The 72089-nt window shown below is 36.3% G+C and overlaps 3 protein-coding genes across 4 annotated transcripts; 2 read left to right on the forward strand and 1 right to left on the reverse strand.

Moving 5' to 3' along the window:
- Positions 1 to 9047: 9047 nt before the first annotated feature.
- LOC132301592 (receptor-like protein EIX2) lies at positions 9048 to 9410 on the forward strand. The gene has a single exon (XM_059798833.1). The coding sequence runs from the start codon at positions 9048 to 9050 to the stop codon at positions 9408 to 9410; it is 363 nt and encodes a 120-aa protein (XP_059654816.1).
- A 7362-nt stretch (positions 9411 to 16772) lies between these two features.
- Positions 16773 to 20493, forward strand: LOC132300505 (receptor-like protein EIX2). Of its 2 annotated transcripts, none has more exons than XM_059797613.1 (3): positions 16773 to 19737; positions 19874 to 19917; positions 20199 to 20493. In XM_059797613.1, the coding sequence occupies exon 1, from the start codon at positions 16798 to 16800 to the stop codon at positions 19732 to 19734; it is 2937 nt and encodes a 978-aa protein (XP_059653596.1). In that variant the 5' UTR covers positions 16773 to 16797; the 3' UTR covers positions 19735 to 19737; positions 19874 to 19917; positions 20199 to 20493. The 2 variants fall into 2 exon arrangements, with proteins under 2 accessions (XP_059653596.1, XP_059653595.1); XM_059797612.1 differs by having other exon boundaries at positions 19877 to 19917.
- Positions 20494 to 35640: 15147 nt separating this feature from the next.
- On the reverse strand, positions 35641 to 40587 carry LOC132300506 (stromal 70 kDa heat shock-related protein, chloroplastic-like). The gene is made up of 8 exons (XM_059797614.1): positions 39869 to 40587; positions 38519 to 38771; positions 38163 to 38242; positions 37920 to 38062; positions 37753 to 37851; positions 37340 to 37529; positions 36708 to 37106; positions 35641 to 36344 (listed from the first exon to the last, which is right to left on the reverse strand). Exons 1-8 carry the CDS (start codon positions 40412 to 40414, stop codon positions 35943 to 35945), a joined length of 2112 nt encoding a protein of 703 aa, XP_059653597.1. The 5' UTR covers positions 40415 to 40587; the 3' UTR covers positions 35641 to 35942.
- Positions 40588 to 72089: the final 31502 nt, after the last annotated feature.

The raw sequence follows: 72089 nt of genomic DNA on the forward strand, positions 1-72089 counted from the left end.
TCTAGTCGTCTTCCTCTTGTGTCCAACAAGAAACCACATTACTTTCTTCAAATTTATCCTCCAAGACTTGTGGCAAGACCCATCTTTGACATACAGGAACATCAACCAGGTCTTCATCAGTTAACGCCAATGTTGTAGCCAAATTTGCCAAAGCATCAGCTATCCGATTTTCTTTTCTTGGAATGTGCTCTAGTATGACGCTATCAAACCGTTCCAACAAATGAGAGGCGTAACGATGGTACGGTACTAGATCATCTTTCTTAACCTCATATTCTTTAAGAAATTGGTTGATCACCAACTTAGAGTCTCCATATATTTCGAGGTCCGTGATGTTCATCTCATTCGCCATTTGAAGGCCGATAATCAAGGCTTGATACTCAGCTACATTATTTGAGCAGTTTTCAGCAAGTGCAAAAGAGTATAGAATGACATATCTCTTTGGAGAAACAAAAACTACATCTGCTCCAGCCCCATCTGATCGTGCTGCCCCATCGAAAAGCATCATCCATGGAGGCAGGATGTCCACAAGGAAGACTTCTTCATCAGGAAAATCTTCAGAAACTTCCCAATCGGCTGGAATAGGATGGTCAGCTAAGAAATCAGCTAGGACTTGTCCTTTTACTGCTTTTCGTGGCACGTAAATAATTTCAAATTCGTTGAACAAAATTAACCACCTCGCCAATCGTCCGGAAAGGACAGGCTTAAACATGACATATTTGAGAGGATCTGCCCTTGCAATAAGATGTGTCGTATGAGCTAAGAAATAATGCCTCAATTTCTTAGAAGCGAAGACAAGTGCGAGGCATGTTTTTTCAATTGGAGGATAATTTCGCTTCGTCGGGGTGAGTCTGCGACTTAAATAATACAATGCCTTCTCTTTATGTTCTTCATTATTCTGAGCAAGTAAGGCACCCAGCGATTCTTCTTGCGCAGCAATGTAAAATATGAGTGGCTTTCCAGGTACCGGTGCTCCCAATACCGGAGAATTGAGAAGGTACTTTTTGATGCTATCAAAAGCATTTTGGCATGATTGGTCCTAATTAAATGGAACATCTTTTTTTAGGAGTCGGTTAAAAGGCTGACAACGACCCGCTAAATTTGAGATGAACCGACGAATGAACGCAAGTTGACCTTGTAAACTTCTAAGTTCACGTAAATTCTTTGGTGACGGCATCTTTTTAAATGGCCTCAATTTTATTAGGATCAATCTCAATACCACGATGACGTACGAGGTATCCCAGGAATTTCCCTGAAGTCACACCAAATGCACATTTAAGGGGATTCATCTTAAGTTGATATTTTCGAAGGCGATTAAAGATAGTACGTAAATCCTGTAAATGATTTCTTCGTTCTTTTGTCTTAACCACCAAGTCATCAACATAACATTCAACAATCTTGTGGAGTATGTCGTTGAAGATCCTTTGCATAGCGCGCTGGTATGTTGCTCCCGCATTTTTTAGTCCAAAGGGCATAACTTTGTAACAATATATGCCTTTAGGAGTGCGAAAGGCAGTTAACTCCTCGTCCCTCGGAGTCATTCTTATTTGATTGTACCCAGAGTAACAATCCATAAAAGAGAGAGCTTCATGTCCAGTGGTTGCATCTACAGTGAGCTTAGGGATGGGAAGAGGAAAATCATCTTTTGGGCATGCCTCATTCAAATCACGAAAGTCCACACAGATTCAAATCTGTCCATTTTTCTTCTTCACTGGAACAATGCTCGAAATCCATGTTGGATATTTGACCTCACGGACAAACCCTACTTCAATTAATTTGTTGAGTTCTTCCTCTATCCTTGGAACTAGCTCTGGACGGAAAAAACGTTGAGACTGTTTAATCGGACGTGTCCCACGTTTGACAGCGAGATTGTGCACTGCAATTTTAGGATCAAGACCGGGCATCTCTTTGTATGTCCAAGCAAAGACATCCTTGTACTCAGACAATAATTGAAAGTAATCATTTTCTTCTGAGGGGTTTAGGAATGCACTAACAAAAACTGGTTTGGGTTGATCGTCAGTTCCTAAGTTGATTTCTTTGAGTTGATCAACAGTAGCCTGCCCCCCGTCTTCTAGTGTTGGTGGAGCTTTCTCGATATCATCTGGTTGTTCATAGTCAGGTTCCTCTTCAACAGTGATGTGGTATGAAGTAACACAAGACGATTCGCCAGTGCCTTCTATTCTATCCACTTCTGCTGATTGATTAGTAAATACAATGGTTCGCCTTCGAGCTTTCAATGTAACATCATTGGTGACATCTATCTCTGTCTTACGTTTCATTCGCGAAGGCACTAGGCTCTGAACCTCACTATTATTCACCACGTCGATGTTAGCTTCTTCTGACTTCACAATCTTGCTGTTTTTTAGTGGTGCATCATGGATAGTACCAATTCGAGAAAATACTGACTTTCGAGATTGAGGTTGTACAGATTTTCTTCCTTGGTCATGAAAGCTCATTCTGTTAAAAACAGAGTTACGAGGCAAATTGCTGATATGAGAACTTGAAACATTTGATTCTCGGCTTGACAACCTGTTGAATACAGATGTTCGATCGCATGGAGCTCTTATACGGTCAAAGACTGATTTTTGATGCCCAGTCTGCTGATTTTGTTCCTCCTCAACTTCTTCAAACCCAATGTATGAGGTGCTTGACTTCTTATCCCTCTTTGTGATTTGAATTCGAAGTGGCTCAGAAGCTACGAAACCGAGACCAGACTTAGGTGAAATGATTTTATGCCTTTGCTCTTTTAACTTCTTCTGTGTCTCATTGAGGCCGTGCACCTTCTCACCGGTGACTTCAGCATTCAGTTTTCCAAGGCTTGCAGGATTTGTAAAATCATACCCCGACTTAGCCAAGAGTTGGTATGCTTTAGGATCGAATCCTTCGTCGGTCCTTTGTTTTGGAAGTGATAAATGATCAACCATAGATTAAGAAGGCCGCACGAACCTTTTTAACGGAGACTTGGAAGGCGAAGACTTCTGCATCTTAGGGAGAGGAAGAGTTAACTCTCCTTTAAGCTTTTGCATATCTTCTTTTTCCTTGGTTTGTGACATCTTTAATTTAAATTCCTTAGTTTCACTTATCTTGATAACAGGTGCCTGCCCTTCTTGTCGCTGAGATTTTGGAATATATTTTAAAATAGGTTTCGTCCGATGTGCTTTTATCGAGACCCCTCGCGTTTTAGCTACCTTTACAATGTCTGTCACTGAAACGTCTAGTTGATCACTTAATGCTTCTTTTGCTTTTGTAGATTAAATCTCTTGTGTAGACGGAAGGCTTGGGATGGTATATCATGATCGATATAGAACTTGGCATCAGCAAAATGAGATTCTGCCTCTGTAAATGGCTTATGATCCGCGACAACCGTTTATACGCCATTTTTGTAGAATTTGAAGCACTGATGAAGAGTCGATGGAATGACGCCATTACTATGTATCCAAGGCCTTCCCAACAACAAATTGTAGGACGTCTTTGCATCAATCACATGGAATAAGGTTTCTGCTTGGAGCTCGCTAATAGTTAGCTTTGCCCGAATCATGCCGATAACTCTCTGTCCTCCTTGGTTAAAACCTTGAATAATAAGACGGCTACGCGATAACTCGTCAATTGTGATGCCAAGATTTTTCATCGTAAATTTTGGCATTAGATTCACCGCCGAGCCACCATCAACAAGAATACGAGTAACTCTTCGTTCTTTTATGTAACCGGAGACGAAGAGAGGACAATTGTGCGGCTTCGAACCCAACTGAAGATCCTCGTCTGTGAAAACAATTGGTGCACAACATGACTCAAACGTACCTCTGACCACTTCATCATCATCAGATTTTTCAATGATAGCTGTATTATGGTTCTCTACAGTCTGGACTTCATCTTGATCCTCATTCTTCTCATCATTAAGGCTTGCTTTCTTAGTTGAAACCATGTAAGTTGTTACAACTTCGTCATTTAGGTATCCTTTTGGAAAGAACTCTTGCAAAGTAATAGGCTTCTGACTCTTTTTGCTTATAGAGGTGTGTTTAGTTGACTGTGTCTTCTTGACCCATTTTCTGTTATGGCCAGACTGTTTATGGTGATATTAGGGTTTCTTCTTCCTTTACCCTCTGTCAGAATAATTAGTCTGAAAAATATCAGCTTGTTGCTTCCGTGGTTTCTTTCTTGTCACCAGAGTCCATCCTTCTTTATCATCGTGAGGAAAAACCCTTTCAAACGTTGAAATGTCACGTACACTCCCTTGGCCAATATAGATTGGGATTGGTTCCAATGAACCAAACTAGATAGTTGTGCAAGATACCTCCGAAGTTAAAGGTTGAGAACGAGCACTCCCCACTACAGAGGTTGTCAAAGTAGCAATAGTATGATTTGAAGTTACAACTTCGTCTGTATCCAACAAGATTTTTCCTTGTTTCGCCAGATTCATCACCACCTCCTTGAAGATAAAACACTTCTCAATTGGATGACTGATAATGCGATGATATTTGCAGTATTTTGTATCGTTGATACGTCCCATCTCTGGAGGACGTTTGCATTCAGGGAGTTCTATAACTTTACTTTCAAGTAAACATTCCAAGATGCCAGGAACATCGGAATCGGGGAAGGGGTTTTTTTTCTTCTCTAACTCCTTTAGCGTAGGACGCTGTCTCTCCCTCTCTTGAAACTGGCGAGGCTTTTTATCATCCTTCTTGTCATCTTTAACAAATATCTTGATTGGGGTGCTTGAGATAGCCATTGAATCTTTAGTAGCATTTTTTGATGACTTGTCGCCCTTCTTCCAGTCTTTCTTATCTTTGCGTGGTTCTATAGTCACGGGACTTTTGCCGTCATGGGATTTCATACTGATCTCCATGTCATGGGCACGCGTAGCCAATTCCTCAAATGTACGAGGTTTTATGCCTTGCAGAATGTAGAACAGGCCGTCCCTACATACACATCTCCACAGCAGATACTTCTGACAAACGGTTCTTGCAGTCAAGACTGAGGGCTCTCCACCGATTAATGTAGTCGATTACAGGCTCATCCTTCCATTGCTTCGCGTTAGTCAACTCTATCATACTAATAGTACGACGAGTGCTATAGAACCTGTTCAAGAATTCTCGTTCCATCTGGTCCCAACTATCAATTGATTCTGACTTTAGGTCAGTGTACCACTCAAACGCGTTTCCTTTAAGGGACCGGACAAACTGTTTGACTAGTAAGTCCCCCTCTGTTCCGGCATTGTTACAAGTCTCGACAAAATGGGCAATGTGTTGCTTGGGGTTACCTTTTCCGTCAAATTGCTGAATCTTCGGAGGTTGGTATCCTACATGCATTCTCATACTGTCGATTCTCCTTGTATAGGGCTTTGAGTACATGAGAGTGCTCTGTGAGACATCACCATATTGAGCTCGGATTGTATTCGTTATCATATCTTGCAATTGTTCGACAGATAATAAAGAGACTGAAGAAGAGGTATGATTGGTTTGACCAGTCGCCTGTTCTATCCCCGGCGTCTGGTTTTGACTGGTCGCTTGTTCTGTCACCGGCGTCTGTTTGGGATTCTCCCTGTGAGTACCTTGTGCTATAGAATTAGGATTCTCCGTTAGTATTGCTGCGGAAGATGTAGGTTTCCTAGACGGTGGTGGTGTGAAAGTTGCACGATTCCCGGATGGCATTGGTGTTTCACCGAAGGTCTGAACTTCCAATTTATTCATTAGTGTAGCGATTTGCAAGTCCTTTTCTTCAATAGTCTTTGTGAGGTTCTCAATGGAATAAGCCATAGTTGCTAGTTGTTCCTCCACCGTAGCAGCTCCAGTCATCATAGCAGCAACCACATCTGAGTATGATAGGCCTTGAGAATCCACGTTCCTTGAAGTGATTGATTGCTCCGAAGTCTAACGTGGTGACTCTGGGGGTGAACCGACACTAGAGTGAGCATCATAGATAGAACGAAGTGAATCGGGTGGTGGAGCCTCCTCTGGAACAATGTCAAGGTTTTTGACATGTTGAGTTTTCACGTTCGCCGGTGTTACAGGATTAGTTTTCACCACATCTTGCTGAAGTTTGAATGACGCCATCGCCTGGGACTTGCTACGTGTCACAGGGCCCGTCAAGGTACTTACATCGCTTAATTTGGTCTTCGTGCCACTTTTCATGGTGGCTTTAGCGTCGACCTTTGCAATAGCGATGTTCTTTTGGGCTTTCTTGTCTGTCTGAATCTTAGGGGGAGCCATAGAATCTGATAGAGAAGAAACTTGATAGTAGGAGAAAGAGATGAGAGGCAAAGGTTGTCCCACCGGGCGTGCCACAAATTTGTACACACAAATTTTGTAAGTCTGCAATAGAAACAAAATATGGAGCAAATAGAATTTTATTAATTTATGAATGTGGAGTACAGTCCTTTGTAATATCTTTTACAAAAAGAATGGTCCTCTGATTCGATCTCCTTGTTTTTGGTTGGTTGGATCCAAGGGCTGCAAGAGCTTGTTCTTGAATCACTGTGGAATTTGATGAAGAACGGCACGTTGTTGGATGTGCTTGATGTTCTTCGCTTTTGGGTTTCGATTATGAATTTGTGTCTGAATTCTGAGTCTCTGGATTTCTGAGTCTCTGAACTTCTGAATTCTGAATTTGTGTCTGAATTTGTAGACTTCTGAATTCTGAATTCTCTCCCCTTTTTCTTCCTCCAAGCCTTTATTTATAGACTTCTTGGATTAATAGGATGATGACACGTGTCATCTCCGGATAAGGAAAAAAACTATAACTGGGCCGAACCGGTTATATTGTAATAATTATCCTTAAAGATAATTATTCAAAATATATTTTATTAGGAATAATTATCGTTTCATTTAATTATCTGGGCTGGGCTAATTAAATAATTTAAGTGGACCAAGCCTGGTAAAATAATTTATTTAAATATTAGGCCTATATTTAATGGGTCCATTCGTTAAGACCAAAGCCCACTAAATTTTAGTGTCTACAACCTCAATGACATGTTTGGAATACTTTCTAAATAGAATGAGGTAATTTTGCAATTCTTGTTTTCAAAAACATGGTTCGAATGCATTTTAAAACAGCGGTAAAGTGCAGAAAACATCGTTAATGCATACTCCGCGTAACACTTTCATCTTTATTTAAAAAAGTATGTTAATAATCTTTTTATTTTTTTAACACTATGCTAAAACACCCCTTAAGAGGAAATCTAACATGAAATAATAATACCCATTTTGTTCTTTTACTCTTTTAAAAATGTCCAAGAGGGTGTGTATGCAAATAATTTCAAAATATAGGAGTATTTTTTGCACTCTCTCTCTCTCTATATATATATTACACACACCATCATTAATTTAAAAATAATAATAATAAGGGTAAAATGTCAAAAAAAAAAAAAAAAAATTCCCTGACCTATGGGGGTTTTGCAATTAATCCCCAAAACTGAAAAAAACCGACACAAATTTACCCTTCCAAAAAAACAATGTAGTTTCTTTATAATGTCAACTTAAGTTGCTGACGTGGTAAACAAAATCTCAGCAACTAATAGGATTGCGGCAACACGACGAAGTTTCTTACCTCTTATATCTCCATCACCACACAAGCAAACAAACCCCTTGGGCCCTTACCACCTTCCTTTATTCGCGCCACACACGGAGAGTAGAAAAGGAAGCCACTGTAGACCTCCTATATTGCCGCGGAAGAGTGAGGTGGCGACGGTGGCGGAAGGGTGCGACGTACATGATACTTAACCTCGTAGAAGGCCCAATATGAGAGGCCCAAGCACCACAAGCCCACTTCCTTCAATAAAAGCCCTCTTACCAGAAGGATAATTCTTCATCTGGACCAACATATCAAACGGTGAGTGGACCAATTGAAGTAAGAAGGCCGAGCGGCCCAACCGAAGCAACAAAGCCATTCAACAGTGTCTCAAATTTCTTTTATCATTCTTCATTTTGTTTTCATTCATTATTGAGTGTGAGAGCATCAAGGTCCTGTGATCGGACCTCCATGTTCGGTCTGAAATTTTGTACACCTACAAAAAAAGAAACTAATATGCCATTTGAATTGATTTAGTTTGCTCATTTGATTGATTTGTAATTTTTTTAATTTTTATTTATTTATTTATTTAATATAGCAATTTTAGCACACAAACTATTAAAGGGTTGTCCCAAAGCTACAAATGAGTTGCCTACTATGTACGTTCAATCCAGATAAAGTTGACTCTATCTCAGTCTAAGTCAAGAATGACAACGACCAATCTTATAATTTTATAATGAATAATGATAATTAATTCAAAAATAGGATGTATCTTATTTTTTTATATGAGTGAGAATGTATCTGATTTTTTTTATAATGTACGCCCAAAATGCCATTTGAATAGATTTAGTTTGCTCATTTGATTGATTTATAATTTTTATTTATTTAATATAGCAATTTTAGCACACAAACAATTAAAGGGTTGTCCGACAAATGAAAGGCAAAGCTACAAATGAGTTGCCTACTACGTTCAAACCAAATAAAGTTGACACTATCACGGTCTGAGTCAAGAATGGCAACGACCAATCTTGTAATTTTATAATAAATAATGATAAATAATTCAAAAATAGGATGTATCTGAATTTTTTTTTATTTTATATATGAGTGAGAACTGAGAACGAAATAATATTGTCTCACATAATTTTATTGCTTTGATTAGGCGGAATAAATCTGAAGGAAACGTTGCTCATTTTTATAGTGCTAATAGAGGTTCTTATGGGACTAGGGAAGTGTATGTAGATAATGCATTAATGCTCTGGAAAAGAAAAGAGAGTGAGTACAAAAATAATTTAGCACTAATAGGAGGCATTGATCTTTCAGGTAATAGATTAGTTGGAAAAATTCTTGAAAAAATCTCATGTCTTGCAGAATTGAATTATTTGAACTATCGAGAAATGATTTGAATGGACATGTCATTCAAGAGATTGGTGAGTTAAAAATGCTAGAATCTCTCGACTTGTCTAGAAATCAGTTTTCTGGTGAGATTCCTACATGCATTACTCGTTTAAATTTTCTTGACGTCTTAGATTTGTCAAATAATTAATAACATGTCTGGTAAAATTCCATCAAGCACTCAATTGCAGAGCTTTGATGCCTCTGCATATGCTGGAAATCATGAACTTTGCGGGCTTCCACTTCCAAATAAGTGCCCAGGAGATGAAACAACTCTGGAACCTTCTGTCAATAAAGATGATATCATTCAAGGAAATGAGGATAGGTTCATAAACCGAGAATTTTATGTCAGCACAGGGATAGGTTTTGGGGTTGGATTTGATGGTGTCTTTGGCACTTTAGTGCTCAATCGTTCATGGGAACATGTCCTTTTCAACTTCTTGAACAACATAAAAGATTGGCTTCACGTGACAACAGCAGTGAATATGGCCAGATTGAGGAGGTGGCTTCAAAGCTAACAGGTAAATATCTCCTTCGGCTTTTCAGTATTAGCTGAATTTTTACTTCTCGACTTTGTTTCTGCATTAGCTAGATTTTCAATACTTGAATGACACTCTTTATAGCACTATACTCATAAAAACTGCCACAATAATAAAAATTTGGGTACTCTGCTTGTAAACTGATGCTGGCTGGGTTAATTTCACATTGATTAAATTTAAACTGATTGCTAATGTTGTTCATATTGTTCCTTTGTTTTGCATTTTCGATGGAAACCACTTCAACTAAGATGTGAGACTTTGTTCCTCTTGACAATAAGTTCCTACAGTAGGACGCCGAGTTTTGCATACCCGTTGCTTTTTCTGGAATTATTTTCTGTTGATTGAAGCATCACCATAAGGTTGTGACCTGTAGGGGAATCTCTATTGGGAGAAAATTAGGGAGATGGGATTCTTTGTTGTACAACACGTGCTCTACAACATTGGAAAGTTCAGATCAATCACGCTGTACGTAATGTGTTTTACACTGGTGGACCATCAAAATCTCTCTTTAAGCTAGGATTTGCTTGTACATAAAATCAATTCTCTTTTATTGGTCTGGCAATTTCATCTTACATAATAATATCTCAAAAATCAATCGGTGCTGTAAAAACTTTCTATCGGTTCAAACTAGCCATAGAAATGTAGTAACAAAGGTAGCTTGCCAGAAACTTTATAAAAAATAGAATTGCGGATGGTAGTAAAACTTTGTTCTGGTTGAGTCAGGTTTCCAACAGATGCTCTATCATCTCTAATTGACCCAACGTTTTTGAAATCAGTGACGAATTGATATGCTAGACTTGCTGTCCATTTTAACATACTGGATACCATTTTTTCATCCCTTCCTTTCGTCCTCTATAATATTTTTCTTCCCCCTATTTTAAACCCTACTGATCATTACTCTGTCACATGGTCAGCCTCTCCCACTGAAGAATTTTCCATTTATCATGCCCTCAAAGCCATCCTTTCACCGACAAATTCAGTCCAATAGGAAGCTGCATACCTGAGCTAGACCACCTCTCAGACTTGCCAATTTTCTAAATTTTAGCCCTCTGGGCAATAGTGTACCTGAGAGTCACAGCCACATACTCCTTATCATTAATCAACTTAATTCACAGTTTGTCCTTCAATACCTGACTTCTTCTAAATTCAAGGGTCCATTGTGACATCTAAGGTACAAAACTTCTCTATTCCCGTGTCATACGCGGAAGACTTATAGTCCTATGTTCCAAATCCTAATAAGTATCTTTTCATTTGAATGATACTTGGGTGAAATTTCCCTGAGGAAACTATGTCTCAAAAGAACTTGGCCTTAATGTAACTGACGAAGAAACAGATTTGCATTAATAAAAGACATGAATTTGCCTTGAAAAGTTTTAATTATAGATAATTAGGTGGTTTAGATTCCTCCCTGTCATTGTAGTTGAATCTTGTTTCTTTTAATGAATAGAATCAATGAAGATGAGAAAAGCAAGCATATATGCTTGTGAAAAATGATACTTTTCTCAGTGCTTTTGGTGAGGTGAGTGAGTGTTGTGAGGACACTTTGCATTCAATGTTGGTTGAAGTATTTTTGGTGAAAAATATTTTCCAAGTGTTCAAAATAGTGCGACATTCAAGTAATTTCTGAAGTACGGGTTGAACCGGTTACTTGATTACTGTGTTTAAAAATCATAATGCATTGTATTGGTAGTCCAAATTTTGTGCCAGAGCCCTAAACTGAAATTCATCTTATAGTGCGAATATCATGAGTGATTTAAATTTTGATAGTCTCTAACATGGAGACACAAAGAAGAAGAGTGAGAACTCTTGCAGCAGATTGAGAGCTTCCTTCTTTAGTCATTAGACAAGGTCTTGAGCCAAGAGAGATCTTTTAGGCTTATTTCTAGTTGTTATTGTATAGGCGAGCACCCTGTTTGTCCCTGTGATTGTACATTTTTCCCTTTCACCAACGGGCCAGTGGCCTGGCGGTATCAGTTTCTTATTTCCTAAAAAAAGGTCAGGGGTTCAAGTCTCAGAAGAGATATGTATGTGAGTACCGATTAAGAAAAAAAATATATATATATATTTTTCCCTCTCTCTTCAGTACAGTAAAGTATTGTACATGCTCTGTTTATTGTTTGTAACGTGAAATCATGTGATATGCGATACAATACTAGCTTGAACCGCATCATGGTGGTTTCCAGATCCTTTTTAACTTGAAACAATCAGTCACCCATAAGAAATGACGAGAGTAGTATTGATTTTTCCATATCCTGTTTACTTGGCATGTTAAGGGAACTATCCCAAACTTAAAATTGGGATTCAAAAGTGCATAATTTGAAGTAAATGTTTGCTCTTATCCATTTTTCATGCATTGGCTAAACTTTCATTCCTTGAATTTGTTTTTGAATTAGCTAACGATTAAGTACTTGAATGACACTCTTTATCACACTTCAAGTGTCCCCACATGAAAAATGCCACACAAAAAAAAAAGAAAAGAAAAAAAAAAAATAGTTTCTCGGTTTATATCTAGCGTTGGCTGGTCAATTTCAGATTGCTTAAACTGATTACTAGTATTTTTGTTCCTTTTTCTTTCCTTTTGCATTTCAGTGGAAGCTAATTAACCAAAGTGATGCGCTTCTGTTATGTTCCTTTCGAAGATAAGTTCCTACCAGACATTGGTTCCGCGTACCCACTGAAGCTAGGTCCTTTTTATTCCATGAAGAATATAATTTTGCAAATATTATGTATGTGATTTGTTGTGGAATTAGATATGAAGACACTTCTGATATTATTAATGTTTGATGATCTTATATTTTGGAGTTTTAGGTTTTGCAAATAAAACTATAGTGCTCCAAACTTGCCATCCTAATCTGCCAACAAGAGATTCAGTGCAAAAATTGTTGATTATTTTTTGCATTATTGTGGTTCCCTGGAATCAGAACAAACATATTGACGGTGACAGCAAATACAGGTGCGTTTACAGGAAAGCAAGAAATCCAAAATTATACTTCTAATGATGTAGACTCTAATTATATTCAGTTGTATGCATAATTAAGATCATAAATGTTGGTTTTAGCCTATTCATATGGACTCTGTCAAGAGCAACTGCAAAATTATTCATCATGACTTATTTGTAACAGGAAAGATTTTTATTTGAATAATAATAATGATGGTATGACATTGATTAATAACTTTATGTGATACATATTACAAATCTGCATCAAGTATTAAACATGCCAGCAGTGGGTGTCAATAATTACTCCTGGTAAGATAGATACTTGCACCACAACAAAAGCATTACATAAAACTCTATAATTATATTTTCCACTGCCTATTTGTCATTGTGAAATTACTAAAACCACTTACTTGTTTGAATTCCAACTGCGGAGCTTTTCATACGCTAAAGAACAGCTTTAGCAAATATCCTTGTGGAATATCAATTCTAATTCTAATACCCTCTTATACATTAAAGACTTCTGGTCTTTTAACTTTTTCTAATTCAACGATCAAGACATCTAAGGCACAAAATATAATATCCTCCAAATTGAATGCTTTTCTTTCATTTAAGTGATGAAGAAACAAAGTTGCATTATAGCCATAGATGATTACTTTGACGTGGACATTGACTAAGATTGAGTAAAATGAGGGCATTGACTAAGATTTTCTTTCACGGCTTTTCTTTCATTTAAATGATACTTTGATGACTTTCATTTAAATTATACTTCGATGAAATTTCCATGAAGAAACAGAGTTGCATTATAGCCATAGAAGACTTCGACGTGGACATTGAGTAGTGATTTCTTTGTCCTTTCTTTTTGGGGAAAGATTGAGGAAAATGAGGCCATAAATGAGATCAGATGATTGAGGGCTTCAATTGATCTAATTGCAGATGACCAGATGGCCTTGCCAATCATTTCAATTTATAAAATGAAGGCAGGCAAAAGAGGGAAAAGAAAAATGAAAAATGAAATCTTTGAAACACTATATAAAATAATATTAAGAAATCATATTGTAGTCAATTTATATTATTGACTTAGTTAGTTAAATTTTCTATAATATCTTAAAGACTTCTTTCATTTGAATGATAACTTGCATGAAATTTCTATGAAGAATGCATGTCTCAAAAGAAACTTTGACATGGACTTGACTAGTGATTTAAAGATGAGATGAGATGTATGAGGTCGTAGATGAGTTTGAGGTGCACCTTGACTTCTAGTTTCATTCCTCTTCAATTGTCGTAACAAATGCAATTGTGAAATTATATAAACAATCTTACACATAAATTAGAATCTTAAATATGTTATCAGAAACTAAGAACACCATTCATGACCTTTAATTTATATTTCAACAATTTACATATTAAAACATTTATGTTGACAAGGTCACAATAATAACAAAAAAAAAATGAATTTACAATGAATATAGAACATGTATAAAGATGAGTTTCTCAACATTTATAATTAGGAAAAAAAGAAAAAAAAAAAAAACATTTGTAATTAGAAACAACATAATTCACACAGAATTTTTACTACATAAATAACTAAATAATAGAAATTAAGAATGGAAATCAACCATTTGCATTTAATCAAAAAAAAAAAAAAAAAAAAAAAAAGAAGGAAAACAACAAGATATAATAAATTAAATAGGAAAGAATTGGCATAGATAAGGCATGTTAGTCGTTCATTCTAAAATTGTTAGCCGTCCAATAATTTCAAAATACAACTCATATTTATCTCTTTTTCGCTTCGGATATGTCCAAAGACTATAAAAGTCTATGTTCAAAAGAAACAATGTTGCATTGCAGCCATAGAAGACTTTGATGTGGAGACCATGGCTGACTTTAAGGTGCACACCTTGAAGACTCCTGGTTTGATTTCCTTTCCATTGTGGTAACAGGCCTAACTGGATAGATCCAATGAGAATTTCCATGGTCTCTACTTTGCTCTTGTCACAATCAATTGAATGGCTCTTTTCCACTAATAGTAAGTGATAATGATATTTCAATGGAATTTCCATGAATAGAGTATATAGTTGGTGTTGATGTAATTGATGAAGAGCATAATTGCATTATAGTCATAGGAGACCTTGACTAGTGATTTTTGTCCTTTTCTTTTTCGGAAGATGAGATTTATGAAGTTATAAATGAGTTTGAGACCATTTAGGTCATTGATTAATTGAACTTTTGACATTTTTGATTTCATTTTTGATTTAGTTGGATGTTTAATTGAGGCATATGTTAACATATTATAGTTAATTTATATTGTTCGCATAATTAGCTAAATTGTGTTTTATGACCCAAAATCATTTGGTTTATAATTTTGATTTTTAGGACACAATGAATTAAAATTTTAAGATTCAACATTCGAGCAGTAAGTCTTTCTATTGGTCCTACAAAATGAATGTAAGATAACAACCCTTACCAACATCTTTGACTATATTGTGATTAAAATTTCGTATTTTTTTACTTTTCCAAATTTTCTTTTGGATGTGGTATTGGAATTCGAAATGCGAAAAAATGATAAGAAAAAAGAAATCAAAAGAAAAGGTTTCAATAAGATAGTCCTATAAATAAAGGTGATCACATGACTAGCTAGAGAACATAAACAGACCAACCTTTTTCTTCACTAATTCTAAAAATGATTGCGTGAGGAAGTACATAAATAAACCCAAAAAAAAAAAAAAAATCATAGATTATTGCCGTCTCATGCAAATCAATTCATTATCTCAAAGGAAATATTTATAACTCTTTATTTCAATCTCACATCCGCTACTCTCGGACAAGACTTAGTCATTGAACAATTCAAGCTAACTCTTGCGACCCTACCTCGAGTGGCTAAGAACTCCAGTCTTACTCCTCAAATCTTATAGGCAAGTTGTTAATAATCAATGGTAATACAGTCAACAAAACTCCATTTGTCTCATATTAGTGTTCGTCTCTGAAATCAGAAGTTTTTAAGGAAATATACAATTAATGCATTATTCCCTTTTAAAATTATCAATTTGTCTATTAAAATTTAAATTTATATATTACGTTAAATTTTTTTAAATCAATTAATGCATTGTTCCCTTTTAAAATTATCATTTTGTCATTTTAAATTTAAATATTTATATTAATAGGTTAAAAGATTTTAAAGACTTAAAGATATTAATAAAAGAAAAAAACTTATCTTAGGCTGCCGCATAAGTAGGGCTCTCCTAATTATGATATTGATATGGCCCAATAACAATATGACATATGTCAAAAAAAATTAAAAATTAAACCTGAATCATTCGGATCTTTTCACGAGTCATCTAAAAAGGAAGAGGATTTTCTCTCACGCGTATGTGAGACCTGGTAGCTGGCTCTCGCTCTCTTTAACTCACGATTCCTTATCTCTTCCCACAAAATCCCCATTGATGTCCACCATCTCCCCAATTCTGAAACCCTAATACTAATCCTCTCTTCCGCCAACCGACCTCCACCACCTCTACTGCTTGCCACCTCCTCCATTCCCAAACCTAATATTTTACATCCAATCTTTAGAGATGATTCAAGCCGTCACATTCATTGTCTGCCATCTCTGTTGCAACCTCATCTCCAGAATGACTCAAGGCCTACCAATTAATAAATACGTTTAACTCTAGTGAGCATAAATTTTTTTGAGATTTATCACCACCTATTGCAATCTGAAACCAAATTGATTTACTTAAACTCTATTTATCATTGGAGTCTTACAATTGTGGTTAATTTATCATGTATGGGCTAATTGTTTAGCTTTGCAATATGAAGGGTTTGGAATAGAAAATCTCAAACGCATGACGAAAAAAAAAAAACTTTCCTTTTGGATGATCCGCAAAGAGGTCCAAACAATTTTTATTAATTATTTTAAAAAGTTTTTTTTTTGATACGTCTGTTTTTTTATTGATCCATGTCAACATGAGAAGGATATTTCTACTTATACAGCCTGAGGCTTAATAAAATAAACTAACACACTCACATTTTTCTAGAAATACTTAAATTTTGAACCTTGTACTTCACAAAGGTGAGGAAGTAGATAAATAAACTGAAAAAAAAAAAAAAAAAAAAAATCTCAAAGGCTCACACAAGATTTCAACAATATTTTCTTACATTAATTTTAGGATACAATTAATTCAAAATTAAGAATTTAACGTTGCATAAGTGGATCCTTCACTCAGTCCAAACATCTTTGTCCTCTGGTGATTAGACATAGCAGGAATGGTGTCTTTCAATGAGTCCACCGTAATGAATGTATTGTTGACTTTTCGAAGGAAGAAATTTTTTCTTTTGGATGACCTATTGAAATCTATAAATTATGTCTCGTGCCAAGAAAACAAAACAAAAAAAAAGGTTTCAGTAAGTAGTACTATATATAGGGGTCATTACATGGCTAAAGATGATAAAGAAAACCAAGAGTTTTGGTGTTTCACTAATTGTGAGTGGTTATTTCTGAAAATGATGAGCGGAGAAATGTTGTTTAAACATTTCAAAGTGTTGGTGGTTGTGGTTTTTTTACTAATATTTTGCTTGAAAATGAAACCAGCTCTTGGATTATTCAGTAATTCAAGTGTTGGTAAAGCAGTGAGGTGCATAGAGAGGGAGAGACGAGCTCTCCTTGAGTTTAAAGAAGGGCTCATTGATGATTATGGCATTCTCTCTTCTTGGGGGAACTCAACTGAAGACTGCTGCAAATGGAGAGGAGTCCGATGTAGCAACCGCACTGGTCACGTGACTGTGCTTGGCTGGGATAAAAACCTCGATCAGCGTTTGGGAGGTAAGATTAGTCCTTCATTGCTTGAATTGCAGCATTTGAGGTATTTGGACCTCAGTTTCAATGATTTTACAGGGAGCCATATCCCAGAATTCATTGGTTCCTTTAGCAGTCTACAATACCTCGATCTTTCAGATAATTATTTTGTGGGTACGGTTCCTAATCAGTTTGGGAATCTTTCCCAATTGCGTGCTCTTGATTTGGGGTCTAATTATGAAGTGAGTGTAAAAAGTTTAGAGTGGGTTTCTCATCTTTCTTTATTAAGATACCTTGATCTGACCCAGGTTAATCTGAGCAATGCAATAGATTGGATGGAAGCAACCAATAAGCTCCCTCTCCTAACGGAATTGCACTTGAGTGGATGTGATCTCCATGGTATCATTTCACCCCAACTTCCATTGATAAATTCTTCTAAATTGTCTCTTGTTGTCCTTGAGCTATCCCACAATTCTTTCAATTCTTCAATATACAGTTGGTTGTTCAATTTCAATACAAGTCTTGTTCATGTAGACCTTTCTCATAACAATTTACAAGGTCCAATCCCTGATTCCTTCGGAAACTTCAATTCCCTTGCCTATCTTGATCTCTCTTCCAATCAACTTGAAGGTGGGATTACAAAATCCATTGGGAACTGTACTAGTTTACAAACATTGAATTTGGGTTCGAATCAACTTGGTGGTTCAGTGCCTCACAGTATCACAAGACTTTCGTCTTTGAAGGAATTGTATCTGGATGGTAATCAATTGAGTGGGTCTTTACCAGATTTAAAAGGATTATCTTCATTAAGAGAGTTGTATCTTTGGAACAATAGCTTGACTGGACCACTACCCAGAAGTATTGGGCAACTTCTCATGCTTGAACTTTTGGACATTTCTTCAAATTCTTTACAAGGTACAATCTCCGAAACCCACCTCTCAAATCTCAAATACTTAAAGTATTTGGACTTGACTCTTAACTCCCCATCTTTAGACTTCAGTTCTGATTGGAATCCTCCTTTTCAACTCGATGTCATAAGGTTGCGGTCTTGCCGGTTGGGCCCTCGTTTCCCAAACTGGCTTCTAACTCAAAACAATTACTCTGAGCTTGATATCTCTAATTCTGGAATTTCAGATATTGTCCCTAGGGAGTTTTGGAATTTATCTCCTAAACTGTCTTACATAAATCTCTCTTCCAACCACATGAATGGCATGGTGCCTGATTTGACATCATTGAAGACATTTTTTTATCCTATAATAGATTTGAGCAATAATCGTTTTGAGTGTCCAATGCCACTATTTCCTCCCAACATCACACTTTTGAATCTCTCTAAAAATATGTTTTCTGGGTCAGTTTCTTTCTTATGCAACATAACCAATGAGTTTCTCAGCTTTCTTGACCTCTCAGATAATCGATTATCAGGGGAGCTTCCTGATTGCTGGATGCATATGGATGGATTAGCCGTCCTTAATTTGGCTAACAATAATTTCTCAGGAAAAATTCCTAACTCTATGGGTTTCCTCTATCAAATTCAAACATTGCACTTGCGCAATAACAATTTCATTGGAGAATTTCCTTCATCATTGAAGAATTGTAGTGATTTGAAGATCATTGATATGGGAGAAAATAAATTATCAGGAAAAATACCAGCATGGATAGGGACAATCTTCACAAGTTTAATTGTTCTTAGTCTGCGATTGAATAAGTTGCATGGACAAATACCTCTAGAAATATGCCATCTAAACTCTATTCAAATCTTGGACCTCTCCCAAAACAATATATCTGGGATTATACCGCCATGCTTCAATAATTTTACTTCTTTGGTTTGGCGGGATAAATCTAAAGGAAACATTGTTCATGACTATATTACTGATACAGGTTCTTATGTTGATGGCAATGTGTATGTAGACAATGCATTGGTGCTATGGAAAGGGAAAGAGAGTGAGTTCAAAAGTAATCTAGGACTGATGGGAGGCATTGATCTTTCTGGCAATAGATTAGTTGGAAAAATTCCTGAAGAATTCTCGAGTCTTACAGAATTGAATTATTTGAACCTATCGAGAAATGAATTGAATGGATATGTCATTCAAAATATTGGTGAGTTAAAAATGCTAGAATCTCTCGACTTGTCCAGAAATCATATTTCTGGTGAGATTCCTACAAGCATAACTCGTTTAGATTTTCTTGCTGTCTTGGATTTGTCAAATAACAACCTGTCTGGGAAAATTCCATCAAGCACTCAATTGCAGAGCTTTGATGCCTCTGCATATTCTGGAAATGATGAACTTTGTGGGCTTCCACTTCCAAATAAGTGCCCAGGAGATGAAACAACTCTGGAACCATCTGTCGGTAAAGATGATATCATTCAAGGAAATGAGGATGGGTTCCTAAACCGAGAATTTTATGTCAGCTTGGGGCTAGGCTTTGGGGTTGGATTTGGTGGAGTCTTTGGCACTTTATTGCTCAAACGTTCATGGCAACATGTCGTTTTCAAGTTCTTGAACAACATAAAAGACTGGATCTATGTGACAATAGCAGTAAAAATGTCCAAATTGAGGAGGAGGCCTCAAAGCTAATAGGTACATATCTCATATGGCCTTTTTTTTTTTTTTAATTTTCTACACTCACTCCAATTTTGTTTTTTGTATAAGCTAGATTTTCAATACTTGAATGATACTCTTTATAACAGTTCTAATTGTTTCTATGTGACAATAGCAGTGACTATGACCAGAGTGTGGAGGTAGCTTCATAGCTAATAGGTAATTATTATTATTATTATTTTTATGTTTCTGAATTAGCTGCACTTTCACTCCTTAAATTTCTTTTTCCATTAGTTAGATGTTCAATATTTGAATGACACTATAACACTTCAAACACAACCAAAAAAATTAATAATAATTCCTCTAGTTGTATAATAATGTTAGTTGTTCAATTTCACATTTTGATTAAATGGATTGGTTGCGTTGTTTATATTGTTCTTTTCTTTTTCTTTTTCTTTTTTCTTTTTTTTTTCGGTGTATGCTGCTTCAACTTCTTGCAGTGACAACTTCGAGTTTTGCATACCCTCCAATGCTGCAGCTGTCTCCTAGGCCTCTCTATTTCTTGAAGAATATATTGTAGAACTATTCTCTACATTACTTGTACTAGATTTAGTTAGTGTTGATTGAAGCACAACCATATGGTGTTGGACTATTTATATTAGGAATGGTTGTGGCCTGGGCAATCCAAAATAAATATATTACATTGTTTGTTGTCTAATATTTGCTTTCAAATGTACCATTGAAAATAGGGTTTCTTGAATATTATTATTAATAAAGCCTCTTTTCTAGATGTAACTCATGCTCAATTAATAATCCCTTAAGAGAGGGTTTTTTTTTTTTTTTTTTTTTCATAATCTCGTTTTCTAATTCAATACTTAATGTCATCCTCCTCTTAACAAGTTCAGCCCTGAAACAAAGTAAAGCACGTGCAGATCAGTTCTTTAGATACTAATCGAACCCCTAGATCTGGTGCTTTCTAGCACGAAAGTTAAGGTGATTTTACCACTAGGCCAACCCCTTGTGTGTGCGCGTGTGTCGCTACCTTGTAGTAACAATTAGACACAACAAAAGCAAAAGGAAAAGCAAAATTTTCAAAGCCTTTCTCTATATTTGAGAGAAGTAACAAATTACTAAATGCACTGTGACAGTGAGCACATTTGTGTACATTGCCACTGGATCATATAGAGTCCCTGATTAAAACATAGAAGCTATCTTGATGTATACATAAGCGTAGGTCGAAAACTAGATAGAATGGACAATACTATGTCAAACAATGTATTACCTCTGCATTGCACACAGACAATACTATGTCAAACATTAATCAATATATTAATTTATAATATTATGTTCATTGAATTAAACCAAAATAATTACCTCTTTTAAAATAATAATAAAAAAAGGCGATGACAAACTGGCTTAAAGAAAACAAGTAATGAGATCTTCTATTGAATCATTGGTTGGAGCAAACTACAATCTCCAACCAACAAAAAATAAATGAATTGTTAGAAGGCAGAAACCTTCATGATATCGATGTGATCATAACCAAGTGATTGGCCGACGTAGTCAATAAAATGGGAAACATTAGCCAAAACATTACTATATTGTAACACAATGTTCATCAACTAAAAGACTAAAACATAATTGGTCTATAGAAAACACAACGGAAACTTCTATTGAATAAGTGTTTGGGGCAATTGGTGTCAAGTTGCTGTTGGACGGGACATCGCAATTGTATTTGTTGGGTTTATTTCCTTCTATATGGAGGAGAGTCCAAGTGGGTTTTATTAAAGCCCAAAGCCCAGCTCTTTAGGGTGAATAACCCTAAGGAAGTCAGAATAAAAAGAGAGGAAGATCAGCCGTAGCTTTCACAAGAAAGAGAAGAAAAACGCAGGTTTTTTGTAGTCTGCCCAGATTTCAACAAATGTCCGATCCCGCTTCGTCCGTAGTCCGATCGAGCTGAAATTTGGAGGAGAGGTTCATGACTCAATGAGTTAAAATCTGAACGGTGAAGATCGGATTTTGGGCTCGGTAACAGTGATTCATAATCGTGAACAGTAACCGGGTTTTGGTTTTTTCTATTCTACAGAGATTTCATCAAACGTCCGATCCCGCTTCGTCCGTGGTCCGATGAGCTGAAATTTGGAGGAGAGAGATCAATGAGATGTATTGTGGCCTCTAATTGCGATTAGAGAAGACTTTGTGTACCCATTATTTGGTTAATAGTGGAGATTTTAACTGGATTAGGTTCCGTGGTTTTTCTTCCTCACACTGAGGAAATTTTCCACGTAAAAATTGCTTGTGTTCTTGTGGCTTGGTGTGATTGATTTTCTTTTCTATTATTTTCAGCACATATAAAAGTAGAGATACATTATATTTGCTTGCATATAGGGAGAAGAGTTATTCCGCTATATTTGTTTATTGTTATCTCTCCCAACAAAGTGGTATCAGAGCCAGGTTGACAGATTGTCAGGTTGGCAGTTTGAGTTATGGAAGCAAATAAGAGTAGAATGATTAATCTTAATGGTTCAAATTATCACATATGGAAAGGAAAAATGGAGGATCTTCTTTATGTGAAAGATTATTACCTACCGGTGTTTAGTGCTGAAAAACCAGAAAACAAGACTGTTATGGAATGGACTTTGTTACATCGACAGGTGTGTGGGTATATGAGGCAATGGGTAGATGATAATGTTTTGAACCATATTAGTGGAGAGACGAATGCACATTCTCTATGGAGTAAGCTTGAACAGCTATATGCTAGAAAGACTGGAAATAATAAATTGTTTCTGATTAAGCAGATGATGGCTTTGAGATACCAGGACGGGACTCCTTTATCTAATCACCTGAATACATTCCAAGGAATTATTAATCAGCTGGTTGGAATGGGTACTAAGTTTGATGATGAGACACAAGGGTTATGGTTACTTGGTTCATTACCAAACTCGTGGGAGACGCTCAGAACTTCATTGTCTAACTCCGCTCCAGAAGGTATGATCACAATGGATATGGCCAAGAGTTGTTTGCTAAATGAAGAGATGAGAAGAAAAACACAGGGATCCTCTTCACAGTCAGAGATCTTGATTACAGAAAAGAGGGGGAGAAGTAAGAGCAGAGGTCCGAAGAACAGAGATAATAACAGAAGCAAGTCCAACAAGTTTGCAAATGTTGAGTGTTATCATTGGGGGAAAAAGGAACACATCAAAACATATTGCAGGCAATTGAAGAAAGAAAATAAGAATGCGAAATAGAACGGAACAAAGAATGGAGATGACAAAGATGGTGATGACAGAGTTGCTACCACCACTCCTGTAGACTTCCTCATTGTTTATGATGATGAGACGATAAATGTTGCATACAATGAGACCAGTTGGGTGATTGACAGTGGTGCCTCCATTCATGCTACATCTCGTAAGGATTTCTTTACATCTTATAAATCTAGTGATTTTGGAACAGTAAAGATGGGCAACGATGGCTTGGTTAAAGCCATTGGAATTGGGGATGTGTATCTGAAGATGACTAATGGCACGAAGTTAGTTCTCAGAGATGTGAAGCATGTTCCTGACATTCATTTGAATTTGATTTCTGCAGGTAAACTTGATGATGAAGGGTATTGCAGCACTTTCAGTGATGGTCAGTGTAAGCTCACTAGGGGTGCTATGGTTGTGGCTCGAGGCATAAAGCACTCTACACTGTACGTTATGCAAGAAAAGATCTCCAACGACATTGTTAATGCGATGGAGGATAATGATACAACAGAGTTGTGGCACAAGAGACTGGCTCACATGAGTGAGAAAGGATTAGCTCTACTAGGAAAGAAAAGTTTACTATGTGGACTGAAAAGTACACTTCTGAAAAGGTGTACTCATTGTTTGTCAGGGAAGCAGAGCAGAGTCTCCTTCAAGAATTCCCCTCATTCAAGAAAGTCAGAGATACTGGATTGGGTACATTCAGATGTGTGTGGCCCTATGAAGACGAGAACACTTAGTGGCTCCAGATACTTTGTGACCTTCATAGATGATCATTCAAGGAAGTTGTGGGTATATACCTTGAATTCAAAAGACCAAGTGTTAGCAATGTTCAAGCAATTTCAAGCCCAAGTTGAGAGACAGATTGGGAAGAAACTGAGATGCATTCGTACTGATAACGGCGGAGAGTATTCTGGTCATTTTGATGAGTATTGTAGACAGCAAGGTATCCGACATCAAAAGATAACTCCTAAAACTCCTCAGTTGAATGGCATGGTAGAAAGGATAAACAGGACACTGGTTGAGAGAGTGAGATGTTTGTTTTCACAAGCCCAGTTGCCAAAATCCTTTTGGGGGGAGGCATTGAGCACAGTTGTTCATGTGTTGAATCTTACACCTTGTGTTCCTCTACAGTTTGATGTGCCAAACCTAGTTTGGACAGGTAAGGATGTTTCCTATAATCATCTACGTATTTTTGGGTGTAAAGCATTTGTGCATATTCCAAAAGATGAAAGGTCCAAACTTGATGTGAAAACGCGACAGTGTATATTCCTTGGCTATGGCTAAGATGAGTTTAGGTACAAGCTTTATGATCCAGTTGAAAAGAAAATTGTGAGAAGCAGAGATGTCATGTTTGTAGAAGATCAGACGATTCAGGATATTGAGAAAGCAGGGAAATCTATGTCTCAGCAAGGTGATATCTTGACTGATGTGGATCCAGCTCCTCTGAAGAATCTGCCATCTCAGGTTGAGAATGATGTTCAAGATGACCACCAGTGGACAGGTGATGTGGATGTTCCCCTACAGGTTCAGGGAGATGTTAAGACTGATGAGCAATTGACAGCGCCAGAGATTCCACCAGAGATTCCATCCAGGAAGTCTCCTAGAGACTGACGTCCTTCCACTTGGTATTCAGCAGAGCAGTATGTGTTATTGACTGACGGGGGAGAGCCCCAGTGTTTTGCAGAAGCCATAGAAGATGAACACAAGACGGAGTGGGTTGAGGCCATGCAAGATGAGATACAGTCATTGCATGATAACCACACCTTTGAGTTAGTAAAGCTACCTAAAGGAAAAAGAGTTTTGGAAAACAAGTGGATTTACAGGAAGAAGCCAAATGGGTTCTCTTCACAGCCATGGTACAAAGCTAGATTGGATGTCAAAGGGTTCGGTCAAAGAAAAGGTATTGACTTTGATGAGATCTTTTCTCCAGTCGTAAAGATGTCATCGATCCGTATAGCACTCGGCCTAGCAGCTAGTCTTGACTTGGAAGTTGAGCAAATGGATGTGAAAACTGCCTTCCTTCATGGTGATTTGGAGGAAGAGATTTATATGAAGCAGCCAGAGGGTTTCAAAGTGAAAGGGAAAGAGGATTATGTGTGCAAGCTGAAGAAAAGCCTATATGGTTTGAAACAATCACCGAGACAGTGGTATAAGAAGTTTGAGTCTGTAATGGGAGAGCAAGGCTACAAGAAGACAACTTTTGATCACTGTGTATTTGTTAAAAAATTCTCTGATGATGATTTTATTATTCTACTACTTTATATGGATGACATGTTGATTGTTGGCAAGAATACTTCAAGGATTGACTAGTTGAAAAAGCAATTGAGTAAGTCATTTGCTATGAAGGATTTGGGGTTAGCAAAGAAAATTCTTGGCATAAGAATCAGTCGTGATAGGAGTGCCAAGAAGTTATATTTATCACAGGAGGAGTACATTGAAAAAGTGCTTCAGAGGTTCAATATGGACAACACTAAAGTGGTTAGCTCTCCTCTTGCTACCCACTTCAGACTGAGTACAAAGCAATGTCCTTCTACAGATAAGGAAAAGGAAGATATGGAAAGAGTTCCTTACGCCTCAGCAGTAGGAAGTTTGATGTATGCAATGATTTGCACAAGACCAGATATAGCCCATGCAGTTGGTGTCGATAGCCGATTCTTGTCAAATCCGGGAAGAGAGCATTGGAATGCAGTGAAGTGGATCGTGAGGTATCTTCGAGGCACTTCCCATTTGAGACTTGGTTTGGGAAATAGACAACCATTGTTAGTTGGCTACACAGATGCAGATATGACAGGGGATGTGGATACTCGTAAGTCTACTTCGAGTTATTTAATCACTTTTGTCGGTGGGGCTGTAGGTTGGTAATCGAGACTTCAGAAGTGTATTGCTCTTTCTACCACAGAGGCAGAGTTTATTGCAGCAACGGAAGCGACTAAAAAGTTGCTATGGGTAAAGAAGTTCTTGAGAGAACTTGGTTTCAAGCAGCAGAGGTATGTGTTATTTTGTGATAGCCAGAGTGCTATTCATCTTGCTAAGAATTCCAGTTTCCATGCAAGATCTAAGCACATTGATGTACGATACCATTGGATCAGAGATGCGTTGAACAATAAGTTACTTGAACTTGAGAAGGTTCACACTGATGATAATGGTTCTGATATGTTGACAAAGACCCTACCAAAAAAGAAGCTTGAAGTTTGTTGTTCGATCGCCGGGATGGCGATTGCCTCCACATAGTGGAAAAGGGGAGATTTGTTAGGTTTATTTCTTTCTATATGGAGGAAAGCCCAAGTGGGTTTTATTAAAGCTCAAGGCCCAGCTCTTTAGGGTGAATAACCCTAAGGAAGTCAGAATAAAAAGAGAGGAAGATCAGCCGTAGCTTTCACAAGAAAGAGAAGAAAAACACAGGTTTTTTGTAGTCTGCCCAAATTTCATCAAACGTCCGATCCTACTTTGTCTGTGGTCCAATCGAGCTAAAATTTGGAGTAGAGGTTCATGACTCAATGAGTTAAAATATGAACTATGAAGATCGGATTTTGAGCTCGGGAACAGTGATTCGTACTCGTGAACAGTAACCGGGTTTTGGTTTTTTTCTATTCTGCCCAGATTTCATCAAACGTCCGATCCGGCTTCGTCCATGGTCCGATCGAGCTGAAATTTGGAGGAGAGGTTCACGACTCAATGAGTTAAAATCTGAACAGTGGAGATTGGATTTTGAGCTCGAGAACAGTGATTCGTGCCCGTGAACAGTAACCGGGTTTTGGTATTTTTCTCACCAATTCTCTTTGTTTTTGCCAAGATTGTTGATATCTTGATGAGATGTATTGTAGCCTCTAATTGCGATTATTGTATACCCATTATTTGGTTGATAGTGGAGATTTTAACTGGACTAGGTCCCGTGGTTTTTCTTCCTCACACTGAGAAAATTTTCCACATAAAAATTGCTTGTGTTCTTGTGGCTTGGTGTAATTGATTTTCTTTTCTATTATTTTCAGCACATATAAAAGTAGAGATACACAAGATTTACTTGCATATAGGGAGAAGAGTTATTCCGCTGTATTTATTTATTGTTATCTCTCCCAACAGCAATGCCAGAGGATTGTCAGCAATTGGTGTTTGGTAGAACGATAGGGTGTGAACCAGAGTCAAAGTTCAGTGCACTTTGTTTCAAATATAGTGGATCGGTTTACTTTGGACTACATAGTCCATGAGGTCTTTCCCACGTAAACAGTTGGCTTATTTTACCAACTGGGATTTCATCGCTAAAAATCCTGGTGCAATCTTTCTAACCTTAACTTGATTTACTTTACAGTATTTATATTTATGATTATGGATGGCTAATTGATCACATAAATTAATCAATCATAAATTCGGTAAGTTAACCTATTAAATCTCATCTAGGTCATTAAAGGAGTTAATCACATTTAAAATCAACTAAAAGCTTCCGCATCCCGCATTTAAAGTGTTTTCACAGTACAGGAACCGGTCGACGTGAAGGTGGTACACGTCGACTGGTTTTGCTAAGCCGGTCGATGTGTACCCCTTTCACGTCGACTGGTTTAGTCTTTTATGCCCAAAAACCCCACTCGAAGACGACGTGAAATCCCTAGGCATCGACCGGTTTGTCCCTCTTTGGTTCTTTTGGCTTGAAATGGCTGGTTTGAAGTCCCAGCATCCATTTAGCCCATTTGGGACCTTAAATATATTCTAAATCTGTTCCAAAGGTGTAGTTCCACTGTGAGATTGATCGAGGTTTTGACAGCACGTGAAGCATCCAACGGTTCGTCTCTGATTCAAGTAAAACGACTTTGTGGTAACTCAAATACGCTTCTGCATTTATATATTATTGTTATACTTGATTTCTCACAACACCATATGACATAATTGACGGGGAATGGGTTGTGATTCTTACACACAAGCTAAACGTGTTCCACCGTTACTTTTGAAGAAGAATAAAAGAGAAATAAAATTAGCTTATTTGTACGAATCACACATAACTACATTCTATTTTTGCATATGACTACATTAGAATGTGACAGGTAATTGCAAAAGTTTAAGTAATTCGAATTATTTGTCAAATAATAATTAAATGTGATTATTAGCAAATAATCAATAGTTCAATGGGGTTTATACTTTTCTCTATATACTATCTTTATATTTCTCTATATGCTAATACCACTATTCCATTGTAACAATAATTTTATAAAATAAAAAATAACAGTTATGTTGCAAGGACTTGTGTTTTCCACTAACTAAACATAATATTTCTCACAATATTTATCTTAATTCTTCTTAAGAGAAGAAAGTTTGTGTTTGGAACCCTGGCGTATTTTGGGTTTGGAACATTGTTATGTTCAAGACTCGCAGATATATTACATTACACATATTTAGAAGTTGAATAACCAAAATTGCTCTCTAACAGAAGTATCCATGTTTCATAGATGGCAATATCAATCTAGACCAACTGATGGCCTCATCCGTTCCACAACAAATCCATAAAATGGGAACTAGACAGTAAAGGAACTGAGTTAATTCAAATATATATATATATATATATATATATATATATATATATATATATCCTATAAAAGAAAATCATAGATTCCTCCACAAACAACTAAAAACCACTTGAAATGTATATCGGATCTATTAATAAAAGGAGTGCTAGCAAACCCAACAAGCTATAATGCTAACATTGCATTGTAAATATAATATAAATAAATAAATACGAAAAACAATTTCGAGTATGTTGCAACTTGCAAGACATTATATTCTCATAATATTTTTAATTAATTCTTCCTTTTGAAGAAGTTTAAGTGATTGTGACCCTTTTTATGCTTTTTCTAAAATTCATACTATAATCAATAAGAGAGAATAACTTTGGAATCCTTGGCAGCACTAATATCCTCACTTTTTATAAAATAAAAATTTTGTACAAAAAAAAAAAAAAAAAAAAAAAAAAAAAAAAAAAAAACCACATGAACAAAAATGGGTATAAGACATTCAGCAAAAATAAATAAATAAAATAAGAATGAAACAAGAAATTGTTGAACTCTACAAATACATACATAAACACACACAAATAAAATTTCCATAGTTTTCCTCTCCCCAAACAACAAATAATTTAAATGCCATAGTATGCATCAGATTCATTGGAAAAATATTCAAAAGCTCCCCAATGGCTCATATATACGTCAATCAAAGTGAGTAATACTATCACGAGAGTCCTCTCACATGAGGTCTCTATCATTATCTAAGAACTAGACTGAGACGTCTTTTGATATGTATATAAAGTTAAATAATATATTCAATAAATCATTCAATTCAATAGGTAGATAAGGAGAGCTCACATACCATATCATATTGTGAATTTTTTTCCTAAAAATTCTTGTGTCATCTCTCAAGCTTTACATACTTTGTTTCATCATTTTATTGTGTGAATGTGGATGCTTAATTGTTAATTGTTTAGTTAAAGGGTAAATTACACTGACCTTCCCTAAGGTTTCGTCAATATACACAGACCTCCCCTCTTGTTTTCCAAATTACACGAACCTCCCCTAAAGGTTGTATTTTTGTAACATTGGGTTCCCTTCTGTTAAGGACCGTTAATGGTCAACTCAGTCAACAATGATGTAAGCATTTTTTTTAATCAAAACTTCCAGTAGTACCCTTTTCATTATTTTCTTGACCACTGAAAATACATCAATACCCTCCCACCTTTATACTGCATAATAGGTAAATCGATGCAAATATGATATACGCACGTAAAAAAAGTCAAATGACAACTTGCAAATTTTATCTCTTTCCCTAATTTTCACTCTCCTTTCTTAGCTTCACTGTAATAACAAGTGTAATCTCTATTTTTCTCTCTCCTCTTATCTTCTCTCAGCCCTTTTCAACTCTAAACCAATCTCAATTACATCTGAAACTAAATTAGTTTTACACAACTCTCAATCTATGCCCTATTTTATTTTTTTGCCAATCCAATTATATCCAATCAGTTGTTTCAATTGTATCATAAAAACTAGAGTTTACAAAAAAAAAAAAAAAAAATTGTAATAAAAGAAATTAAAATTTTTTTTTTTGTCATGGTGGTTTTGGATTTCAAATATAATAAGAGAAATTAAACATCTTCTATTAATCAAAAGTTGTTAAATCCACTTCCTTCTAAATTCGTAAAAGGAGGGGGAAAGCAAAAAAAGAAATTTTTTTTAAAAGAAAAAGAGGTTTAATTTGTGGAATTTTGAGGTTACAATTTTCCATAGAATAGTAATGGCAGAGCTCATAGGATCGCCCGTTATTAGATGAGCAAGACGGTAGATGTTAGAATTTCAGCACCTTAAAATTGTTGATTATTTGTATATATTGGTTCGTAACTGAGACATTCAAAAGAGTAGTAGTAGTCCACATGATACAAAAAGAACAATTGACAAATAAAATTCCAATTCATAAACAAAATCATTTCCTGACCACCATTTGAAACACATAAATACACCAGTGACAAACCCAAAAAATATCCACCTATCCCAGATATATAATTACTTGTCCCTTATTAGTGAATAACTAAATGTTGCTTCAAAAAAAGGTGTACTGCATGCTATCAATGAACAATATCCCCAACAAAAAAACTACATGCAAGCAAAAAAACATCACAAAAAAAAAAGTTCACTACATGCTATTAAAAAAAGGTCACTGTATGCTCTAAATAACATTCAGATCTTCCAAATTAGGACTCCCCTTCCTCTGCCTCTTCCTCCAAGAAAGACTCTAGAAAATGTACCACTTCCTGTAGCTCCACTTCCACTTGTTTGACCTCTCTCCAGCTGTTGTGTGTTGCTTGATTGACCTCTTCTACCAAGAAAGACTCCAGAAAATGTGCCCTTTCCTGCAGCTTCACTTCCATTTGTTTGACCTCTCTCCAGCTGTTGGCGGGTGTTGCTCGATTAACATCTCCCCATCCTTCTAAGCAATGGCCTGCATTGCTCACATTTGTTTGTGACTAAGTCACAAACAAATTATCAATTTGGAGGAAAAATTTCTTTAAAACAAATTACATTAAAAGTTATATACATACTCATTTACAAATGAAAATTTTCTTACTTGTGTGATATGACCAAAATCTTGGCTACCAGAAACAAGTGTTGAATGTTGGGTGCCTCTTCCCCTAACTTGTTCCTATATGTAAACAAAAAACACAGTTATAATTATGTTCAATCTTAAATACCTATTCTTCAACCACCTGTTGTTATACTTAGTATAAAAAATTTCAAGTCATAATAAAGAAGTTCGAAGCATATAGCATGATATTAATTGCCATTAAAATTACCTGTGTGTTCTTCCCTTTCTTTTTGACAGAAGCTCCTTTACATGTTCTTCTATTGTGGCCAGTATCATTGCAATTGTAGCGTGTAATTGTTCGGGACCTCCTTGTCTGACTAATCCCTGGGACAGGTTCATCATGTTCCTTCTTCCTATTTTTTTTAGGTCTACCAGGCAGTCTTTTTGGAATGGGTGCTTCTAGCGTAGCACCATCAATTGGAGTCCACATTTTCTGATCCACTATAGGGTGGATCATTCCCCCATGAGCTTTTAGGTACGCATCATTGCTATAACATGGATCAATAAAATCTTCAATGTTGTACCTTTGGTAACCAATGGCGGAGGTTGCATGCTTACATGGAATTCCTGAAATCTCCCAAGCCCTGCATACACATATCTTTTTTATTAAGGTTTGCAACATAAGTGATCCCATCATCCACAACTGAATACTCTTCACTCCCAGCAGGTGTCACTAAACAGGTCCTTGCTTCTTCTATCAATATATTCAATTTCTTTCTAATGTTAGGAGTAGTCACACTACCCTCCCATGAACACCCCTTCTCATATCTTTTATGAATCCTCTCCATCAGTTTAGTCCTTATACCATCAAGCAGGGGTAAAATAGGGTTAGACCTAAGATCATCACCAACCCAGTTATTGAAGGACTCTGCCATGTTACTAGTTATATGGTCAGACTTCACTCTCAAATCACATGTATGCCTTGCCCATGTGTGAATGGGATTATCATTAACCAACCAATTATATGCATCCTCTGATAGTCCCCTTAAATGTGTCAAAGCTTCATTAAGATCTACTTCATTGTAGGCTCTGGCTGCCTTCCAGAAATACTTTCTCACTAACATGGAAGGATTATTTTTCTTTAAATTGCTAAACAAGTGTCTACAGCAAAATCTATGTCTTGAACTAGGAAAAATATTAGAGATAACAGATATCAGGCCCTACAATACAGAAATAAAGTACATTAATTAATGTATAGCATTATTTGTAAAATTAAGTAAATTAATGTGTAGGATTAATGTATAAGCTAATTAATATTTACCTTTTGCATATCAGACATGAAAGTCCAAGGACAATCTTCACTTTCCTGTCCAATAATGTTATGGAGCTGTAGTAGAAAAAATTCCCAGCTGAACTTTGTTTCATTTTCCACCACAGCATATGCAATTGGGAATAAGCCATTATTCCCATCAAGAGCAATTGCAGACAATAAAACACCACCAAATGGACTCTTCAAGTGGCACCCATCTAGAGCAATGAAAGGCCTGCAGCCTTCGAGGAACCCAGATTTCATAGCATCAAATGAAATAAAAATTCTTTTAAACCTAAACGGTTCACCAACTTCTGGATTGTTACGTAGAACTGTCACCAAACTTCCAGGATTTGACTTCCTAATTTCATTTGCATACATGTATAGCTTTGTGTATGAATCAGCATAATTACCTTCAATCTCCTCAAGTGACCTTCTCTTGGCTCTGTATAGTTGCATTTTATTCTTAGGCACAACCCCATAATTATCTTTCAAAGCTCCTTTTAATGCCTTCAATGACATTTCAGGACTATCTTTGAATCTATGCCCCAACTTTTTGGAAATCCATGTCGAATTTGCATTTTTATTTGTACTGATTCTCACACATGTGTGGTGATCTTTGTATGACTTTATCATGTAAGTGACCTTGTCAGGAAGTGGGGATGCATGGATCCTCCAAGGGCAACCTGGTGTCGCACATATACTAGTGCATCTAGTTTTCTCATTCTTGACCCTAAGAAGTGGAAAACCCTCCTGAATAACATAATCTCTCAAAATCTCTCTATAATGGTCCACATTATCAAACAAATGCCCTTGTTTCAACTTAAATTTTCTACCCTCCTCTCTATGAAATGGCACACCAAACACAACTTGGTCAAGTCTCTTACCCTTTGGCCTTCTCTTTTTTCTCCTACCTTCCTTATCTTTGTTCAATTCAATCACTTCTACACTTGAATCTGAAACAACACCATCATCACTAGACTCATAGTTGGATAAACCATCATTTGAATTCATGTTCGCAACCACAATAGATGAGTCATCAACATTTCCATCACTATCACTATTCCAAGTTGAACTATCACTATCAATACCATTTTCTTCAGCATTCCAATCCTCATCCTCAGTACTGAACCCATATATTTCATCATATTCTTTATCTTCTCCTTTATCATTCTCTTGACCCACATTCTCATTTAACTCCTCATCTTCCCCTTCATCATTCTCCCCACCCATGTTATCATTAACTCCCTCTTTTTCACCATATTCTTCGCCCATATTTTGTTCAACAAGAGACTGAAGCCAATGCATAAAAGCTATGTCTAAATTTTCAACTGCAGTAAGTGCTAGAGTTGGTGGCATGTCTAAATTTTTAACTTTTTTAAATTCTACATATAAAATTATATCACCAACACCACTATAGAAACCAAACATATCTAACAAGTCCTTGTCCCTTTCAACCAACAACCTATCAGTAGACCCTGGTATGTCACAACAAATTTGTAATTTAAACTCATACTCAGGTAGGACCCCCAATTTTTGTGCAGCAAACATAATATCCTCCTCCAAGTCAAACGTGTTGTATCTATCTGGGTCAACATTGCATAACCAAGTGACTTCATCCAACAAGTGGACTCTAAGGTCATGTAGGTCAGACATAATTCTGAAAATAACAAACACCAAAGGGATTAAAATATAAAAACATAATTAACCATACAAATTCATCATTAACATGGATTATAAATGAGCCTACAAAATGGATTACTAAAATACAGACAAATAATATAAAAATATTATTTAACATTGCTATAACATGATTAAATCAATAAAATGATTAATTTATACTAACTTCGATCCTACAACATGGATTAAAATATACAAACACCTATAACATGGATTAAAATACAGCAAGCATGCAAGGGTTACGATAACATAATACTTAATAGATTTTCTTAGATGCACTAACAGTACTGACAGACACTGACACGTATATATACACACACACAAAAACCTATAAATATGCAGACATAGATACAATACACAAAGTGCAACCAGAAGGAAACAAAAGTTCTTACTTAAACTCTTAAACCCATGATACGAACCCAGAAAGTGCTACAAGAAAATTTAAACCTCAAGATGAACCGTAAAAACCCAATCTCAAACTCTCAATACAACCCTAAAAACCCAAACTCAAACTCTTAACCCTCGATACGAACCCTAACTAAAACCCTCGAAATGGAGAGAAGACAAGAGAATGTTTAAGCTTCTAGAAAGTAGAAACCCATCAGTTTAATACTTACTTGAGATGGTTTTGGTTTTGGCTACCAAAACCCCGTAGCCAAAACCCCTCAAGCTTCCCCTAACAGGTACGAATAGATGGTGAAAAGAGAAGAGATGGTGAAAAAAGAAGCAATCAACAAGTTTAATGGTAGGTATTATATATATATTTTTTTTTTCTGACTTGAAAAGTAATCGTAAATATAGATGGGCATTTTGGTCTTTGAAATTTTGAAATAAAATATAAAAAAATATATAATAAGGACAGAAATGTAATTACACAATAATAGTTAACGCCATCCAATTTAAAGTTCTGATAGGGGAGGTCCGTGTAATTTGGCAAATAAGAGGGGAGGTATGTGTATATTGACGAAACCTCAGGGAAGGTCAGTGTAATTTACCCTAATAATAATTCTTTTGATGTTGTTAGATATATGGTCAGCTAGTGAAGGAATTGGGTAGAGCTTGGCAGCATGAGGAGCTGTTTTGGAGGCAAAAATGGAAGGTGGACTAGCTTGGTTGAGGGAGACATAAATACTGTGTGACCTCGATATGTCCGGAAGGACGGCTCAAATAAACAACCAAAAACTAGAAGTGCGACCTGGGCTGGTCAGAAGATCAACTCGGTTTCTACAATGGTTAACCTATCCTCACCCAATCGTTCTCCACAATGCTCACCCAATTTGTTCTGAAATCTTTGAACTCGGGTTTGAGATCCAAAAACATCATGTTTGTTACAGTGTTTTCCAATAATAATCAAAAGCAGGTGGCACGAGAACATGAAAATATGTCTAGTTAAAAATCACAATGCAAAAACATTAGGAGACACCAATTATTTGTTTCCGATGGGTGTTTCGCGACACCACCCGCAACAAAAAACATGAAACCCGCAACAAAAAACATGAAACAAAAACCGTTGCCAAACCGGACCTCAGTTACTTACTAAAGCTTCCTAAAGCAAGCTTTAAGCAGAACCAGTTTTAAAGGCAAGAAGGAATCAATGGCACAGAAGGATGAAATCAAGAACCACTTGCAAAGCTTAACCATGGAACTCAGAAATCAACAAACCAAAATGCATGAAATTTCTGGTGTCATATTCAAAACAAAGACAGTTTCAATAGAGCATACAGTGAGCTAACTAACTGAATTTTTCACTATTATGGGGGTAGATTAAAACAGTTTGATCCCCTGTTTTCTTGGACTTTTTTTCTCTAGTACCCAATGAATGAAAATGGCTGAAACTAACCCCCAATAATTCGGTCTAATTCCCACAAAATCACTCTTCGTATCCATTTAAAGGAAACAGAAATTAATATAAAAGGCCAAAAAAGCAAAAAATTGGCCCACTATTTGTATTCATGTCATTTGCTGTCAGTAAAATCAGCATCAATGACATCTCCATCAGTTCCCTTGCTTGATGATTCTGAAGGCCCAGGTCCGTCGCTAGGTGTGGGGCCAGCCCCAGGTGCCGCCCCAGGCTGCTGGTTGTAGAGGGACTGGCCAAGCTGCATGACTTCCTGGTTGAGGGCAGCCATGGCGTCCTTAATGGATTGGGTCGAGTCCCCTGCGATTGCCTCCTTCAGCTCTCCAAGTTTTGTCTCAACCTTTTCTTTCACTGGACCTGGAACCTTGTCTCCCAGCTCCTTCAGCTGCTTCTCTGTTTGGTAGACGACAGAGTCTGCTTGATTCTTCGTGTCTATGGCATCTCTCTTCTCCTTGTCTTCCTTCGCAAATCTCTCAGCATCTTTAACCATCCTCTCTACCTGCATATTTTCGTTCACAGACATTTTCAGAATTATTCTTCTATATAAGTTTGCTTACATGAAGTCGAGCTGTTTGTTTAATAGCTAACTGAAAGATAGCAATTATTAATTGACTCGGGTCCAAGATGAACTAAGTATGAGGTCCACTGTCACAATCCCACAAAAGCATACATAGATCATGGCTCATGTTTCAAACTTAAAGAAACCAAACAGAACAAGGGCTCAAAAGGAACCTATTTTAACCATAAACTTCCTACGACTGTAGCAGTAAATGAATTGTTGTATACGTGAGATAAATTACTGTCTAGGGTGCATATAAACAAATAGTTCCATAGCTAATATACTTTCTTCAGAAAAACATACCTCATCACTGGGCAAGGTGCTAGCACCAGTAATGGTGATATCTTGCTTCTTCCCAGTCCCTTTATCAATAGCAGTAACGGAGAGAATGCCGTTTGCATCGATATCAAATTTGACTTCAATCTGAGGAACTCCTCGTGGGGCAGGTGGGATTCCATCCAGACGGAAGCTGCCAACAGATTTGTTGTCCCTAACAAACTCTCTCTCACCTTGAAGGACATTAATCTCCACACTTGTCTGACCATCAGCAGCTGTTGAGAATACCTCTGATTTTGAGGTGGGTAAAGTTGTATTTCTTGGGATGATTTTCGTCATAACACCACCAAGAGTTTCTAGACCCAGAGATAACGGTGTAACATCCAAAAGGACAATGTCACTGACATCCCCAGCCAAAACACCAGCCTAGAAATAAATAAATCAATGAAGGTATGATGTTCAGATCATCAACAAATGGCGGAATAGAATTTAACAGAACAGAAATCATGCCAGAAAGTACCCACAAAAAGATCCCAACAAACCGTCGGCTATATTAGTTTTTCATCAAGTGTTTATCCGCCTTAAAAGATGATAATTAAGAATGCATATGAATGAATAGAAGGCAGAGCTAATGAGACCAGGGATGGAGCAGGATTCACCTGAACTGCAGCTCCAAGGGCAACAACTTCATCAGGATTTACCGTAACATTTGGGTCCTTTCCAGTCAATTTCTTAACGAGTTCCTGAACAGCAGGAATACGTGTTGATCCACCAACAAGGATCACTTCATCTAGATCTTTAAAAGAGAGTTTTGCATCCCTCAAAGAATTTTCAACTGGTGTTTTAAGCCTAAAGAAAAGAACACAAAACTTATTACCTAAATGCCCTTTACATTAGATTAGCATGAAGATCATTAGTAAACTGACAAATAAAGCCAGCTCAAAAAACTATTCCTGTCACCATACAAAGAAGTAGTACTCCAAGAATTGAGTAGCACCAACAATCAATCTAGCAATTGCATCAAATGTGCTCAAGTTCAAATTAAAATTAAAATTGAAAGAATTTCAAATACCTGTCAAGCAGATCTGAACATAATTCCTCAAATTTTGCCCTCGTAAGAGTTGTCTCAATATGTTTGGGACCATCTGCAGTGGCTGTAATGAAAGGCAAACTAGAAAGAAAGAATCTCATTTAGCAGTAGAACCTTAGAGAGAGAGAGAGACACCACACCGCACGTACCTAATATTGGTCTGTGTCAAAGATGACAAGTCCATTTTAGCTTTTTCTGCTGTCTCAGTCAAACGCTGAAGCGCTTGTTTATCCTTCAAGAGATCTATGCCTTCATTTTTCTTAAAATCCGCAGAAAGCCAATCTACAACCCTCTGCAAAAACGAGTATATGACAAATTATATTCACAAATAACAAAGTACCTGAAAATATAAGTAACAAGTGGCTTATCATGGTAGACAGGCAGATAATAACCTTGTCAAAGTCATCACCACCCAGATGAGTATCACCAGAAGTAGAAAGCACCTCAAACACTCCATCACCGACCTCAAGAACTGTGTTGGAAAAAAAACAAAGTTTAGCACTGCTACAGGAAAATTCAGAGTTGCTATACAGACCAGGAAGTGAAGGCAAAAATTGCTTATGTTCTTCATGAGGAAGTTAGAATCTCTTAAATTTTAGATTTAAGAAGGTTCCTAGCTGGGCCAATATTTTTTTTTATGAGAAGGTACAATGCCATGCGTAGCTATTTGAGAGGTTTGGTTGCTTGATTTATACTTGATCTCTAATGCATATCTATTTTTGGAGGTTAATGAGAACAAACAACTTACCAGACACATCAAAAGTACCACCTCCAAGGTCAAACACTAAAATGGTTTCATTGTTCTTCCTCTCAAATCCATAAGCCAATGATGCAGCAGTAGGTTCATTGATAATCCTTAGAACATCTAATCCAGCAATACGGCCAGCATCCTTTGTTGCTGTCCTTTGAGAATCATTAAAGTAAGCAGGCACTGTGACCACGGCTTTAGTAACTTTGTCATTCAAAAATTTTGATGCATCATCCACAAGTTTTCTCAAAACCTAAATCAGAAACAAACGTTAGTTTAACATAACATGAAATGACAAAAAAACAATAAGAGAAATGAAGATAGCATATTAACATAACATGAAATGACAAAAAACAATAAGAGCAATGAAAGATTGTCAGTTTTTAACATAACATGAAATGACAAAAAACAATAAGAGCAATGAAGATAGCATACTAAAATTTATAGTATTCGCAAAATTTAAATGATATTGCCTCCTAAATCATTACCCAAAAGGTTCACCATATATTTGGAATCCCACTTTATCCTATTATTTTAACGGACCATAATTTATTAACAATCACCTGCAATATCCCCCAAAGCCCTATAAGAAACTTCTGAATCCACATCGATACAAAACATTCCTTTCACATCATAACACATAAGTCGCATAGAAATTATCTTCAGTGTCTTCTTTCACAACACATAAGTATTTGTACTCTAGATTCATTCTCAAACCTTCAATGTTGATTCCATGTATCCAATTCATACTATTCCAAGGATGACTGACCCCATGCATAATTAGCCACATGAAAAATGCCAGCACATTTCGCCATGTCAAAGCAAAACCACATAGCTTTTATCCCATCCATTCGTGTTTTCACTAGGAAAAGCAGCTTAAAAATTAAGTTCTATTGCACACGAACAAAGAAACATACATAAATTGCACATTTGCAAGAGCATATGTGTCTATTTAGGCATAAACTGAAAAAATTAGGTGCTAATTGAGATATTTCTAATTATTTGTTCAAAATTTTGAAGTGCTCAGTGTTCAATAATGAGAGAGGTCTCCTCCATTTTAAAATGCAAGTTAATTTTTTGTCATTTTAAGTAATGGCTAAATTGAGTTATCAAATGTACTTACTTAAATAAGTACTTAATTTATTCAAATAAGGCCCTATCAAACAGCACTCCCTCCTGTAAAACTACCAATAAATCACTGAATTAACTCCAAACCAACATAAACAGTATAACTTAAAGTATATCAGTAGAAAAAACCCTACAAGTGATAACAAATTAATTCAAATGACAATACACAATTGCACATACATCAAATAAGTACCAATTGAAGAAAATGAACGATTTGATTACCTGAGCCGAGATTTCTTCAGCTGCAAACTGCTTGCCAATGGCGGGGCAATCAAGCTTGACATTACCGTTGTCATCTCGAACCACCCGATAGGAGACCTGCTTCGACTCCTCGTCCACCTCGGACATTTTCCTACCAATGAACCTCTTGACAGAGAAGAAGGTGTTTTCCGGGTTCACCACCGCCTGCCTCTTCGCAATCTGCCCGACGAGCCTATCCCCACTCCTGGTGTATGCCACCACGGACGGAGTCGTCCGTTGACCCTCGGCGTTGGTTACGATGGTCGGCTTGCCTCCCTCCATCGCCGCCACGGCGGAGTTCGTCGTCCCCAGGTCGATTCCCACGACCTTCTCCGCCACCACTCTCACCGGTCCCACACCTATCCTTCCATTATTCCTCAGCTTCAACTTGGGCATAGCAAACGACGTCGTCTTGTTCAGACCCTGTCCGAAGAACACCGTTCTCGGAGATCGTCTACTCGATTGCTTCGAAGATGAAGGGAAAGCAATGCCTCCGAGCACATGAATCTGAGACGTAGAAGACGCCATTTTTCTTCTATCAAGAAATACACAGAACCTAACCCTATAACTTGAGGGTATAGAGAGAGAATTAGGGTTTAGGAGAGAGGATTTTGAGTATGAAAGTGTAACCCTAACCCTTGAGAAAAAATTGAGGTGTGTTCTAGATTGGAGGTGTGAGAGGATAAGGGTAGGACGGAGACTTGGGAAGAGGACGGTTTATGTGAGAGAGAGAGAGAGAGAGATGAGGGTTAGGTGATGACACGTAGACGGTTCTAGAAACATCTTCTCTTCCCGATTTCGATCTCACGTATAAACGGGTCGGGTTTTCCGGTTTGAAATATCAAGATGGGTTTCTTCATTCTTTATTTTTATATTTTTTTTGCAAATAACAAATGCATCTACTTTGTTTGTTATGAAAACTGTTGAGTATTTGAAAGGTTATAAAACTCCTTAATGGTTGGAGTTTGTGTTTTGTAAGATTATAAAATTTATTATTATTTAATTTTTTAATGAGTTTAAAATTTCTTTTAAATTCATATATTATAAAAATATATATTTATCACTATTTTAATTGTCAGGTTTAAATCGTGTAACAGGCTTGACTAATTACAATTTGACGATTTATTTACTTGTCGTAGGTTGTTATGTTTGGAGTCTTTCTGTGTATACGTTGTGTCCCTCCCTTGTTCCAGTTATTGTCCCATGAAATGTTGGGTAATTAGGAAACAACATAAGCATAAAGTGTGGTAGTAATGCGAATGCTGAGATGGATGTGTGGCGAAATTAGAAAAGATCAAATTAAAAATGATCACATTGAGATGATTGGAATAGCATCAATTAGAGATAGAATGACGAAAAATTGATTTAGATGGCTCGAAAATGTGCACAAAAAACCCTTAAAAGGTCTTAAATCTTAATAGTCGGGACCTCTCAAATTTCTTGTAAAGGCGAGAAATAGTATGAGAAGCCTTTATAAGGCAAACAATCTTTGAATTCTAGATATGAAAATAATAAAAAAAATGCCCAAAATATCCTATTATATTGTCATTCTTCTTGTTCCTTTATATTATATTGACATATTTTTTTCATATTAATGCGAATGTTGAGATGGATGTGTGGCGAAATTAGAAAAGATAAAATTAAAAATGATCACATTCGTGAGATGATTGGAATAGCATCAATTAGAGATAGAATGACGAAAAATCGATTTAGATGGCTCGAAAATGTGCACAAAAAACCCTTCAAAGGTCTTAAATCTTAATAGCCGGGACCTCTCAAATTTGCCATAAATAGTATGAGAAGCCTTTATAAGGCGAACAATCTTTGAATTCTAGATATGAAAATTAAAAAAATGCCCAAAATATCATATTATATTGTCATTCTTCTTGTTCCTTTATATTATATTGACATTTTTTTTTCATATTTTTTTTTTGGGACAACTTGACATAAACTTGGTATCAAGTTACGATGATAATTTGTCAAGCTACAGTTGGGTTTTTGCCGTCCCACCCCTATTATGGTTGAAATTAAAACTTGAGTTAAATTCGAAAAAAAGTTCGTATTTATGTATATCTCACATTCAACCCGCCCCAATTATTATATAGTATTCTACTCTTATTTACTTACCCTTTTAACAAATTACTAAACACATTCGTGTGTGTATATATATCATTTTCTCTTATGTTACTGATCATTAAATCTCCACACCCTGTTCCTCACTTCTCCGGTCTTTCTCCTCGGCCCTTATCACCACCCTCAATCTTAATCTACTGGCAGACGATCAAGAGGTCCTGAGTCTTTAACGGCCAATGGTCGATAACTCTCTATGCTATTTTTTTTCCCCCCTTTTCTTAGGTTCTTGGTTCTTTTTTTATGATTCATGTTCTTGAATCTTTTTAAGTACCCTTCTAAAGATACCAAAAATAGAATGGCCGGATATGACCCATCCCACTAAAGACCGGATCGGGAGAGAGCAATTGACCGGATCAGATGACAACCCATTAGGCCCAATCTCCATTATGATGATCTCCAAGCCCAGTCTTAAAGGGAGAAAGAAAAGCCAAAAGGATCGGCCCAACATGAAAGATGAAAGAGGAAGTTTCTAGAATACTTGTAAAAATCTATAAATAGAAGGAAAAGAGAGGGAAAAGTGGTTGAGATATTTTGAAGTGTAAGAAATTAGTTTCCAAATTGAGAGAACTTTTTCATTGCAACTTCAATGGCGTCGTCTATGGGAAACGATGAGTTGTCCAGACTAATGAAGGTGGACATCCGATTCATATAGATCGTATCAGTAAAGAAGGATAGGAAGAAGGTTCAGATTTAACCGCCAAAGATCGGAATTTGGCCGGACGAAGGCCAGATTCGACGAATTCGCAGCAGAAAAAGTTTAAATCTAACCAACAGAGATCAGAATTTGGCCAGACGAAGGCCAGATCCGACGAATTCGCGGTAGAAAAAGTTCAGATCTAACCGACGGAGATCGGAATTTGGCCAGACAAAGGCCAAATCTGACGAATTCATAGTAAAAGAGTTCAGATCTGATCAAGATTCAGCAGTTGATGACTCTGCTCCGATCAAGATCGATGATTGGAGGTGAAAGTTGTTATCCACAGGAGAATGAGCAACATGCAAAGCTTGATGAGTTAATGAGTTTGACTGAGACGTTAAGACGAGAGAATACGGAATTAAGAGTCGGAATAGAACGACGAGACGCTTCGACAATTCCACAATTACCGCCTCTAACAGGAGAAAGAACGTTGCCACTGAATGTCATTCGCCAGGATGAACAAGAAGGATATGTTCGCTTGGATCCGCATCATGAGGAGTTCAGGGAGAAGATTTTTCCGCCGAATGTCCACCGTCAGGAAGATCGAGAAGGATCTGTTCACCTGGATCCACACCGTGAAAGGATCAGGCAGGAGGAAACAATGGAGTTCGGTCACAACAAGGCTACGCCGTCATGGCAAAGGGAGTAAACTCTGGAAAGATCGTTCGATCCGACTTACTATCCATCAATGGCCATGTATGACTAGGTGTAGCAAAGTTCGACACGACCCGCCAACACGACACGTACACGACACGAGTTAAATGGGTAATGGGTTTACTATAAACGGGTTCATGTCGTAAACGGGTTAACATGATTAACCCGTTAAGTTAAACGTGTCGTGTTCGGGTTTTAGAGTTCAACCCGTATAACCCGTTTTGACCCGTTTAATTAAACGTGTCACCCGTGAACCCGTATAACTCGTATAACCTGTTTTGACCTGATAAGGGACATTTAGGTCATTTCATACTATATATAACAAACCCTACATATCCCATTATCATTATACGCCCTAGTCATTAGAAAATATCTACCGCTGCGTTTTATTTCTCTTCTCGCTAGACTCTTCAGTCTCTCTCTAGTCTATGTCTCTCCTCTTTCTTCTTCGGAGTTCAGACAAGAGTGAAGAGACGACTCCCTTTCTCTCTCAAATCCTCATTCACATCGATATATCTAATATCTTCAATCCAGTCTCCAGTCTTCCATCTCTTTCATCGTGAACTCACCCAGATGATCGGATCTCTATCTTCATTCCAGTCTCCTGTCCTCCGTTTTGTACAACTCAGTAAACTCACCCGGATCTATCTTCTTGTTGCACGCACCTGATTCTTCTACAACTCAGTGAACTCACCCGGATCTATCTTCTTGTTTAGGTAAAATACTAAAATTATTTATAGTTTATGGTTTATCTAAATATTGTTTTGGTCCTCCTCTCTCTTTATGGTTTATCGAAAATTAATTTTTGTTTGGATTTTGTTTATGGGATGAGATCAATTTAATTTTCTTGATTGCTGATTTGCTGAATTTGTTGTTTTTGTGGATAGCCTGAGTGTACAGTTGATTTTTTGTTTTTTGGCTTTTGTGCGGTTGTTTTCAGAATTATCTTATGATATATAATTATATATGCTCAACTCGATATATATCTTTAGGGAGAGAATTATCTTATGATATATAATTATATATGCTCAACTCGATTGTTTTGGGACAATTTAAGTGTTTGGAAACATGTAACATTGATATTAAAACTGCTTGTAATTTCATTTATCACAAAGAAATTATGTGATGTGATATGGAATTTCTATATGTACAATGACAAAGTATATGCTTTACTACATGTACTTAATGTATTGCTGTAACATGGAGCCTTTTTGCTCCTAGATAAGCTTATAATATGAACTGAGGAACTCTGTTTTCTATTTTTTTTTTTTTTTTAAATTGTATGTCTCTTCTGTGCAGCTACTTGCTGGTCTTCCTTGTTTGGTTGGCTAGAAAACTAACCTGGCTGTAAATATTCTTTCTTTAATAAAATTTCATTTACCCGCAAAATATTTGGTTCTCCAATAGTGTGCCCTGATCATTCAGCTCATAATTGAATGCACGAACATACATAAAAAAATGACGTATTTCATTCAGCTCAGAATGCGCCTAACGTTAGAAAGAGAAATTTGGGAACTATTTGATGAGATTTACAAGTGCTCTAAAGTATTCCATTAATCAATTTGTGGTATAATAAACCCCTTTCCCAACCGTTTTACAATTGATCATTAATCAATTTTTAGTTTGTATGTTTTGTTTTTGTTTCATTTGTTGTTGTAATTGTATGCATCCATGAAAAAAGCTAAAACTATGGAGGCTTTGGTATGCACGAGGGACTGACATTTTGGTTTGAAAGGTAAATGACTATTAATAAATTTCAAATTATATTCTTATTGCAAAAAATAATGAACTAATAAATTTTTTGTGTATGATTTTTTATAGATACAATGAAGCTTCAAATGGATGACTTGATTGATGATGTGATGCAACTAAATATCAACAATGATGATCTTGCTGAAGTTCAATGTTCCACCACTGTTAGCATGACCGAAAATTAAAATCCAGGGACTCTGTTGCCTCAAGATTCAGTTTAAGACATTTCTATTAAACAATTTTATTTGGTTCTGTAATAATTAATAACTTCATCAGCTTGTGACTTAATCTTTATTTTTGGCTTTTAATCTCTCTTTTTGGACTACATTACTACAGACTATAGTACAAAATTTCTAGTAATGTTTGCTAGTATTTTAATTTGCTAGTATTTTAATCTTTGGCCACTTTATACAGGTTAAACGGGTAAACACCTTAAATAGGTTAAGCGGGTAAACATGTTAAACAGGTCAAACTGGTAAACATGTTAAACAAGTCATGTTTAGTATGTCTAACACGACAAGTTTATTAAACGGGTTACACGTGTCGTGTCGTGTTACCTGTTTAATAAATGTGTCGTGTTCGGGTTTAGGATATGTGACACGATTATTAATCGTGTCGTGTTCGGGTTGACCTGTTTAGTGTTATACCCCTAGTTCGACACGACACGATTATAACACGCGAACCTGAATTGCCACCCCTATGACCAAAGGAGCTCAGGCAAGAGACCTGTGGAGCAAAAAGTACTCCCGAAGGACAATGAAGCCCTCCGCATGTCGGCTCGAACTATTAATTCACCATTTACAGATGAGATCTTGAATGCTTCAAATCCAAGAAAATTTTCCATGCCAATATTCACTTTGTTTGATGGAACAAGTGATCCGATCGAACATGTGCAATGACCTTGATTTTCCCCATTTTTTTATTTTTTTTAAGGATTTTTTTGATTTCTTTGGGTTTATTTTCGTTTTGTGCATGCCGGACACCGTGGAGTGTGCCGGGTGTGTCCTGAGAGTAGTTGGAGCATTTCCCTGAGTTTAGGACTCTTGAAAATACATTGGTTGCCATTTTGGCATTTTTTTATTTTACGGGACAGGAGGTCCCAGGTGGGACCCGTTACCGGGATTGTTGTGCACGGAGGTTATGTCACGAGTGCATTGTATTTCATGTATTTTTAAATTCTGCATATTTATATGATTGTATGTTAAGTTGTGTGGTTACAAATTGATTGGTGTGTGTGTGTGTGTGTATATATATAATGGAAAAGGTAAGATATTTATTTTATATGGGACCCACTGAAATATAACCACTTTATTAGCCATAAGGCCATTTCACAGGCCCTTATTTCTCACTCTCATTTCGTCAGTCTCTCCCTCCGTCACCATGGCTTCCTTTTTTTTTTCTTTTTCTTTTTTCTTCATCTCAAGGCAAGATCTCTCTCACTACATTTAGATATTAGCTTTGCCACTTAAACAAAAGTTGACGAGTGCGTTGAGGCCAACGTTTTGATCGGAGCAGAGTTCTATTTGGCCACCATTTGGATTTTAGGATTGGGCTAAGTTTTGGGGCTTTTTCGTCCTTATGAGGTAAGGGTGTTCTAATGCATGAATACTTATACTTTTGTGAGTTTTCTAGTTTAAATTGATGTCTTAACATGTTTAATTAATGTAAAATTTTGTGCAATATTTTGTGTAGATGATAAGCATGGAATATATGTGATTATTTGTTAGTTGTCTTAGAGTGGTTAATCATGCCAGTTGTTTTACGGTGATTAAATATTGTCTGTTATTGCAAGTTTTGCTTTCAAATGCCATTTTTTATGCTTTTGAGGTTTGACAGGTCATATTTTGCATCGGGAGTATTTTGAGGTCGTGGACTATTCTAGCGCGCTTAAATATCCATATTATGTCTGTGTGCATGTTCGTTTTTGCACAAAACCCCATCCTTGGTGAAATGAGCCTCCTATGAACTTATTTTACATTTTATTTGCAAAATACGGTTTAAAGGCATTTTGGGGATTTTGCTTTGAAAAATAAATTTCAGCCTTGATATGGTCACTTAGAAAATGTGATTTTAAGGGGGGTTTCTTCTTTGTATTTTTTCAAAAAAAATTCGTTTGAGTGTTCGAAATTAGTTGCAGATCTGGATTTTTTGGTGCACGCACTTTTTCAGGGAAAAGTTTGATTTAAGGGGCATTTTGGGTATTTCACTTGAAAAATAAAAACTTCTCTTGACATGGTTTTGGGGGGGTTACTTCACAATTTTTTTTTTCCAAAAAATGTCGTTTAAGCCCCCAAATTTGCATTTTAATTCCAAAAATCAGTGTAGGCTATAGGCAATGTCAGGGGGGCTACAGCGCGGGGCGTGCACCGTGGGCGCCCATGGTGCCCCCGTTTGGCCAGCCTTAACGCTCCATTTTCAAATGGCCATATCTCCTTTGTCCGGACTCTGAATCAAGTTATTCTTAAGTCTATCTTTATTTATTTTTCATTGTCTATCCAATGGTGTGCTCGGTGGTACCCAAATCTTTTTGGAAATGACCGTTTTGCACCTAGGGCTAAACTTGTCCCTTTTTAAAACGTTGCTTCCGTATCTTGTTATCTTTGAGTTCCATAACTTTGTGGGAAGTTATATTAGTATCTTAGGGATGACGTGTATCCTAGAGACTTTGTTTCTAGGTGAAAAGACCATTTTACCCTTGGGGCCATACTTGGTTTATTTTCAACTTTAACTTATGTTTTCGTTCTCATTAAGTTCCGTGCCTCATGGAAGGTTGCTTAGGTATCTTAGTGTAACGACCCACTCTACCACATGGTATGATATTGTCCGCTTTGGGCCTAAGCTTGTACGGTTTTGCTCTTGGGCTTTACCCCAAAAGGCCTCATACCAATTGGAGTAACACACCTACATATAAGCACTCCACATTTCCCTTACCCAGGCGATGTGGGACTGTGCACCTGTAGCTCGCCAGTGTGGTAGCCTACCAGTGTCTTGCACCTGCCCACAACACACCAGCCCACAAGGTCATCACAATCCACCCCCCTTGGAGGCCCGACGTCCCCATCGGCACACTTCCAGCTGGGTCAGGCTTTGATATCATTTATAACGACCCACTCTATCACATGGAATGATATTGTCCACTTTGGGCCTGAGCCCGAACGGTTTTGCTTTTGGGTTTTATTCTAAAAGGCTTTATACCAATTGGAGTGACACACCTATATATAAGTACTTCACCTTTCCCTTACCTAGGCGATGTGGGACTGTGCACCCGTAACTCACTAGTATAGTAGCCTGCCAGTGTCTTGCACTCACCCACGACACACCCACCCATAGGGTCATCACACTCAGGGACGATGTACATCCCTAAAGACCTAGCTTATGTTTTTGCTTCCCCATTTCGAATCCGTTTCAGGTCATCACAAGACGCACCTGGTTGTAAAACCAGGACCATCACATTAGAGTGCCTGTTTAGTAGTTAAAAAATACTAACAAAACAAATCACAACAATTCTGACACAATTCAACCATAAATTACAAGTTCTACTACCAAATTCTTCTACAATAATTACATATTATATAAAAGACTGTCTGTTGCTCATTTCCCCATTTAATACCCCCAAGACTCTAGACTTGGCAGTGACAACCAAACCCTATACCAGAAAAATATAGATATGGAAGGAGTGAGCTTAAAGCCCAATGAATGCAACACTACTACATCAGAGTAATATAAACAAATATTATCTAATAACTTCAATTAAACTTCATTAACATAAATTTCCAGCTTTACATACGTTTAAAATATAGTACTATCCTTCTAGGCCAGAACATGCACCTTATATAATATAGTACTCTGCTTCTAGACCAGAGTATGAACCTTATATAATATATTACTCTCCTTCCAGGCCAAAGTATGGACCTTATATAATATATTACTCTCCTTTCAGGCCAGAATATATAATATGTATATAAACATTTTCACATCAAATAAACATCTTCAATACTTCAATTAACACATTCAAGTATAAATTTTGAGTGAGTACACTTACCTCGGCTACTTCCCAAATTATTTACTTATCCTTCAGTACCGTAGATGTGGTCGTTTCCTTTTCCACGCCTAAACATTATTATACACATGTCATATTTATTTCTAAAGAGAAACAATTACTAATCATTACTTCTATAACACATTTGAACCATGGTACACACAATTATAATGAAAATTGTAATCAGATCCAATTATACAAAATTTCAACTCTAATAATTGCATCTAACCAATCCTTATCTTAACTTTCATATCTGAATTATGTGGAATAAATAAAAAAAATAGATGCACTTTATTCACAACCCATGAACTAGGTTTACACGAAAAATTCACTCAATTAATACCCAATACAGAATGTAAAAATCATGATTTCACCTCTACTACGTCTGTAGTAACAACCTAGCAAAATTCCTCTTTCCTTTTTCCACCTTTCTATTTCTTTCTCACCCGAAATCACCTTCTTTCCCTTCTATTTTTCTGTTCAAGAATTTCTATAACTCTTCTGTACCACTAGCCGAGGAGATTTCAATGTTTAGTTTCAGTACAATACTATTTTATTTCTACGCCAGGTGTCATGTGTGGGTGGGCTTTATAGAAAGCTTAATGGATAAGCTTTACTCTAACTATAATATTGTATTATGTAAACTAGCGATGGTCACATGGCAAGCTTTCAGTCAAAGCTTTATTGTCACCTTTAATATAAACAAGCATAAAGATATACATATCCACCATATGTATATAAATACCACAGCTTTCTAGTAAGTGTCCTGGAGAAACTTCTAATATAATAATATATGATTACTATTTAGTAATTAATCACCAAGCTCCTCTCCAATAGCTTCCATCAACATAATATAATAATAATAATAATTTTCCAACCTTTAAAAGATTCCAAGTTCACCACTCAATGATCCAACACATACTTTGCCCATATGATTAACAGATTATAATTTCTACTAAACATAATTCATTATGGTACTAAACCCACCTCATGGTTCCCCCCACATACGTGCCATTATATATTTATTTATTCAACTAAACTAAATAGACATTTTAAAAGCTTAAATCACATTAATAAAAGTATAATAGAAATTAAGGAATTGAATAAGAATTCGGGCTATGACTGGCAAATTTTCATGAATACTCTATTGCAGGTTTACCTGTTATATAGTCAACTATCAATTTTACATAATAATTGTTATACATACAAACACATACGTAATATACATAGCATTTACATCAAATAAATTATGGATGGTAATGCACCTAAAATTATAAGGCTATTATAACAGTCCAATAAAACATCTCTTTAAAATATAATTAAAGAAATAATTATTAGAAATGGGGCATTAAAACCATAAATTTTGGATGAGATTTGGAATAGATTCTACTAAGATTTTTTGCGAATTTATACATGAGCGCATTCCTCTCCGCAAGGAGATGAACGTGGTATATTTACTTTCTCAAATCCATTTCCGGATGAATGAGAAATTAGATCCAAAGTGACGTGTTTGAGAAGCCTAATAATGGAAAAAAAAATGTTGAAACCAATTGAAGTTTAAATAAGTCAAGCTTGGGCTTGGGCTTGGGCTTGGGCTTAATTGTAAAGTGCAGTTATTTTTTTTGAATTAGGCCTGTGTTTGGGCTGAGCTTATTTAAATGTGTGGTTGGTTTTTTGGATGGTTGGTTTTTTGAATTTAAATTAAAAACCACTTTTTAGTTTTTTTTTCTAAAGGATTGCACCTTTTTTCGAACCATCATAACCAATAGTTGCACCCACCCGAAAAGGCACCTTGCTACATATAAATACTCCCCTTTGGATTATTTGTAAATCACACCAAAATTCAGAGAATTTTTCTCTTCTTCTAAATTTTCTTTTTCCTCCTTCTCTCTCTAGTCTGTGGGTTCAAGCTTTAGTCTTTGGGTTCGAGCCTTAGTCAGTAACTTCGAGTCCAAGTTCGAGTCAGAGAGTACTACATTGAGCCGGTTCACCTATTCCTTTGGTTTGCAGTGCTACTACCGAAGGATGACAAGTTGTTGTATCCTGAGAGATAGACGTTACTGAGTCCGTTAGTACCATAGCGGAGCGAATCTGTCTTTAGGATATAGAATCAAATTCTAGCCTTGACTTTTTATCAGGTTCATTTATTTTATAGTTCTTATTTTATTATATTAAATTATATATTATAAAAAATTATATATATAGATTATTATTTTATAATAATTATTATATATATATATTTAAACATCATATTTTAACATAATATTTAAATAAATAATATTATAGTATATGGTATAGTTAGACCATATCTTGGACAACAATAATTACTACTATAATATTTACGCCTTTTGTAACGTCTGAAATAGGGCGAAACCAAAACATTTCAAAAAACATCAATAAAATTCCATTTAATACTGTTGTATAACTCATAAGTTTTGATTTATAATATAAAGGTAATATAATAATTGCATTAATGAAAAAATCAATTTGTAACAAACACTATTGCAGAGACTTTTCCCAAAATAACAATATTCCAGGGGTAATAAATATGTGGAAACATAATTACCTAATATATATATGTGTGTGTGTGTGTGGAAACGGAAGTTTTTTTTTTTTTCACATTAAAATATACATATCGAAAAGTTAATGCGATGGTCATTATATATCAAATATATACAAGACGTGCAAATACAATTAAGAAAATCCATATATAAAAGATAGCATACCCAACAAACATTTTTTTTTCTCATAACATGCTTTTTGCTAATTGCTTCTTGAGCGGACAATAAAAATTATAATTCATCCTTGAATTCTTATTTCAGTAGTATATTAAAGGAAAGACTATATATATATATATATATATATATATATATAACAATTAGAATCTATAAAATGCAAAAATGGAAACCGTCTCATAAAATGAATGCAATCATTTTAAAAATTATATACCATGGATAAATTATAGTCATAAGTCACTTGCCTAATCCATATTAGTTTACTAGAGTAAGAGTATGTAACTTAAACAAATTACCATATTGAGATACTCGAATTCATACTAACAAAAGCACTAATAAGAAAAATAATACTTTAGAAAGAATCGACAAGGCATTAAACCAAATCAAGGGAATATATACGTACTTAAAGAATTATCAACTTTAGACTGTTGTGGAAAATATACATACTCCGTTTTATATATTATTAAAGAATTATCAACTTTAGACTGTTGTGGAAAATTCACATATTTTATAGAAATATATAAAGGCCTTACATCAATTTATTCATACACAATGATTCAAGAAAATGAATGATGTGTCAGTTTATTTACCACTCGCAATATACGAATCTTTGTAGGATAGGACTATATAGAGGGTGTTGATCCCACAAGGAGATAAGTGTTCTTTGCTTTGTTTCTAACTAATCCAATTTATTTCTTGGTTTACAAGTAACTGGTTAAATTGATTGATTGGTTGTCACGAGCATAAAATAAAATTAAACTGAAGTTAAACTAAAGAGATCAGAGAGAGAAAAGTCCTAAGGTTTTGACTTCACCACAACCTTCATACTATGGTTAATTGTTCAACTCTGGGGATTTAACAATTTATATTTCAAATGAATTGAACTCGATAATATTCGTTCGATTTGGTTTTAAAGAAAGATGTTTTTATAAATTTCAGTTAACTATAACCTATCTGCGGTTAACATGGACTATCCACCTACCTATTTTAACTAATTTTGTAAACAATCCATCTTTCCTAAGCATAGACTATGAAAACATTCATCTATAAAAAACATTGGAACACCATTACATGATCTCCATTCTTATGTCCGGCAGGGCTTCGCCAAATACCGTCCAATAAGAATGGGTTGAGAATAGTCTAAGAGCAGTTATATCTAAACAAGGTAATAACTTTTCAGAAACTATTTAAAACTTTGAAAACCAATTAAGTGTCTCAATTGCTCATAATCATGTAATCAGAAATATAATATATTAAAAATATCCTAGAGTTAAAAAATCAAACCATAGTACTTAGATCGGGTAACATCAATACCTAAGAGAGGAATTAACTACTCATGACGATGTAGGATATCATCTGTGTTATTGTTGTCTTCATCGTCACGGACAACACTTCTCTTCTTAGGATCTTCACCTTCTAAGGTTCTGAAATCCTAAAAGCTGCCACCACAATATCAGAACTCTAAATAATACAAGAAAAATGAACGTCTTCTACTAAGGCCTGTGCTTTCTTTTATAGAAGAAATAAGGGTTTGGTGAGCTTTTAGGTCTTCTGGCCCATCTGGAATGAATTAAGACTTAGAAAAGAATAATTCCCGTAACTTGTAAATCCAATATGTCATGGAAGGCTCGAGCTTAAGAAGTAAAACTTGAGCTATTTAGTCTAGGCTCGAGCTTTAGGCATAAAGCTCGAGCTTTCTTGAAATATGGCTCGAGCTTCAAAGGATGGTGCTCGATCTTCACTTTTGTACTCAGTCAAATTTCTTCAATTATTTTCTAAAGCATCTTTTCCATCAACACTTAAAATATTTTTGGGTCTTTTCTTGTAACATTGTTCGATCCAAGCTTCATAGGGCTTGAGATTTAGGTATAAAGTTTAAGCTTTTAGGACTCAGGGCTCAGCTTTTGGGTCCTTACTTGAACCCGATGTCAACTAAGGGTACAATCATCATTTACCTACGAGTATGGGAAATAATGATTGTACCCTTAGTTGACATCGGGTTTAGGTAAGGACTCGATTAACGATTCGGACCCACAGGTTTGGGTCGTTACAGAACATCATGGAATGACGTGAAAGATTATTTTAAACTTCGTTTGACTAGTTTAAGGCATATTATCATCTCATATAGTAAAATGACCATTTTACCCCTAGTCTGTCCTCTGGTTCGGGTAAAGACCCGGTTAATTATTCAGACCCCTGGTTCGGGTTGTTATAACCACGTTGAGAGCCAAGATGGGTACTGAGCCTCCCTAATAAACCATGTCTCTAGCAATCTATCAATTTCATCGGCTATAATTTGATTGTGCTCTAGAGCGAACCTCCTTTACTTCTGCCTTACAGGCTTGAAGTTCGGATCAACATTGAGAGAGTGACAGGACATAGAGGGATTGATTCCTGGCATGTCCAAGTGGTTCCAACCAAACACGTCCGCATTCTTAGACAAGAAATCAACCAATTGTCGTTTCTCCTCCACTACAAGCCTTGATCCTATTCTTGTGGTTTTGTCTGGTCTCAGAGGATCAATCTGTACATCCACAAGGGGTTCTTCAGTAAGGATCAAAGGCTCTTCCTCCTCCCCAACCTCTTTAGGTGGATGCGTTTGTAATTGCTATCTCGGGCTCATAGGTCGGACGGGCGCTTTTCCCTTCTCACCGGCCTTCAGGGTTACAGAATAATACTCCTTTACTGCCACTTGGTCTCCATGTATATCAATAACTTTGCTCCCATTTGGACTCATGCACCTCTTTACCTGGTGCAAAGTTGAGGGGACACCTTGGATCCTGTGAATCCACCCTCTTCCCATCAAGAGATTATAAGACGGGTGAATCTCGACGACCACAAAGCTTTCTATCAACTCCCTCTCGGCAGCAAAAACTGGCAACTTAACCATACCGATGGGCTCCACCCACTTTCCATCAAATCCTAGCAGTGGATTCCTTATGGGTTTGAGCTTCTCTGGATCAATCCTGAGCCGCTCGAATTCTATTTTCGTCATGACGTTTGCGCTGCTCCCTGAATCAATCAAGACCTGGCGAACCAGGCATTTTGCGACCAGTAGGCTAATGACCAGGGGATCTTTGTGAAGGATCTGAATTTCCAAAAAATCTATTCTGCCAAACCTTATCTGGACTGAGTTGCTTTGTTGATGTAATGCGTTTACACTGCTTATCCTTTTCTTCATATGTGCTTGACGAAGACGCGTTCAGAGTAACTCTTCTAACTCTTCGGCTTCCTCGAGTTGGCTATGAATTGCATTTATGATATGAACAGGTTGAGCGTTATGGTAGTTTAGCTTCTGCTTTCTTTTCACTTGCTTAACCGATCGATTTTGCTCTACTGCTGGCCGTTGAATGTAACTAGCAAACTTCTCCTTCACTATCAGCATCTCCACTTGTCTTCTTAAATTCTTGCATTCATTAGTAAAATGCCCGAAGTCACTATAAAAAACACAATGCTTGGATTGATATCTTTGTTCAAGTGGTTGTTTGATCGACTAGGGAGGGTGAAACTTATCTTTCTTTTCTTGGAATAACTGCGCCAGGCTGACCTTGAGTGGAATGATCGACTCCTCCTCCCTAAGCCTCTTTTCTGCTCTCCAAGGGGTCGGATGCGGTGGTGCAACTTGTTTTTAACCGATCTTTGCTCTGGTCTTTTCTCCCACTGCTACCATTGATGTATTCCTTGCGTTGGCCGTTTCTTCTTCTTCCAAGCGCACAAAACCGTTAACCTCTTATTCAACTCGTCCATGGTCTTTGGTGTATTCACCACTAGATTTGTGTGGAACGGTGTTCCTCGGTTTATAGCTAGTTTGAATGCTTGAACCGTTGTGGATGGATGGCACTCAATCACCGTGCTTTTTTCTAGGTTAAACTGAGTAAGAAAAGCTTGGAGGTGTTCGCCTTTAAGTTATTTCATTATAAACAAACTTGATATCTTTAGCCGGCCGTTTGTTTCCATAGTATTGGCTTATAAATTTGTCGCATAGGTTCTGGAAGCTTTCCACCGATCCCCTTGCCAAATTCTTAAACCAGTTAAGTGTTAGTCCTGTAAGGCTTGTAGGGAACACCTTACACATCAGAGCGTCGTTTTCTATATTCAAAGCCATCTTTAGCTAAATGTGATAAACATGTTATAACAACTCGAACCCGAGGGTCCGAATCGCTAACGGGTCCTTGTCCGAACCCGAGGTCAACTAAGGATACTACCATCCTTTTCTACGTCCATACATAATATACGTGCCATCCCAGGGTTTTTTTTTTTATAAAAAAAAAAATAGTAATAATAATAATAATAAAAAGAGATCATAGTTACAAAATATGTCAAAACAGTTTACTAACCCATCGAACCTTGTAGAGGAGTGTCATCCGCCACTTCCCTTCCAAATCCTGAAAAATGTTAATAATAAAGGAGTGAGCATAAGCTCAGTAGGAAATGTCTAAGATACACTTCTTATATCCCCGTGAATTCCACACAAAGATGGGTAAAAAGGAACGGGGTCATACTATGGGGAATACATATTCTCAACCACAACAGCAAATTTATAGCAAATGTCAACCAATCACAAATTTCCCACAACATCATGAAGTGCAATGTTATGCAAATGTCGCTCTTCATTTCTGAAACATTTCCGTTTCAACCTCCAAACCGTTAGTGTAATCCAACCCAAGGCACCTCCAAGGCGTCATGAATGGAGGTTTGACTAACTATCCATGACCACAAGGCACCTCCAAGTTATCGCATCCAGCCTAGTTAGCTCAACCATACTCCCTTCTAGACTACACTAACAACACGGACTACTAGGCACCTCCTAGGTGTCCGGTTTTCGTAAACACCTTTGAAAATATTTTCCCAAAAATAATTTCATTTATTTTAAAACATTTTCCCCATTTTTCTTTCCCCATGAATGCATGAAATGTTCGTACTTCAATTTATCAATCCCAGCCATAAAACTTTCACACATGCTATACAAAGCAAATTTATAATCTACATACTAAAACTCTCATTTAACATTAACTTTGCATAACTAGTATATAAGGCATGAATTCAAATTCATGTAAGCATAGATGTATTCAAAAGATCGTTTGACCCTTGGCCACACGCCATACATATTAAAAGAGTCCTAATAAGTGTGCTCGTGCACACTTTACACAATCTGATTTTAAAATGACACGCTAAAACCTTAAGTTTTGTAATATTGCCTTCAAAAGCAAAATACGATTCCAAAGTGCATATATGAAAACAAATTGGCCGGTGTTTGGCCCTTAGCCACACCTCATACATATAAAATGAACCTGAAAAAGTAAATTTGCAGACATAACGCATACCCCAAGGCAAAAACGACATATCAAACTTAGTTTCATATTATTCCCTTTAAAGGAAAATTTCAACATTTAATACATACATAAAATTTTAAATGAAGTTTGGCCCTTGGCCACATATCATACATATAAAATAAGTGTCAAAAATTGTACTTAGGTACACATTACAAGTTTCAAGGTAAAAATGACATTTTAGCCTAACTATGCATTACAACTTAAAAAAACAAAACGATACATGTTAACACTTGTATGCTCGTTAAAATACATCAAAGTACTCCAAAATAAACAAGGTAACATAGGGATGTTGCGCATCCCAAACCAAGGTATCCGTTCCTGAAAAATATGCCAACAACTAGGGTGAATAAATAAGCTACTCGTAGGAAGAAGTGCATGCGTATACCCTAAAGTTTCAAGTATCATGCAAGTTCAATATAGATTATTACAAGGAATCATTCCTCCTAACGTCTATATTCTAAGGTGATTAAGGGATTATCTTAAGCTACACAAGTAATTGAAATGAAAGACAATGTACAAGTATACATGCTCAAGTATACAAAGTAATATTGAAACGCAATGCACCACATATAAGTATACACTTACAAGTATACTATACAATATTCAAACAAGATACTCAATATATAAGTATACCTGCACAAGTATACAACTAATATTGAAATACACATAAATCAAGTATACAAGTCACAAGTATACTAAGTTAAAACGACATACTCACGAAATAAGTATACATGGCACAAGTATACTAAATGAAATCGAAATACGCATGAAACAACAAGGTTCAAGTATACTAAATGGAATTTAAATACACATGAAACAAGTATATAAAGCTCAAGTATACTAAACGAAATTAAAATCGCAAGAAGCAAGTGTTACCCAGTAAATGACTCTAGAGGGGGGTGAATAGAGTCTAAGTAGAACGATACCAAATAATTTGATTCAAGGATTATATAAGATAGACAATAATGATTTATTGAAAGTATGTCAATAGATAAACAACATATGCAATAAAATTTAAATAGCAAAGTAAAGAGGGTAGAAAGAGAGAAAGCAAACTCAGAGCACCAAGATTTAGCGAGGTTCGGAAACTCCTACTCCTCAGCTCAAGATCCCTCTTGAGACTTCCCAAAAACCCAATAAGGTTTCTCCTTAAAGGTGGAAACCAAACTGGTGCAAGAAGCACACCCTTACAAAGATGTTTGAAATAATGGTAAAAGAAAACTCTCAGATTTGATGCGCAGATCAAGGCTCACAAACCTATAGCAAATATATAATATAACACAGAGGTTAAAGCTCAAATGATATAAATGAAACAATGATCTATGTAAGTTTCTTTGTCGATCACAAGGTTTTTCTCTCTGATATGTATTGTATATTTAATATGAAAAACTTGAAGATATTATATTAGATTAGGTTTCAAAGCTTGCCAAAAATACTGTTTCAGTAAAAAAATTATCCTAAATTTTTGCCCATTTGATCGAACATATGGTTCATCTGTGCGGTCACTTGAAGTCAATTGATCAAACACATGCTTCATTTGTTCGGATAGTTAAAGTATCTGACCGGTAAGATTGACAATGTGTTTGGTAGGATGAGATCCTATTTCCCCGCACTTTTAAGATTTGAACCCATCTGATCGATTGTATAAATGATCTGATCGGTAATATGAAAACTTTTAGTTTTTCTAGATCTACTATTTTTTCCATTTTATCGTTAATATGAAGTGATCTATTCGATCACTTAAGATCATCTGATCGGTTATATGAACGAAGTGATCGGTTATATGATAATTTTTGAAACCTTCAAAACTCACTGTCATATGCATCTTAATGTTAATATGAAACGATCTGTTCGATCACTTGATCGAGATTATCTGATCAGTTATATGCCTGAAGTGTTCGGTCACATCATATAAAATTTATCATTTTAATAAAGCTATTTGATCAGTCATATTGAGCATCTATTCTATCAGTTCAAATGAAAAAATTTATAGTTTTGTATGATGAACGGAATGCATTTTAAGCTTTAAAACAAAGTGCTATAATCTATTTGCCTTACATTTTAAATCTACTCTCAGTATTTTTAAGCTACCCTTGTGGATGGAAGAGAGGTTTTCCATTTGTCATCCCTTCTTTGATGAGTTTATGCCATTGTTCTTTATTTGTGCTTGTGCTCCTTCTTAACTACATCTCAAGTGGAGATATGTTAAAAGCACTTATTATCTTTGTTTGTTATCATCAAAATAGTAAGAGGTGATTTAAGGCCATTTGTGCCAACAATCTCCCCCTTTTTGATGATGACAAACAATAAATCTGTTTAAGCATATAAGCATGATTTAAGAGTGCATATATTTCATAAAAGCTCCCCCTTAATTCATGCATCTCCTTTATAGCAAAACATATATGTATTTTCTCCCCCTTGTTTACATCATTAAAAAGGAAGACAGTCTGTATGAGAGAAATACAATATAATGGAGAAGCTTACCTAAGAGCTTTACAGAATGCCAACAGTTGTAAGATAAAGATATAAGTGTCAACTTTTTTGGCCCATATTAGAGAGATTTCCTGAAGGGAATAGCTGGAACTTGTCAGCTATTGCTTTCAGCATATCCTTCATTTGTTCGAACTGAATGTTGTTAACTGCCGTGCACCGATCAATTAGTTTATAGACATTATTGGCCCTTTTGTTGATAATTTGGAGGTCAACAGCTTGTTGATCATTGTTCTCTGTGATGGAGGTACCTGCTGCACCTACTTTTTACTCAAGAGCAGTAACCCTATTTGATAGGGACTCAACAGTTGCTTGAATTTGGTCCATTCGAGCAGTTGTTTTAGCATGTTAAGAATCTAAGAGCTCAATAAAAGTATCAATGGCTGGGATGTGAGGAGGGGTGTTCGAGGGAGGAAAGAGATCATTATAGTTATCCATGCCAAAATTGGCATCCTGCTGAAATGAGGAGGATGGTTGATTTTGAGTGGAGGAAGGTGTAAGAGGGTGAGCAGAGTTCCGAACCAATTCCCTACTATCTTTATTGGCATCCATTTTCTTTAGGAAGGTGACACTAAGACGATCGTTATCAGTAACATCCCTTTTGTCAATTTCAAAATCAAGTGGCACATTGAAGTGTTTGAAAATTCGCGTAAGCATTATGCCATAAGTGTTTGGAGGTAGGTTTGATGAACTGAAGAAAATGATTAAAGATAATGAACCCTAGATTTAGTTTCCTACTAGTGGAAATGCACCACATTAGAAAAATATCAAGATGAGAGACATGAGTACGACCACCACCCCTAGGTATAATACAATAATATAATGCACTGTGAATGAGCCTATTTTCAAAAGTGAGATCAGATGTAGTGATTGGAATTTTTTTTTGGCGAGTGGGATTTCCACAAAGATGTTGAATAGCTTATGTTTCAACAAAATTAGGGACTTGAACAGAGGATTTATGAACATAAAAGCATTCTCCTTCATCTTTAATGCCCAAAATTTGATTAAGTTGATGATAAGTAAAACTGATTCTGATACCTTTAAGATATGAAGCTAAGCAACCATTGACAAAAGTCAGTTAGGTATAGAACACCCTAATTAGGGTTGGGTAATATGATTCATCAATATTGATGAATGACTCCCATTCCATAATCCTAAATTTATAAAAAAAATGACAGATTTTCTTAAGTATAAAAAAGCATGATCAAAAACTCTACCTTGGGCGATTTCACAGTTAGCGGAACTTTATATTGAACAGTTCCTAAATGGATGGGGAAAGATAATTTACATCAAGAACAGGAGGTGGAGCGGGAGGATCATCGGATCTTCTCCTCTGACGGGGAGGAAGATCAAAATCAGGATCATAACTTGGATCTTGATTATTTGGGGATGGAGGGTTCTCAACAGTTCGTGGTTAAGAGGAGGAAGATGAGCCATTTTTGGTGCGAGGACGGTTGGTACAAACCATGATGAGGGTGATAGTGGTGGAGAGAGGATATGAGAGTGTAGAACTTGCCTTAGAATGGAAGTGGATGCCGGAGATGAAGAAAGAGAGGGGAGAAATAAAAACAGAGCGAAGCAAATGATCGAAAAGATGAGGGAAGAACTTATATATTAAGTTCATCTGATCGATCAGATGTCATGATCTGAGCGATAGGATAAGATCTAAACTGCATGTGTGCACACATATTGATGATCTGTGTGATCAGATAATCAAAAGTCAGGGATTATACATGCGGACAGATAGAGGAAATGTGTGAACAGATAGATTTGTAGATGATCTGGTGAACAGATAGAGTAAATGTGCAAACAGATATACTTCTAAGTGATCTGTACGAACAGTTGGTGCAAATGTGTAATCAGATGAAAGAAATTTGCAGATTTTTCATTTCGTCCAGGTGATGTATGATCAGATAATTATTGTGAACATATAGGATAAACAAATAATAGATATTTATAGCATAATCATACCTAGTTGTTTGTGTATTGTGCAGAAGCGATTTTCGGGAAGCGGTTTGGTAAAGATATCAGCTAGTTGATTTTCTGTTTTGATAAAGTGCATCTCAATGTCACCTTTAACAACATGATCTCGCAAAACGTGATGCCAAATTTCAATACGCTTTGTGCGAGAGTGCAAAATGAGATTTTTAGAAATATTAATAACACTTGTGTTGTCACACCGGATGGGTATGTGATCAAATTTTAGCCCAAAATCTTCGACTTGTTGCTTGATGTAGAGAGTTTGTGCACAACTATTTTTGGCAGTAACATACTTTGCTTCAGCTGTAGATAGGGCGATAGAGTTTTGTTTCTTACATGACCAAGAAACCAAGGCGTGGCCCAAAAAGTGATAAGTTCCACTTTTGCTTTTTCGATCTATTCGATAACCTGCAAAATCTGCATCTGAATAACTTGTGAGTTTTGTTGACCTTAAAGATTTCATCCAATGACAATCTAGTTGTTTTGATGATAACAAACCATTAATGGTGTTTAAGGACTAATGTTTACATTGAGTGTTATATAGATTGTTCACATTCAAAGAATGACCTCAATGAAACACTAAAGATCATTCCAAGTATTCCATTATTCAAGATCACATCAATGAAAGAAATGGATACAAAAAAGTGTTGAAGTTGCAAGGAACAAAATGTAATGTCCATCCAAAGATAGCTTGGACTACAATAAATAAGAAAGCAACTTAAAGGAAGAAGAAATCAAGAATACCTCAAAGCCTAAAGATAATGCCAAAGCATGAAGAAAGGGGTAGATAGGATAGTGAGTGTTTATGATTCAATGTCAAAGTATTCATGAATCCATTTGAAGCTCATTTCTATAGGACCATGCATATCATTACATCATTCATATGCTCCTATATCCAATAGCAGTAGACTATGCACTTCATTCATATCTATTGACTTATGAAGTCTTTGCTAAGAAAAAGTTAGTTCAAGCTTACATAAGCTTTAAAAGAACTCACAACTTAAGCTAGAAATGCTAGGACCATGCACATTAATCATAAGATTTGTTTTGGTCTCTTGAAAGTAAAAGTAAGGCATTGAACTTAATCTTTTATCTTTAAAGCCTTTGTTACCAAGATTTGGTAAATAATTCTAGGACACAATGCACTTAATATTTAACATCCTTATATGTCCCTAGACTCTTAGAAACTGAACTTTAACTAAATTGAACCATACATCAAAGTCCTAGGTGTGAGAAAGATGGCTATCTCACAAGAAGTAATTTTCAGCCCAGAAAATTTTCAGACCAGCCTGTACTAAAACTACTATAACTATTTTTGTAGTTGTAGTTTGTAAGTAAGACTAGGTGAATTTGAAAGCTGACTTCGAGCCCTTGAGTTTAGACTCAAATTTCACCTAAAAAGGATTTCAATTGAATGAGATATGCGCATCACAAGATGCATATTTCTGGTCTACAAAATTTCTGACCAGGTTGCAATAAAATGGCCATAACTATTTTAGTGGTTGGAATTTTTTACTAAGGTTGGTGCCATTAGAAAGATGACTTCAAGGCAATGAATTTAGACTTAAATTTCACCTCATTTGGAGTTAAATGGACTGAGTTATATCCATTTGAAGTTATATACAGCAGTAGAGCCGAATCCATTCAAAGTTGAGCTTGCTCTTTTCACTCCAGTAGCCAATTTTGGTTTTACAAAGCAATAGAGCAGCCTCCATTCAAGTTGAGCCTACTCTTTTCACTCTAGTAGCTAAAATAGACTCGAGAAACAAATTTTTAGAGAAAGAGCCGCCTCCCATTTTTGGTAGCCGCCTCTACTTGAGGTAGAGCCTACTCCACATATAATGGAGCCGCCTCCTCTATTACATATAGCCAGCTCCTTCTGGGGATTTGAATTCCAACGGGTATTTTTGCACTAAATGTTCCTCCAACCACCTCTAACAGCTATATTGAGCTTTGAATTTCTATAAATACAGAGGGCTGGTTTTCTAAATTTAGACACCATTTTGAGAGACAATATATTGCATCAAAGAGAGCTTTTGTTCTCACATTTTTCCTTCATCTCTCTCATTTATTTCATGTATCATATTAAGAGATTCAACCAAGGATTCAAAGAGCTTTTGCTCTTGTTTGAATCTTCACAGAGTTTGTGTTCTATTATACACTTGAGAGATTATAAGAGCTTATATTCTTCATTTATATCATTTCCTCTCATTCATTTCATTCATAGAGTTTGAGCTTTAATCTATTCATCTATACTCTAGTTGTGAGTCTTGATTTACTTATCAATCTTTGAGAGACATATTTGTGCACAACAAATTTAAGCTTCAATTTGTAAGGGCTGGTGTGGCCCAAGGAAGAAGAAGCAAGCTAGTTTCAATTTATAAGGGTTGGTCTAGGAAGACTAAAAGAGGTTGTCTCTTAGCAAGGTGAAACAAGGAGTTGCTTCATATAAAGGTTTGCTCTCCACCCGTAAGGAGAAGCCATAGTGGATTGGGAAGTCTCAAGAGGGATCTTGAGCCGAGAAGTAGGAGTTTCCAAACCTCGCCAAAATTACCGAGTCATTGTTTCCAATTTCTCTTCCCTTATCTCTTTTTACAATTATGATATAAATTGTTTGCTCTTATATCTTAATTTCATTATTGCATAATTGGTTAGATTATTGATTAGAAATTGTAATTCTATAAATTGTGAAAATTGGCCATTGACTCTATTCACCCCTCCTCTAGAGTCAATTCTTGGATAATAATTGGTATCAGAGCCTAACTCTACTTAAAGAACTTAATCGTCTTAGAGTACGATCATGGCCAACAATGGTAGTATCACACACTTAGAAAGACAATCCAATGATCAACCCCATTGTTTTGATGGAAATAATTATATCTATTGGAAAATTAGAATGAAAGCCTTTCTACAAAGTATTAATATTGATTTATAGAAAGTTGTTGAAAATGGTGATCATATCCCAACCAAAGTTATTGAAGGGAATAAAAATCCTAAATCAAAAAGTGAATAGAATGAAAATGATCATAAATTAGTTCAATGTAATGCTTTAGCCATATGCTATCTTTATTGTGCATTGAGTAAAAATGAGTTTCATAAAATTATCTTTTGTAAAACGGCTAAAGAAATTTAGGACTTGCTTGAATTACCCTATGTTGGATCAAATCATGATAAGGAATCAAATATAAATGAATCATCTAGCATAAATGAGATACATTATGGTTTTTCTAATATTACTAATCATTTGAATGTTATTGGTAGAACTAACTCATCCACTTATAGTGAAGAAAATGACGCAACGCAAAACAAGAGTATAGCTCTCCAAGTTTCTAGCAAAGAAGCAAGTAACATCAAAGAGTTGGTTAACGTGATACCCCTCGATTCTAGAGCCACGAGTGATCAAGTCCGAGCACATATCCGAGGGACACCAGACAATCAATATATAAACAAGCAGGAATACAAACTGAAATAAGAATAAATTAATAATACGCTGAAAGAATTCTAAAATAAAAATCCTCAAACTTTAAATAATAAATTAATATCATTTAAATCCTTCAAATACGTACAACTCGGGAATCCATCTAGTGGACCTCTAATAATTCCAAATGAATAATAAATACAAAACCAAAATCCAAGACTAAAATAAGAAAGGAAATCCTAAATAGTCGGAAGAGTGAGTGTCTGTATCTGCATCAATACGATCAAGCTCTAAGCCTGGTACTGACAAACACCTAAAAAATAAGAGTGGGTCAGGCCCACATGCAAGTTCCATCCTATTACGATCCATACATAAAACCGATACGCAGATACATCCTAGATAGTTCGCCAATATCTAAAATAGTCCATATAGATATAGATACACACTATAGGATACTCACTAACCTATAGTCATCACACCTGAATGGAAGGTAACACGCAAAACGCACGTAGCGTAGTCATGCACACCTAGACTTACCAGGGAACGTCATTAGGTCCAGTTATCCATCCAGTAATATACGCACCCTAACCGTGATCAGGAAACTCAAGCTCGTATCACGGTACCATAAATATGTATATATAATATCCTTCCTAATACAGAAAAATAAAACAACCATCCGTTATGTCGTTCAACTATTTTAGTTGACAGGACATGCATCCATGTAGGATTTAACTGTTTTAGTTAATCCATTCCGTATGTATGAAAAGTTAGGACTTAGCTTTTTGATCTAATCCATCTCTGATATACCACCGTTCCATATCAGTGCATATAATGCATATGATCCAATAATGATGCACACTCAAATGAATATCAAGTAAATCCAGAAACCAACATAATAGAAGTCAGATATTAATAAGATCCTATCATGCATCCAGTATATGATTATAATCATAAAAACTCCTTTTAAATTGTTAGAGTACTGATAAACAATATAAATTATCCATATCCATCCAATTGACAAAACAGAAATTAAAACAGTTCATCAATTAACATCCATAGCATGGTATAATGATTATCAGAATTATGAACTGAGTACATTATACTAGAAATCCCAAACCATACTCTCATACTAGTTCATTTAAATCACTAAAACAAAGACTAGTAATGAAATCCTCCACAATCCTTGACGGCATACAAATTAGTATTTAAATTCCATGACGTCCCTTTAATCCTCAATGTATAAATCCTGTTCCTGACATAATGACACTCAGAAGTCTAGACAAAGTACACTATATGAATTCCCAGTCGCGGTTTCATACTAATCCACTTAGTTCGCTAACACAAAACTAGCACTAAAACTTCTACAACTCCCAACGGCATGCAATTTACTTGTTAAAATTACATGATGCTCACAACCATAGCATAACCAACATTCCTGGAACTAAAATATGTCACTTATATCATTAATATAAAATCCTATAAATCCCTTTTATTTCGATTCATCCAATTTGCTAAAACAACTAGCAATACAGTCCTCCTTCCTTCCTGACGGCATTCACATTAATATTTTATAATTCATGCCGTCTTCTCCAATTAACACACCAACTTATACTAACTATTTTAAGAGTCAAACAGACTAATTTTAAGCATTTACTACCCCCATAATTTCCCAGAAACTCCGTTTAAGCCCCTGAGGTCAGAAAAACATCTGAAAACATTAAAAAAACACTTACTGGGCAATTACAAAAGGTAGAGCCGGCTCCAATTTAAGGTAGAGCCGGTTCTACCCACCTTGGAGCCGCCTCTACACCTTGTGGAGCCGGCTCCACTTCAATGGAGCTACCTCCATTGAAGGGTGGAACCGCCTCCACTCACCCAGCCTCCATTTTTCCTTCTCCGCTTCCTCTGTTTGCCTTCTTCGCTTCCGGCGAAGTTTCAGTCCTCTGTCCCACTTTTGTTAAAGATTTTTAAGGTTCAAATTAAGTCCTAAAAATCCTAGAAACTTCTCCAATTCCAATATGAATTACTTGAAAAAAGCTTAAACCATGATCAAAACAGTTTATGCTTCCTCTGTTTGTCTTCTTCGCTTCCGGCGAAGTTCAATCCTCTGTTCCAGATTTTCTTAAAGTTCTTATGGTTCAATATAAGTCGCAACAGTCCTAGAAACTCCTCAAATTCTATTGTGAATTTTTTGACAGACGTTTAAATAAAAAATAACACAGTTTATGCAAGAAACCGATTTCAGTTATTTAAACGTAAACAAGTTATAGTCCCATATAACATGCATCAACCATCAGTTTTAAAAGTTGAATTAATCCCTGGAGACTATATAGAATGCACAGAACATAAGTTTACAGGAAGGAGATAGAATGAAACTTGCCTTTAGGTTTCGGTTTGAAACCTTTCAACATCGACTCTAAATTCCGGCGAATCCCAAGACTGTTCTCCACTTCTACTCACTGTTCTCCTCCTCTGTTGCCTCTTGGTTCCACCTACGAGCAACTCCTTTTCCTTATATCTTGAAACTCTCTGCTTTCTCTCAAATTCCTCTCACTTAACCTCCTAAACCCTTCTTTGTATCTCTCTGCCTCACAGTACGTGACTAGGGTTCTCCACCCTAGCAGACATAACCAAGCATATATATATATATGGCTAAACCCTAAGTTGGATTATGCAGTATATATATAAGCTTCCACTAAACCCTAATTCTAAACCCCAAATAAAATACAAGTCGGCGACCACAATTACCTAAAGTGATAAAACCCTACGGCGCATACAAATTATATAAGCTACCAAATATAAAACCCTAAATTACACGTCAATTAAATCATCAATAATCAAATATTTAAATAAACCAACAATTAAATTAAAACAATTTCAATTAAACAATTCAGTTAAAACAAATACACACTTAATCAATTAAGAAACCAAAACACATAAGTCACATAATTAAATAAAAAGCAACAAAAATCAAAATTAAATTCCCATCTTATCCTTTTGAAAACTAGGGGTATTACATTCTTCCCCCCTAACAAAAGGAATTCTGTCTTCAGAATTCACGAAACTCTGAATTAATGTCTATTCAAAATTCATTTCCGTTTTTGTGTGGCACAGCCTCTTTAGATGAGCTCCACCAAATTCCAACACATCTAACAATATACCAAGTTTCTATGTTTAAGAAATACCATAAATGTACAACTCCTAGGTTGTATCAATCAATGATCCAATCCGACCCAATATTTAGTGAAGGATAACGATCCCTATCCCTCCAAGTTCCATTAAACAGACGCATAAAATTCATATGCATCCAGCGATAGCTAATTGGTAATGCTAAGCCATAGATGACTGCCTAAGTCGATAAGCAAAATCCATGAAAAGTCACTGCAATAAGTAACACTGATCTTTCTCCAAAACCCATTGCTTCCTACACGGAAGTTCTCTCAAAAAACCATTTCCTGATAAAAAAAACTCCTATATACGAACTCAACTATCTACAAAATCCGACTGCCACCTCCAAACCGCGCACAATCTTTACTAAAAGAGATTATTTATCCCCGATGTATCCTTAAATAAAGACAAGGTCTTATTATATAACCTCGCTTCCATGCCAGACCAACCAGTGAGAGATCTGTACAACATACTATCCAAAATTACAAACATTGTCACACTAACCTCCTTGTGCCAACAATAGCACAGATAATAACTGAAAAGCTAAGTAACGCTTTCAATTACCCATGCCAACCTAGGATATATATCCTAAGCATATTTGTCATGATCCAATATTATATTGCGATCAAATTTCCCATCTAGAGATGCGAAGCATAATTGTTGCTCCAACACGTTCGAAAACTCCGTTGACATATCAGTGTTTAGCTCCCATAAGAGATAACCATAGACTACAATTTCGTTATCAGTGCAATGTAGAACTGACACGACACGTCAAAACAAACCCGACTAACAATGATGTCCACAATCGAACTTGTTTGATCCACGACTCTTAATCCATATGGAATGAAAATTCCAACCAATGTCGGTACTTTCTACCAACCATCCACCTCCTGATTAGTCCTACTTCCCTGTTGACATAGGAAGTGGCTAAAACCTCCAATGATATCCAAGCCTCAATTTTCCACCTTGTTAGCAGGTGATACACATGGAGATAGTGATATACATGTCTCTATCTGTACCGGCTTACCAAGACGAACCTGGTAAGTCGTGCTGTAACTCCTATCCATTTGACTGCACCGTAAAAGTTATGAATTTTACATCTTAGTCAGTCCAACCTTCCTAGAATCAGAAAGACAACTACCAATCCTCCTTCAGTACCCTAAACTCATCTGAGTAAGATACTACCTCCTGTGGGATCAGCCTAAATATTCCAAGTTGACCGCCTCTATTTCCCTGGTAATAGCAAGTGTTATTATTTCCACGTGCTAAAATGCAATGAATTGCGCAATAACCACCGCAGGTTCAATCACCACATCGGTTGATAAGATCATCATCCTCCCTATTACTTCCACCCGATGAAACTTAATGCAAAGTGTGAATCACCACATCGATCCATCTAAGCCGTCTCGTGATCCGTGTTATTCGTAAGAACTGATTTTTTTACCAATTCCAAAATAGACAAAATGAAGCTGATTTAATTTTATCAATCAAATCATATCCCGACTAGGATCTTGACCCTTGTGTAAAATCAGCAATCTCTCATCTAGATCCGTGGAAACTACCCTGTCAGTCCCACTCTAGCGTAGAAGTGGCTGCAAGGATCTAATGATCTCTAACGGTCCATCTAGATCATCTACCAAATATCAGACTTTGAGACAAAATTACTATGTCCCTCCTCCTACCTACCTCCAAACATCTGCTTCCCTCTGTGAAGCATCATGTTTCCTCCATAATCAATAAAGAACTAAGAGTGGTAAACCTCAGTCCTTACATCCTCATTCCAATTTGTCTAACGAAAGTATCATTAGTCTGGTAGCACCAGCTTCCATATTTAGATGTTCAGTCTCACCTTCAAGTCTATGCCATCCTACTTCTCTAACTCAAGTAAGTGTCGATTAGACTTCCTGTCTAATTTCAAACGAATATGGAATCTTTCCATCCTCCAAATAGTCAAATTCCCAGTAACAACTATTTGTTGCGAACTGGGACCTAAAAAAAAAAAAAAATCCCATATTATTTATGCAAATGAAGAAACTTGCTTCCTCCTCGATATACAACTCTAACAACGCCTCCTAATGACACCCCCTCACAAAAGAAAATTTTTGGTTAAGGATAAACTGATGAATAGTTAATCTGTATACTATCCTCAGTCGGTGGCGTTCCAATAAGTACTTAAACCATTACAAGATCCTCCTACTGACTTGGGAATACCTTTTAAAATTCCTGAGAAGCTATTCAGCAAAGTCAGTTCATCCGATAAATCATTGTGGTGTTACAGTATATCAAACGAATCTATATCATTTGACTCGAACTACTGGTTTCCTTATCCCATCCTGAAAGCATACTATAACCATGCATGTCTAGGTTCATTAGATTGGCTAAAGGTAGGTATACTTACCATATCTTACGACCACAAGCTCAAAATCCTAGCGTAACTAACGTTATTCCTCCAAAACGGTAATTGGCTGATCACACATTTGTGTCCCCAACTAAACCACATTCCCAATCCGGAATAATTAACAAAAAGGAAACACATAATGCACACATAATAAAACACAATAAAATCTACGTGAAACATCGTTCCTCCTTGCAAGAAAATCTCTTTTAGAACTCAACTTTACCTGATTGATTCACAATCTCCTTTGCCAGTTTCAGAGGTAATCAACCAACCTCAAAACATAAGCTCAATCCATAGCTCAAAACAGAATCCATTTGCCTCAGCAAATTCCAAAGGCCTAACCTTTATCCTCCTCATATGCGGAATGCAAACCGTCTAATGTAGCTTAATAAAGTAACTTAGAACGTCACAACTTGATACCCATACTCCCCGGAACGTGATATAATATCATTGCTGCGTTCCGATAAGATCTCTATCCGATCCTAAACGAATGAAGAGTTCCCTTTATTTACCTCTTTTAAAGGTAATACGAAAAGTTAACTATATGTAGGTCGATCCACACCAATTCTATAAGTATCATTCCTTATACTATTAGCGAACAAGATCACTCTTGCGTGATCCTTAATTTGTAAGATTCAATACCCTCTTTTCTGGGTATGTTGAAATCTCTTCTACTAGAATCCTCTTCGGACTCTTAGTTCTCGGTTGTCTCTTTTATGAGCACAACTGAAATCGTGTTAGCCCTTTTATGCGGTGACCTAAAACACACTCCTAAATCCTTCCTTGATTTATACTTTTAAAAGTAGCGCCAACCAAAACTAAACCCTCGATCCCAAGTTTTGCTTCTGACAAACAATTTGATAACGTACTCCTTTACTCCTTTGGGTCTGTATCACTTTCGCCTTGGACCCCAACCTCCTCTTAGTGTCAACCATTCCATAATTATGAAATATAATTGACATCAGCTGCTCCTCCTAACGAACCGTAAAAGAGTACAACGAATCCTAAAATGGCTCTAAGTTTCTAAGAGATGCAACGCTGAAGTCATATAACGAAAGACACACCTAAGGACACTAGAACCTGGAGTGCTCTGATACCAACTGTGATACCCCTCGATTCTAGAGTCACGGGTGATCAAGTCCGAGCATAGATCCGAGGGACACCAGATAATCAATATATAAACAAGCAGGAATACAAACTGAAATAAGAATAAATTAATAATACGCTGAAAGAATTCTAAAATAAAAATTCTCAAACTTTAAATAATAAATTAATATAATTTAAATCCTTTAAATTCGTACAACTCGGGAATCCATCTAGTGGACCCCTAATAATTCCAAATGAACAATAAATACAAAACCAAAATCCAAAACTAAAATAAGAAAGAAAATCCTAGGTAGTCGGAA

Source organism: Cornus florida, unplaced genomic scaffold, assembly GCF_030987335.1.
Source record: "Cornus florida cultivar Cherokee Brave unplaced genomic scaffold, ASM3098733v1 CherokeeBrave_3.0.0_Hap2_Chr03, whole genome shotgun sequence".
Classification (NCBI taxonomy): domain Eukaryota; kingdom Viridiplantae; phylum Streptophyta; class Magnoliopsida; order Cornales; family Cornaceae; genus Cornus; species Cornus florida.

Coding starts and splice junctions, on each gene's coding strand:
- LOC132301592 (XM_059798833.1), top strand. CDS start 9,048: ATGTCTGGTAAAATTCCATCAAGCACTCAATTGCAGAGCTTTGATGCC.
- LOC132300505 (XM_059797613.1), top strand. CDS start 16,798: ATGGCTAAAGATGATAAAGAAAACCAAGAGTTTTGGTGTTTCACTAAT.
- LOC132300506 (XM_059797614.1), bottom strand. CDS start 40,414: ATGGCGTCTTCTACGTCTCAGATTCATGTGCTCGGAGGCATTGCTTTC. Junction 38,063..38,162: donor GTGGTGATGACTTTGACAAG/GTTATTATCTGC, acceptor TCGTTTTTGCAG/AGGGTTGTAGATTGGCTTTC. Junction 37,852..37,919: donor TTGACACAGACCAATATTAG/GTACGTGCGGTG, acceptor CTTTCTTTCTAG/TTTGCCTTTCATTACAGCCA.